The following is a 59,506-nucleotide window of genomic DNA, read 5'->3' as shown; positions in this document are numbered from 1 at the left end:
CTGAAAAGAGGCTACGTGACTTCCTTACTATCAAAAAGATAAATGGAGAGGTCAGGATTTAAACCCAGGTGCACATCTTTTGACTACTCAGTACTTAGTAGTCTTGTCTTAACTTTGTAAACCGCCTCCCTTTCACCCAGTCCCCCCAAAAATGGGTAGAATCGAATTGCAAAATCTCAGAAAGGAAGAAGTCCTGCAGTGTGGGCTGAAGGTCAAGGGGTATTTGCTGGGAGAGAAAATAGGTGATACCTGGGCGGCAAGATGCCCACTCATTTCATTCCACAAAAATATTAAACCTATTGCATTCCCACCCCTTGCCAGGCTCTGTTCTAGGTGCTGAGGATTAAATGTCCATGAAAATCTCAAACCCCTAACCCCCTCTGCCCAGCAAAATGTTCCTAGGAGAACATTCTGCTGGATGTCTTTGCTTTTTAGGTTCCTAGGAGAACGTTCTGTTGGATGTCTGCGCTTTTTTAGGGGCAAGAGTATCCAAGTTCTCTCTCAGGTACTGAGACCAGCCAACGCCAACATCCAGGGCTGTGCCTCGGAGGACGTGGGGCAGGCCCAGGTGTGTTTATTTTGGAGCACGCTGGATAAAAGGGGGATCAGGATCTTCCAAAGACCGAAAAACAATCAGCTCATTTCCAAAACCTCGACTACCTGAGCCAGACAGAGGTGGGTGGGGAAGTTCCTGTTATTGTTCCAGCTTCAGCCAAAGGGGAACACTTGGATTCCAGTCCTTTTGTAAAGCACAGAGCACTTTGCTGAGTTCGTGGGAGCTCTGTGGTTGACCAGTTAGAGGTGAGGCAGAGCTTGGTAATGGAAGGGCCATCCACTGGAAAATATCACCTCCTCTGGGGACACATCATCCGCCCCCCACCCCCGCCCCCTGGCATCCTGGCTCAGCTCCAAGCTCCAGTATTGCTTACTGAGAAGGAATACCAACGGTCACCTAATTATTGTGGAATTAATTCTCTTTGATTCCAACTAGAGCCAGTCCTGAAATGTAAATTGCAGTCGGATGCTGTGGAGGAGAGGTTGATATGCAGCTTTCCGCAGAACCAACAGAAAAATGAGAACAGCAGACGTGGCATTTTGGCCACACTTCTTTTCCATTATGGGATCATACAGAGACTACATTGATATATTCTATTCCCATAAATTATTCAGGACAACAACAAAAAAGCTAGTCTCGTAATGGGGCTCACAGACCACATGTGAAGAAAGCGTCTAGATTCTGTTGAATTCTGGTGACAGGGGAAACTATTAATGACAAAAAAGGAAGGTTTAAATTCCAGAAGGCATCAAATTGGGGATTTTTCTCTGCGGAAAGAGTGCGCAGCAGCCTTTTCTCCCTCTCGCAGAGCGGAGCGTTTCTCACATTCTCACTTTTCAATTTGCTGCCAGTGAAGTCCCCAGCAGGCAAACCTGACCCAGCGGCCCCCTGCATAAAACCCTCGTCTCCCACTGCCTGTGCTGCCCACCATCCACATTCCAACCACAAGACACGGTCCCCCTGTCACTCAGCACGCTGTGCGTAGCCACCTCTGGACCTTGGCACGTGGTGTTCCCTCTGCTTGAGGTCCCTCAGCCCTGCGCTCCCCTGGCGCCTGGTACTGTCCCACTCTTCCACTTTGTTGTAATTGCTTGTTTTCCGTGGGTGCAGGGGCCACATCTCTCCTGTTTGCCCCGGACTCCCTGTGACAGTTCCTGGCACAGAGTAGTGAGAGAAAACAGGCTCACCAAGTTAGATGTTACCAATTTGAATGATCTGTATGCTGCCTTTATTTTTTTTTTTTTGAGTTTATTTATTTATTTTGAGAGAGAGAGAGAGAGTGCATGGGAGCGGGGGCGTGGCAGAGAGAGGGGGAGGGAGAGAATCCCAAGCAGGGTCCCTGCCGTCGGTGCAGAGTCTGACGTGGGGCTGGATCCTACGAACCCGTGAGATCATGACCCGAGCCAAAATCAAAAGTCAGACGCTTTACCCACTGAGCCACCCAGGCGTCTCTGTATGCTGCCTTTAAAGCCTGGAATATACTGAGAAATGAAGACCAAAGAATAACAGGGCAGGAATGTGAGAGAGCCGCCTAAAAGGAGTGGAAATCGTACGCCCCTCCTTCCTTTCTCTTCAGCTTACCCAGCTCCCAAACTTATGAGCATAATCCATGGATTTTTTTTTTTTTTTTTGCTGACCACAGTAACAGAAGAGACTATAAAATCCAGCTTTCCATCTGGTTCTTCATGGTCCAAGAAAATAGAGCAATTCCAAACTCCAGGGAGACAAGCACTCAAATCACGACAGCTTAAACCAGCCTGTTATGGACTCCCCTAAAGAGTAGCATGAATTTGACTCTGGAAGAAAAGGAAAAGCCTCATTTACTATGTAAGGATGGATTCCCTGGGGGCCCTCAAAGGGGGATGCGTGTGACGTTTCCCCATAGTAACATTCCCCTCTGGCCTTCAAAGCCAATGCGCTCAACCCAACAGCTGGTCCTGCTTTTCTCTCTCTACTCACGCCAATGTCCTTATCACGAGGCCAGTCATCAGTTAGCGCTTCGCAGACTGGGCCGAAAGTGGAAGCGGGCCTTCCAATGGGAACGCTTTAACATCTGTCCTCATCCACTGTCCAATGCTGGCTGCTACTTCAATGCAAATATGATGCGTTTGCTTTTTCATGTTTTATGCTAGAACCAGGGTTAGCTGAGAATTGCTGATGAGGGACAAAATAAGAATCGGCACCTCGTTAATCTAAAAGCATCATGGGAGACACCGAGGCGTGCTCCAGAGCCTGCCTGATATCATTCCCCTGGCCACGGGCACACCTCTGCTCCTGGCAGGAGGAAAATAGGGCAAAGGTTCAGAAAAGCCATCAGTGGGCTGGTCTCCCGGCATTTGGGGCCCTACTGGAGGAGGGAGTTTTCAGAACTATGCTGGACATGCCAGCTCCGGAGAGATGACAGCCAGTTTGAAGGCTTCAGGCAGTTTGGATAAGCATCTAGACTCTGGGTACATTTCTGAGCCTGCTCTGTGATCCCTTTGAAGTTTATCCAACTTAAATAAACCCTCCAGAAAGCTGGGACCAGTAAAAAGGCTTTCTTTAGAAGTCCCTCTGGACGTGCCCTGTTGCTTTCTCACAGGGCAGTCAGCCCATCAGCACAAGAGATGTGAAAAAGACAGAAGGAAGAGGCTTGAGATGGAATGTTTCCATAATATTCAACTTGCTCTCTCTCTCGCTCTCTTTTTTTTTTTTTTTTTTTTTTTTTTGGTCTTCTTTTCTTCCTGGCCTTTTTATATATTGAGAAGGAGACGGCAGATAGATCACCAAATTCCCAGCGGACTTTGAAGACCCTGCGCTTAGATCTGATCATGGCTTGCCCATGACCCCTGTGCCCTTTCCGCCGATGCAACCTGTTTCTGAAGGCCTCGGCTGAGACGTGTGGGAAAAGCACCACACGCGTTAGATGAGCAAGGTTTAACAAAAGATGCCATTGGGGTCCAGGAGAGCTGGTGACAGGGCCATACACCGGTACAGGCAGAAGGTTCCATTTCATTTCCTGGAGAAGCGGTCCCTAGTTGCCGAGGCCGGGGGCTGAAGCCTAGCTTTCCGCGCTGGGTGGCATTTCCCCAGGGGCAACGTGGATTGGCTCTGGGCCGCGCTCAAGAAGTCAGAAGGGTGGGCAGAGGGTGGGTGGGGAACTGAGCACTGGTTTCTCTCAGAAGCAAACAGGGAGGGGCCTTTATGAGCCATAAGTTGGGCCTTCATACCTGCTTTTGGCTCATTGGTGAGGACAGGCTGAGTGAGTGATGCCCCCACTCTGACTTTGAGAGGCGCGCCACGAAGGGCAGGACCCGAAGTCCACAGAGGACCGAAGCATGACTCGAAGCATCTAGAGAGGAGAGCTGAGCTGGGGGCACCCTATACAGCAGCATCCCACAACTCCACGACTCCACTGGTTGGCCACAGACACGTGGGAAATGCCCTTTTTTGACCCTGGGACCACACGACAGAAGGGGGGTGACAGAGAGGCAGGGGCAGCACCAGAGAACCCCACTGGAAGTGGGGTTGCATGTAGTTTTATTTATTTATTGGTAAAAAAATATTAATAGCAATTAAGAAACACAAAACATTCACAACCCATCACAGAGTCCTGTACGTGTCGGCCATTTATTCCCAATGGAATCCTTCATCTGACGGAGGCCGTGATTTCAGCCGAAAGGCCCCTTCATGTTTTTCATGGGCGGGTACTGCTGCTCCATCGGCATGGCCCCAAAGCAGTCAGAGGGGTTACAGTGGCCAGCCTTGCCTGGCTGGCCCATGGGACCCGGAGGGCCAGGGATGCCCGGAATGCCTTGCTGGCCCATGGGTCCGGTCGCGCCCATCTTACCATACCCAGGAGGGCCTTGAGGACCTAGGGCGGGAAGAGTCAGAGAGGGGAGGTCAGGAGACCCAGGCGACAAAGAAGAAATCATGGTCACGGTACCTAACACCTTACGTTTGATAAATATTTGTCAGGCTGTAACAGGTTTTCACGGACACCTGATCTGATCCTTCCGTTAATTTAACAGTAACAACATTACTGGCTGGTTTTATTGGGAGCTTCCACGTGCCAGGCACCAGGCGAGTGCTTCTGATGCATAATTCGATGAATCTTCACGACCATTCCATGAGAAAGAAACGATTACCTCATTTTGTAGATGAGGACACCGGCTCAGAGAGATTGCACACTTGGGAGTTCGAGTGTTCGGGGAGGCCGGGTCTCAGAGCCAGGCCGTCGGGCTTTGGTCACTTCTCTTTTAGGCTATGCAGCCTGACTTAGCGACCTTCTCAAGGTTCGACAGCCAGCGTGGCGCCGAGCAGGACATGAACTCTCATTCGCTGGCCCCACTATATCTGGCTGTCTTCCCCTGTGTCCTGCTAGCCCAGTTTAGGACCTGGGGACGGGCCCTGGGCCTTCTGCTCCCCCCCACCGCCCCCGGCACACACTGGCATTACCGTGATAGACCTGTAGTTATTTGAGGTTCTACACAACTATATTGTGCTGTAGAAGGAACATAAGGAAAGCAGATACCAGCTGCTTGAGATTCATGCTCTCAGATTCTGGCTCTTCCTACCTGGGGGGCCGGGGAGACCATTTTCGCCAGCCATGCCAATACCAATGTCCCCCTTTTCACCTTTGGTACCGGGCAATCCTGAGACAAAAGGAATAAAATAAGTCCCATTCCTGAGCAGAGAAATGACACCCCAGTGAGATTATTTGAAACACACACATACACACAAATATCATATTCGCAATGGACCTCATGCAATGCTCTTGTCTGCCCCAGAGAGTCACATGTGCACCTCGGGGGCACCGGAGGGCAGAGCTACCTCTCATTCCTGGCACACCCTGGCGTCCTTCTCTGCCGATCTGACCAGGAAGTCCTGGTGATCCCGGAGCGCCTGGCCGGCCCGGAGCCCCATCCTTTCCTGGGGGTCCTGGTCGTCCCGGAGCTGCGGCCATCTCCATGGGGAACTGCATCCTGGAGGTGTAATAAGCCATCCTCTCTGTAAGAAAGCACAGGGACAGGTCCCAGGGTGTCCCAGGGACTCAGACGGATGCAGATGGGCCACCAGCATGGAGTCCAAAGCCGCCTTTCTTCAAAGGGCAGTCAGAGCAAGGAACACGCCTCCCGTGCCCTCGCCTTCACTATCCTTTGCACGCTGGTCTTTCGACAGCACAGACCTGATCAGGGCCTCCCTCTTCTCCAACACCCTCATTAGTCTACCGCTGGCTTCACAAGAAGGTCCGGACTCCTTGCTTTGCATTCAAGGTCTGCTTCCCAAGCAAGATGGCTAGCACCATCAGGACAGGGGCCACGTTCTCCCCAGGCCCTAGCACGGCCATGCCGGATGAACAGTTGCACGGGAAAAAAGCTTAGAAGCGAAACCACACCAGCTAGCCTATGGCTGCTGCTTGCCCCTCTATTTAGAGCTCGCTTCATGCAGACTCGTTTGATGTCAGCTTTCCTGTCTCCTCTGCTGCAGTGGGGGCTCGGGGAGGGCAGGGAGATTCATTGTATCTCAGGGCAGAGCAGGTGATAAGGAAGGTCTGAAGTCTGGTTGAACATATGCCTGTAAGTGGGCGAGGAGGGGTCTGGGGCGGAGGATTGGGCTCTAAAGGAAAAGGAGGCCAAGGCAGGGCAGAGAAACAGTGGGGAAAAGCCAGCAGCACCCACCGCCGCCCAGCCAGCTGCCAATTACCATCAAACATTTTAATGATCTCTTGTCTGATGAACCTCTTGATTTCATCGTAATTCACCATGTCTCCCTGAGGAAAAAAAAAAAGAAAAGAAAAGAAAACCTGCCTCAATTATCCTTCCAAGCCTGATACTCTCCCCCTGGGAATAGACTTTGTGGAAAGAAAGGATGAGGAAGGGAACAAAGCTTCTAGGAGCGTCCCACAGATACTTAATCCAAGGTCCTAACCCCCCCACCCGCCCCGAATTGGTGCATAACATTTTGTGGATCAGTGCATTTTCCTGGGGAGAGGGTTCCCACGGCTCCCGGCTCTCCCAAGCAAGGTTAAGAACCACCTATGTGGGAGTCATGCTCTTTCCCTCGGGGGCTTCTACAATGGTCTCTGCTCCACCCTGGATGCCTGCTCTGTGCGGCGGGGCCCCTGGCTGCCAGCCGTTCCCCTTACCATGGAGCCAGGCACCCCGGGCAATCCAGGGCTCCCCGCAGGCCCCGGAGATCCAGGGTGGCCTCTCTCTCCTGCGGGACCCGGTGGCCCAACGGGCCCCATGGAGCCACTCTTGCCGGGCCCACCAGGCATGCCAGCTCTTCCCTTCTCTCCTGCCTGGCCCTTCTGTCCTGAAGGTCCCGGATCACCCTACAAGGACAGGAAGCCATAACCAGCATTGCCAAGGACTATCACGTCCACCTTATTATGTCTCAGCAATCAGCCTCCCTCTCTGTCTCTCACCCTCTCTCTCTCTCCCCATCCCCCCAACCGGCCCCTGGCATCTTCTTCTGACTGTGGTCACAGCATCCTACAAGCTTGCCTGGCCTCACAGCTCCCAGAGCAGTCCGGGTCCTTGAAAAGACAGTTCTTCATGCTGTTTACTCCCTGTTTAGAAATTCTGATGCCTCCCAGCTGCCCTCAGGCTAAAGAGTTGATTCCTTGGCCAGGCATTCAAGATCATTCATGATGTGGTTCCCATCACCTCTTTTCCAGGTTCATCTCCCTGCCCTCGCACCTACAGCCATGCCTCACTGCTTATAAGTCTCTGCTTCAGCCACGCTGTCTTAGCCTTCCTTGCATGGAATGCCCTCTCCCCCCTTCTACCCGGCTCACTCCTCCTGCTCAGCTGAAATGTTCCTGTCCTATGCACAGCCTCCCTGACTCCCCGGGCTGACTTGGGTGCTATGTCTAATCTTCTGTAAAGCTTGCCATGCCCTAGCATAAGTGTGGCTGGACGAAGTGAGTGGCTACTGTTCAGAGACCTCTGTTTAGCCAAAGCTGGGACAGAGGACCTGGAACATGAGAGGGAGCAGGTGCCAGCAGCATGAATGAATCAATCAACTGGTCAATGAGTGAATGAACTTGAGATTTCCACCCTCCCAATCGTAGCTAAGAAATAGGCCCCCGTGAGAAACTTTCACAGATGAGGTTGCTGCAAATTCTGAGTTCTGCCCACTTTTTTCTTCCTGCCCGCTGGCCTTCCTGCGTCTCCTCTCCATGGCTAAAGTCGTAGCTTGGAGCTGGCCTTAATCACTCATGAGTTTTTCATCTCAAAACCAGCCAGTGCCCACTCACCTTTGGACCGGGGGGTCCATAAAGTCCCTGTTTTCCAGGGGGTCCCTAGAGAAAAGCAAAAGTCAGGGGTCAAGCCTAGGCAGCATCTCTGAGCCGTCCTGGGGAGGCAGGTGTCATGAAAGGACCACCTGCCACAACCCTAGGGCCCAGGCTGTGTCCAGCTGAGCTCTGGGTGAGGAAGGGCGACAGCCTCCCTTCTGTTGGCTGACAGCTAGAAGGTAGAATGATGTCCCCTAGGGCATCATCGTGTTGGTTGGGTCCCTTGTCACAGACAAAAAGAGGTGAGAAGTCAGAATGAAAGGGCCAGCGCATGGCATATTGGAAGGCGTTCAGGGAGTGATTACTGAGCGAAGGAAGCAGGGTGGGGGCAAGGCGAGGGGCAAGCAGCAGCATCCCCAAGGGAAGGAGAAACCCAACACAACAGTACCTCTTTGCCAGCTGCGCCGTCCGCACCAGGCTCACCCTGTGGAGTAGAGAGTGGTAAAAAGCCATCAGCACCACCCCAGCATGGCATCTGGCTCCCCTTACCCGCTACACATGCCCAGCCCCTGTGCCACGAAGGAACCATGATCCTCTAGCCCTCACCCTCAGCCGCTCTGGACACAGGCCATGGAAACTTAGAACCCCACCCCACACTCCAGCCTGTCCCGGAGCCCCACGCTGGCAGCCCGGGCCGCCTCCCTGACTGCGCTATGCAAGGGACAAGCAGACTGCGCCTGCCTGGCTCCTGGCTTGAGGTCCCAGAATCTCGCGGGATCCCTAGCTGTGAGTTTCTGTTACACGTTTGCCAAACAAAGGCGGTAATTGTGAACCTCTGTCCTCAGTGAGGTCCCGGAGACAGGCCAAGGTGGCCTGAGCCTGCTCCCACCCCAGGACAGGACAGACCACACACCCTGGGCCCAGCCTGCTTCTGGTATGATTGTGGGGAAGAGGAATCTGGGATTCCAAGGCAACTGGCAGATTCAGCTAGGGACCCTGGAGGCTCCTGAGCCTACAGGCAGGGAGGGACAGAGGCTTGGAGGGGCCCACCTGCCCCGGGGCCCTGGCGAGAATCCGAGTGAGTAGGTGAGACTCGGCCCTCCTGGCGAATGCACCAACCATCACCCCTGCACGGGCAGGAGTCGTCCACCCCATTGAGGCCACCGGCTCCAGGGTCATGGCCACTGCTCCCAGAAGAAAATCCCCCGACCCGGGGGCTAGGAGACCTGGGCTCCTGCCTCAATTTCCCCAGGAGAGTTCATCCCTGAGACTGGCAATCCATCCACCTGATGTGGGTCAACTGTCTGGAACCTTGGAAAGAGGGAGTATTGTAGAGTGGCTAAGGACGACGCAAGTTCAGGAATCCGGCAGACTTTTCCACTCGCTAGCTCTGTGACGGTGGGCAACCTATTTAACCTTGCTGAGCTTTGGTTTTCTCATCTGTAAAATGGGAACAATCAGACCTACTGAACGGGATTGCGGTACGGATTAAATGACCAAATGCCAAGCACTTGGCTCACCATTCAGTGCATTGTCGGTGACCAACATGTCACAGGTCTCAGTACTAAACACTAGCTGAGACCAAGGACCGGTTTGCCAGTTGCCGAGAGGGCTGTGATAACGGCTCTGCATTTCTGGCTCCTGACATGCACAGATTCTCCGTGGTTACCGGAGAGCTCCCCCAGGGAGGGGGCAGGGCAGGGGCAGAACAGGCGCCAAGTCTCGCCGGCCTGACCCCTAGGGTGGTGCATGCTCAGAGGCAGCGGCCTGGGGTGCGCTTGGCAAGCGCTGGCTTGCAGAACTTGTCCTTTCTTCCGGATGTGATGTGATCTCGTCGGGCTGCCATCTTCCCTGCTAACCGCCTCTCCTCCCCTGGAGACCCCAGATGCGTGGGGCTGTGCTCGACTGACAAAGCCAAATGTCCCTTTCCCTCGGGGCTGTGCAGTAAGATGTGGGGTCTTACCGGGGGGCCAGGGTGTCCGGGGGTCCCAGGCTGGCCTGGAAGGCCTAGCATGCCCCTTTCTCCAGGGGCTCCCCGGTCTCCTTTTAGGCCCTGGAGAGAAGGGAGGTGGGTGGTGAGAGGGGACGGGAGAGACGGCAGTGAACCCCACAGAGCAGAGAGGCAGGCGTGATTGTATGCCAGGGACCATGCACCCACCCCCCCAGGCCCTGTGGGGCAGGGTGGCGTGGCCTGAACCTGAGGCCGGGGCCTGTGATGGCCTCCAGCCCTCTCCAAAGGCCTTTACTGAATGCCACCTGGGGAGACCCAGGAGGTGGGAGAGGCTGAAGGCAGGGAAGGAGGGGGACAGGCACAAATTGTTCTCACCACCCCCCTCTGTGAAAGAAGCCCCAGCCCGAGTCCTGGGAGGGAGGGAGGGAGGGACGAGGGGAGTAGATCACTCACCACTGCAGAGATCCCAGCTGGGCCCGGCTGGCCTGGAGGTCCCGGTGGCCCCTAAAGAAACATGAAGACAGCAGGATGGAAAGAGTCTCCGATAATAAGGCCACCCCAGGAGGCAGCGAGGGACCAAAGGCAGGAACAGGCCCAGAACTTCAGCAACTCCATCCGTCTTCCCTCAACCCTCCTTCCCTTCCGGTCTTGCACTTGAGCTTCTCCCAAAAAACTTGTGCCAGAGCTGACACCTGGGGAGGGGAGGGTCCCCGAGCTCACAGGACCTTCACGCCTGCCGTGCACTGAGTGGTTCATCTTGGGCTGTGCCAAAGGGATGATCTGGAAACCACAGCCAGAGCCGAGGGCGGGGGGGCAAAGGCCTGAAGGTTAACTATGTGGGCCTGGGGTCTTCTGAGGCCCTCCTAGCTCCTCTCCTCCTGTTCTGTGGGAGAAGCAGGGGCTCAACTCGAACCCCAGAGACCCAGTGGGTAAGCCTGGCCTCAGGCCTTGGGTCTCCCACTCTGCTGTCCCTGGAGAGCGGTGGGACTCAACACACAGAGTGCTGTCACCCTGCTGGGCTGGGGCGGGGCTGGAATGCCATTCCCATCTCTGAGTCAAGTTCAAGTTCAAGTCAAGTTGAGCTCTGAGTCAGCTCAAGTGCCAGCTCCCTGGCCAGAGCTACCCCTCTGAAGCCCAGGGCACACAGGTCTCTCTCCCAGCATGTCCCTCCACACTCCCAGATGGAAAGTTCTGGAGGCACGGACTCTGTTCCGCTCATCACAAGTCTTCTGGGGGCAGGAATGCCCGGCACTGGGACTGGCACGGAGCAGGGGCTGAAGCTGGGCAGACGGAGGTGAGAGGAGGAAACTTGTGCCCCCTCTCCCCAGCCCCCCGATGAGTCTTCAATGGGATCACAAATCAGTGTGTGGCTCCTTTCATCTGCAGTGTGAACAGGGACTAGGCTGGACCTGGGGTCCCTAATCCGGGGCCGCTAGACCCCTTGAGATCCATACACGCACTGATGAGGACCCGAGAGTTCCTCTTTTTGATCATGAGCTATTTTTAACACTTCCAGAAGCCTCCTGGAAACTGTACATCTGCCACAACAGGGCTGCAATCAAACGCCAGAGTGTTTCCTTTGCTCAGGAACCCCATCAGCTCTAGCTGTCACACTGATCAAAGGCGCCCATAGGCAGCCATCTATGTTACTGAGGAGTAAATTCAGATGGGAAACTCATTATTGCTTAATAACTGTCCTCTCCAAGTCGTCTTACCTTTGTAAGTGCACCACCCATGCACCCAGCCGCCCACCACGCGCAGGAGTCATCCCTGGCTCCTCTCCCTCCACCGCTCCCCGCCCCTCCCCCATCCAAGTCGGCAGCAAGTACTCCAAACACAGCCCATCTGCCACCCCAGCTCCACCCGACCATCCACCATCCAGGGACACCTCGGCTGCCACCCGTGCCCCTCGCCTCCTGAGGTCCTCCAAGGTCCGAGGTCGTCACCAGGTCCTCTGGAAGCATAGCTTTCTGGCTCCCACTGATGCCTTTCTCAAACTCCATTCCAGCCACGCTGACCTTGGAGCTCCCCGGACACACCGGGCCCCTCCCTGCCTCGGGCTCTTTGCGTCAGCTGCCCTCCCCCGCCCCCGCCCCCCGACTCCTGCCTGGACGTTCTCCCCCCAGACTGCTGGACAGATGGCTCCTTCTTGTCATTCAGGCCTCGGCTCAAATGCCACTTCTGCAGTAAAGGTTCCTCTAAAGGCGCCTCCCAGGCCCTCCCGGTGACATCACATGGCTGCCTGAAGCTTTCGCATTAATTTGTTTGTTTGTTGGGCCTGCGTGGAAGCTCTGGGATCAGGGGACCTTGTCTGTCTCGCTCCCTGCCACAGCCCAATGCTTGGAACAGTGCCTGGCATGGAGCAGGTGCTCAATTATTGTTTGTCGAATAACTGAATGATCTTTGTTTGATCAGTAAACTCAAATGTGCCCAGAAAATAAGAAAATGGCAGAAAGCCTGGAGACCACTGGATTAGGTGAGCCCAAGGCCCCTTACTGCTCTGTAGGGCTGCCCCTGTGGTCAGTTCTTTCAGGCCATCACCGGCTTGCCCACCCCAGCCCCAAGAGGATCCTAACTCTAATAGAGGCAGAGGCAAAAATGGTTTAACTCACAATATGGCCAGGGGGGCCGGGTCTTCCCTGAGGTCCCATGGCACCAGGCTCACCCTATAGGAGCCAGAAAAAAAAAAAAAAAAAAAAAGCAATACAGAAACAGACTTACACACACGGGGTTGTTAGTGGGAAGGAGGCTGAGCAGAGCAGGTAGGACACCGATAGAGGAGCTGAGCTGGGTCCTGGCCTCCAGGCCCACGCTTTCTGGGGCCCGAGGGACCAGCCCTGCCCACGAGTATTGTTGGAGACAGATGTCAGAGCCCCCAGCCTGAGAAGGCCAGGCCTTGCTTTTTAGGTGAGTGATCCAACAGCCTGCAGGGAGGGGAACCAGTTGCAGGAGGAAGGAGGAGGTGAAGGTGTGTATCTTGGGGCAAAACCTCCCCCAGAAGGCCCAGGAGGGAAGGCAGCCCCTTGGCCAGTAAGTCTTGGACTCAGCAGAGCCCCAAAGGCTGCCCGAAGGTAACACGTATGGACCTCAGCCCTTACCTCTGCTCCTGGCCGGCCACTGCTGCCTGGGGGCCCTGGTTTCCCACAGTCACCCTGCAAGAGAGAGGGCCAGCTGGAACTCGACAGACCTCACTTGGCTCCCCCAGCCCCAAGGCGACCCCACATCCGAGGAGTCCTGCCCCCTGCCCAGACTCTGGCCAGCAGCCCTCGGATGCTCTCGGGCTGGTGGACGGCAGAGCCTGACCCGATCCGCTAGGCCCCCGTGGTCTCAGGAGGCTTGGATGCTGGGATGGCGTCTCAGCCCGCTGGTGCCAGGCTGCCATGTCTGCCTGGGGTCAGGCCTTGGGTATGGCCGAGAACACCTGCTTGGCAGAAGTCGCCAGGCCCTTCCTTACCTTCGGTCCTGGGAGGCCAGGGTGTCCCGTTTTTCCCTTGAAGCCCTGGAAGGAAAAGTGGGAGGCTGCCACGGCCCTCGCCTCAAGCAGAGGCGACTTCCCTTGCCTCCTTCCGCAGGTTGAAGGAATCAGACCCACCCAAAGTCACAACCTGGTCCCCAGCGGATCTGGATTTGGGCTGCCCACCCTCTAAGGCAGAGCCCGCACCCGTCAGCTTTGGGACCTCCCCGCTCCCAACTCCTTCCTGCAGCTCAACTTACCGGGGGTCCCATGAGTCCAGGAGGGCCAGCGGGGCCAGGGTCCCCCTGTGGAAGAGACCAGGGGCATTGAGACAGGATGAGCACTCTTTTCCCACTGTCTTCCCTCTCGGCAGCCCCTCCCCCGGCTATCCCAGGGTGGAGGGAATGTCATGGGAGGCAGAGGGAAGAATCCAAGCTGGGCTTGGTCTCTGACTGGCTGTGGACCCTGAGTGAATCCCAGCCCTCTCTGAGCCCCCACTTTCCTTCTTTTGGGTACAGAAGGGGGTTGACTCTGATGCTCTGCCCTTTGCCATGTCGCATCCCTTTCACATTCCCCAGCAGCACCAGACCCAGGGATCCAGGGCTGCTCAGGTCCTGCCAGGTCTGCGGCCTGTTTTTCTGACACCCGGCCTAGTATCTTTAGTATCCTGAATTTCTGGATATAAACCCACCCCCTTCACTGCCTGCCTTTGGTGAGACCCGGCTCATCCAACCTGGTTAAGGCTACCAGAAGAACCAAGGAACCAAGGCCTCCGGTGCCATCAGAGAAGGGGGGTGTGGCCAGGAGCAGGTGGAGGGAAGGCAGGGGTGTGGGGGGAAGGGATTCCGTTTCCTTCATCGGGGTTCCATTGACTTTGGCTCTTGGAGGAGGAAAGAGAAGGAAAGGGTGCCCATCCTCTCACCCTCAAGCCAGGCTTGCCGTCCTTCCCATCCAGACCATCCAGGCCGGCAGGGCCCTAGAAACAGGAAAAAGGAATGTGTGCATGCCTGCCGGAGCCCCGGGAGGTAAGATACCTGACCCAGCCCCTCCACCCTGTCCACCGCTCACCCAGCTCCCACCCGGATTAGACACACACACATGCAGGCACACATACACACGCATGCACGCCGCACGTACCTGGCAGGCCAAGGGGACACACACTCACCTGGATCCCAGGCGATCCTGGTGGCCCAGGGGGACCAGGCATGCCTGGTGGGCCTCGGATGCCTTCGCTGCCCTGGAAAGGAGCCGACCCCCACAACACAGTCAGCAGGGCCTTGCCCACCACCCCCCCAAGCCCCCACCCCGGGGGGATGAGGCCCTAGGCGCCGGGTTCTGATGATTACTGAAAGTCAAGACCACTGGTTTCCAGCCCCAGTTCTGCTGGATGTATTCCACACCACTCCCCCAGAAGGATCTGTCTTTGTCTGCAAAGCATCCCTCTTTCTGCACTGTGATATGAGGAAGGGACAGAGCCTGTTCGGTCTAGCACCTTCTTCAGGGTTGACCCAGGGACTGGCACAGTGGGTGTGCAGGAACGTGTACTGACTGAAGGCATACATTCAGCGCGCGACGGTCCCCACAAAGTGCCAAGCACTATATAGCCTCTGATTCTTCCCTGTCCTCAAGGAGCTCACGGTCCAGCTCGGAAGAGGGGGCCGCTCACTCTGGCCAGGGGTCAGGGAGAGTGTCACAGAAGCATCACCAGATGCTAGACTCTGAAGGATAGGTGGGATTTGGGCAAGTGGACAAGTAGAAAAGAGCCTCTGAGGGAACTTCAGAGAACGATACAGATTTGCAAGTGGTCACATGCCTGGCCTGGCCAGGATGTCTGGGGAGCCAGTGTGACAGGAGGGGTGGGAGGCAAGCCTGGAGGCTCTAGGGAGAGCCTGACGGGGGGTGTGCCCGGAACACCGTGCCAGAGTCTATCCGACAGACCAGTGCTTTTCACACTGTACTCCTCAGAGCCCTGGGGGTTCCTGGAGGAGCGTCAGAGATGGGGGCACAAAGTGGGAGCCCAGAGGGTGGGACCCAAGACCCTTGCTCCCGCCTCAGCCAGAGCAGCTCTACTCATATCTGTTTAATACATTGAGAGTTCACGGGAGCTTCTGTGTGATGACAGGGCTCAGGAACTTCAACATAAAGTCTGGGAACCACTGCAACAGGCACTGGGGAGCCACTGATGGTTCAAAGCAGGGGAGTGATGAGAACCAAGGTGTGAGCTAGAATGTTCACCAGTGAAGGGAGGAGGCAAGCAGCTTGGTGTGGAGGGCTGCTGGGTACCCCAGGGGAGAGAGGGTAGCTGCCCTGGGGCAGTGGCTGTGGAGCTGGTCAAGGGGAAATGATCTAGTTAGAGACACCCCTCACCCTCCCATGGGGGGGGAGGGGGGTGGGGAGGAAAGCCCCCCCGTGGCATTGCAATGCCATCGGCTACCAGGAGGGGTCAGCACAGCCCCAGAGAATGTCAGTCCCACAGGGAGTGGGGACAGAGAACCGCTGGCCAGAGGTTTGGGATTCTCTGCAGTGACCAGCCTAAGGAGAGCAGGCAGTGCTGGGGTACAGAGCCAGCACGGAGGGCTCTGGAAGGGGCTCCCACTGAGAAGGGAGGTGACACCCACCACCGCCCCTAATGCGGCTGATAGGCGCTCTGGCTCTGGGGAGGCGGGGAGGCTCCTGGGGGCTCACCTGGGCTGGGAGAGAAGTCTCAGCTCTGTTGCTATTTTGCTGTGTGCCCCTGGGACGCCCCTAACCTCTCTGAGCCTCGTTTCCTCACCAGGACAGTGAGAAGTTAGACCAAGGTGGCCCTTTCAGCAGTCCCTTCTAGCTCTGAGAGCTGTGCGGCGTGTGTTTTCAGAGGAAAGAGGCTCTGTCCGAGGTTGTAGGCCTCTTGCCTCTCCCTTTGGGTCATGAACGCCCCACCCCCACCCCAAGCTTAGAAGTCAATTTGGGGCCTCGTTACACTACCTAGCCATCACATTTGGGGAGCCCAAGGGTTGGGCGGAGACAGGAGTGCCAGTCCCCAGGCCACGGCAGAGCTAGTCTCCAAACCCAGGGCAGCCAGTGCAGGGGCTTCCCAGGCTGCTGTCCTTCTGACCCTTGTCATCAGCTCATAGGCCATGTCTGGCCCCCCTGGGCCCCTGGGGACAATCTGAGCATACTTCCTTCCTGCTGTTGTCAGACCCAGAAGGCAAATGGCCAAGCTGCTCTGGCTTCAGGACTGTGGGGTTTCCAGTCTGGATGTGCTCCCCTCCCTCGCTCAGCTCCTCCCCCTCCCCCTTGAGTCCCCGCCTCTGACTACGCCCCCTGCCTCATCCCCACCAGGCGGGGACTCTGGCAGCACAAAGGCCAGCGGGTATCCTGGGCTTGGGGGCCACCGGTCTGTTGCCCAGAGGCAGCTGATGAGCCGAGGCTGGAGATCTCTCTCCCCACCCTTGACGTAACTGAGCCACTCCTTGAATTTCCAAAGGGCCGGTAGTGGGGGTGGATCGGGGTGTGGGAACTGCATGGCTCAGATCTGCGGCGGCGGCCACCTCACCTTGGGGTCCTGCTCACCTTCTCCGCTTGTGGGCCGGGGGGGCCAGGTGCTCCAGCTTTGCCCGGGAATCCAGGAGGACCCTGTATCAACAAAGGAGCAGGCGAGGATGAGAGCAGGGCCTGGGGGGGGAGCTCTCCTTCCTTCTTCCACCTGGGTCTGCTTCACTGTGGTTAATGCGATGCATTCTGACTTCCTAGAAACACCACCCAGGAGCATTACTGCTGGCTGGCCTGCTGGTCCGGGGCCCACCCAGGAGGCTCTGCCCTCCAGGTCCTGGCTCTTGGAATCAGGCCTGGCCACCCAGGCCGTTCCTCCCGTGCCTCTTCCCTCCCCTCCCCAGGCCCATCCTCACCCAGCCTGGCCTGGTCAGGCCTACCCCTCCCAAACAGGATCACATCAGACAGAACTGGCTTTGTGTCTCCACTCACCGGTGGGCCGGGAAAGCCTGGCTGGCCTTGAAATCCCTAGAGGAAGAAGCGAGGGACAGTTTGCTGAGCCGCCCACTCCCTCCCGCCTGGCTGCCCAAATGGAAAGAGTGACAGGGTGAGGCTGCCTCGAGCCATGGGGCCTTGTCCTCCACTCTGCCCAAGATGACCGGCAGGTGAAACTCGAGCCATGAGCTGGGAGGTTGCAACACAAGGGCGGGTGAGGGCTGGAGGCTAGAGCTGGTCACCCCTCCACACATGAGGGTGGCCATCAGGGAGAGGACCCAGCCTCTGGGACCCCTTCCCTGTGCCCACCCCCACCCCCCAAGCCATCCCTCATGGTCAGGACAGCCAGCCAGGTCCTGTGGTCACTCACCTGGTCGCCCTTCTCTCCCGAATTCCCTTGGGGTCCTCGCTCTCCTCGGGGACCCTGTCGCCACAGAGAACAATGAAGCTAGAACCCAGTCTTTCTGCCCTTAGACCCCAGGGCTGGACCAGGACCAGGGGGCCCCATGTCCACTCTCCCGTCTCCTCCTTTACTCACTGCTGGGCCTGGGGGACCTGGGAGGCCTTCAGATCCTGGTGGGCCCTGGGGACACAAAGGAGCAGAATCAGTCACTCTGACTAGGGTAAGTGGGAGATCAGGGGACGGGGCAGGGGACAGGGCAGAGAGTAGACGCAGGGGATGTGGTGGGAGGTCCCTCCAAGCTGTCAGGACACTTCCCCCTGGTTCACCCCGACTTCCTTTCTCTTGCCTGAGCTATTGAACCAGTCTTCTAACTAGTCCTGCCACCTCCTGGCTCATGTCAATCCAGCCAGCAAGTGGCTGCCATCTTTTCTTCTCCAACATAGTTCTGATTATAACACTCTTCTTGCTCCAAAACCTTCCATGGCTCCCCTCTGTCCCACTGAATGAAGTGCCCAATTTCCACCAATGCTGGGTTTTGAGGCATCCTGGGATCTGGCACCAACCACCCTTTCCTGCTTCACTTCCCTCTCCCTGTCTTATTTTCTGCCTTGCTTGGTCAGACCGCTGTTCTCTAAACATACTCTATACATTCATACCCCTGGGCCTTTGCACAGCTGTCTCCTCTACCTAGAATGCCTGCCATTACCCCCATCCTTTCCAGGGCCCTTAAAACCTTACCCAGGGATTAGATGGCTCCAATCTCTTTCCGACGTGCCCCCACCCAGGGCCTCCCACTGTGGGATTCTCCGGGACAGATAGCCACATGTCTTCCCCGCCCTCAACTCTATTCAGGGCTCCGCTCAAACACCACCTCCTCAGACAGATCTCCCAATCCACTGCCTACTGGCACCCCGTACACCAGTCCAGCCCCTTGCCCTGCTCTATCTTCTCTATTGCTTTCTCGTCATTTATGTGTATTGGCTTATTCATCGGTTATCTGCCTCCCTCGCTGGAATGTGAGCTCCCTGCGGTGAAGGGACACAAGTGCCTGTTTTGTTCACTGCGGCACCCTCACAGCAGAGCCTAGCACCCAGAAGGCCCATGAAAAATGTCCGTTATTGCATAAATGCACGTGGGATTTGCTGTATCCCACCGGGGCCTGATGTGTGAACAGAAGATAAGACTAAGGTTTGGCAGGTTGGCCACAGACAGACTTGGGTTCCAGTCCAGGCTCTGCCCTAACTCGCTAACTAGCTGCAGCATGCTGGGTGAGCCATGCCACTTCCTGAGCCTCAGGGATAACCTCACGGATGTGATGTCCTCACCTGATAACAGCCCCAGCTCCTGCCCTCACCCAGGCTGGGAAGGGTCGCTCAGGGCTTGCGGGGTCAGGCTAGGCTCCACGCTGGATCTAGGGTTCCAGGCCTGCCTCTCCCCAGGCTGTCCTGCCCGCCTGCCTGCCTTTGAGGGGAGGAGCGGGGTGGGGGGGAAGGAGATTCTCCTGCCCACCGACTCCAGGCTCCCTGCCCCTTGGCAGCCGCGGCCAGCCAGCCCCCAGCCCGTCTCCGCGAAACCTGCTGGGATCCTCCTTCCAGCCTCCCCTCCGCCTCCTCCGCAGCAACCAGCCTGCGCTGCCTGCTTGAGCTGCAGCTGGAGGGACTCAGGGGGGCAGGGAAGCAGGGGTCCTGTCTCCCCCTTCACAGGCTGCTGGGAAAGTCTCCTCGGGTGGAGGTGGAGGTGGAGGCGGGGCAGGGACTGCTCCCTTCGGATCCCTTCCTCCTGCCCTGAGCTGAGACTCACCGATTCTCCTTTCTCTCCCGGGGGCCCGACGTAGCCCCGCTCCCCCTTGATGCCCTGACAAGCAAGCAGAGAGAGAGCTGAATTAGCCCTGTGGCCCGCCCGTCATGGCGCTAATGCGAGGGGTGGAGACTGCAGCTGGCACAGGCTGGCACTTACAGGCAGGTGGCACCAATGACGACGGCAGGGGGAGGAGGAGGGGGGCTGCTTCCCACCCGCCGCTGTGGCCCCCAGTGGAAAGCGGGACCCGCCCACCCAGCAGCCTCCTGCATGGGTTTGGCCTCCCCAGCTCTCCTGCCCCACCCCCCCACCCCCAGGGGCAGATCTCAGGGCTGGGGTCTGTGTGCTCTGAGAATCTGGCCTTCTGTGTGCAGTGGCTGCAACAGACTCGCAAAGTGGAGGGGCAGGGCCAAGCTGCACTACCAAAGGGACTTCGGGGACCTCTCCAGGGACAGCCTGGCAGAGGGACAGGCTGGTATGCTTGGAAGGGAGGGAGCTGCTGGGGGATGCCCCAGCCTGGTCCTGTCCTGACCACCATCCCCAGGCTCTGCTAACTCCAGAGCCAGCATCCCCTTACTCACAGGCAGTCCTGGGGGGCCCATGGCACCTGGGTAACCAGGTTGCCCTGGAGGACCCTACAAAGAAAAGTAGACATTATGAACCCCTCCCCGGCTAAAAAGCGTAGCCGCAGCCAGGATGCCTGAGCTGCCAATTCGGGAGGCACACACACCCACCCCAGGACAGCCACCACCTCGGACCAGTTCCCAAAGGCCCAGGTTTCTTTGGTCCAGACCGCCACTGCGAGGCTCGGGCTGGATGACAGGTGCCAGCCTGGCCAGGACCCTGGGAGCTGAGGCAGAGGAAAAGGCCCAGAGCAGGGAGGATGAGGACAGGGTGGTTGGGGGGGGGGGGAGGGGGAGTAGGGTATGGAAGGAACAGCTAAATGCTGCAGGAGGAGAGAGGGAGAAGAGCCCCCAGAATGCTGCTAGAAGCCAGGGGGCAAGTCTGTTTGCCCCTTCCGGGGGGAGTCAAGATACAAGGAGATCAGCCTCCTTTGATCCCGGGGTGGGGGGGGTGAAAACCCCCCAATCTGAGGGATCAGGGGCAGAGAGTTTCAAAAGGAGTCCCCCTCCCCTCTTCCACTCATCCCTGGGGGCCCAACTTCTGTCTCCCCAGGGTTCCTGATCCCTCTCCTCCCCCTGCCAGCCCCCTCTTACCGGTTCCCCCTTCTCTCCTGTCAGGCCCCTGAGGCCTCGCTCTCCTTGAAGACCCTTGGGGAGAAAAATCATGAGAACCTACAGGGGAGGGCAGTCCCCACCCAGCCCCCGACTCCTTCTCCTTGCCCTGCAGCCTTCTGTCCCCGGTCCGGGCAGAGTTGGGCTTTCCTGATGCCCTTCCTAGGGTCCCTGGCAAGGTGGCCATGGGGTGTACCCCAGAAGGGTAATTGTGAGAGGTATAAACTCCCACCTAGGGGTGCCTCTCAAGAGCATACCCCCAAGACAGGTAACTACAGAGATATGCCCCCCCCCCCCAGGTAGGTGACCCTCAGAGGGTACCTGTCAGGCAGGTGACTGTCATCGGCGTGCCCTATTTTGGTAACTGTCTGGGGTGTACCTTTAGGAGGCTGACACGTGTGTGCTCCCCGTGAGGGGCAGCTGTCGGGAGTGGCGTCCCTACAGTGATGTTCCTCTGCCAAAATGTATCACCAGATACCCAACACTTACCTGTACGCCCCCCAGCCCCAGCCCCAAATCACCTTCTTTGAGGGGTACAGGGGAGAGGCACGGGAAGGCCCCCCGAGCACACTGCTCCCTCCAGAGCAGTCCCTGTCACTTTTTAGGGTGGAAAGGGATGTCACTTTCAGTCAAAGCCAGAGCCCCCACCCCGACACTTGTGGGTTCGCCACAGCCTTAAGGGGCTGCGTCTGCCCCTTCTCCCTCACGCCCTCGAGAGACGGTGCCCACACCTTTCCACAACACAAGACAGATGGCTAGACGGACAGATGGCCCCTTCACCCAAGCAAGCAGAAACAGACAAGGTCCGGCCAGGATGAGGACATGGGGACAGATGGAGCTGTGACAGGAGGGGCCCCGCTCCCTGAGCCTCCATCACCAGGCCCGGGAGGAGAGGAGCCAGGCCCCAGGAACACCAAATCTGACAAACAGGAGGTTAGTTTCCGTGACCCAGGAGGGAGCAACAGTGACGATGGGGACGATTTAAACACACTCGTGACGATGACGGAGGCAGGGCAATTAACGACACCTGGCGGGAGGGGCAGGCCAACGCACCGGGCACAGAGGGGCAGGGCCCCACGACACCCAGAAACCCAACCGGCTGGCGTCACCTGCCCAGCCTTGGAGCAGACCGGGCCCGGAGCCAAGGGAGAGGAAAGGAAGAGGAGGAAGCTGAGAGTTTCCTCTAGGACGCTGGGCGAGGTGCGAGCGTGGCTGCCTTCGGATCCCCGGGGCGCCTCTGGACGGCCCTGCCAAGCAGCGGGGTGGCAACCTGTGCCAGCCTGCGATGTGAAGCCCTAAAGCTTTGGCATCTCTGCCGGGCTCTGTGCCAGGCGCCTGGCAGGGCCCCAAGAACTACTTCCAGCAAATCTTCAGCCAACAGCAAAGGTGGGAGAAGCAGGAGGCAGAAGTGGGAAGGGAGGCGTAAAGAGGCCCCTGGAGGCACCGGCTTCAAATAAGAAGGTAAAGCAGGACTGGGGGTGGGGGGTGGGGGGGGGCAGTGACGTGGGACTAGGGGAGAGAAAACGGAGACTGCAGGGGAGGCGGGTGGAAGAGAGAAGATGAAAGAAAGCAGGAGCAGGGGGAGAAGGGAAGAGGGAAAGGAGTCAGAGACTTGGGAGGATGTCCAAGCCGCTGGGACCTCGGGGGGAACCTGTGTCGTTACGTGCCTGCAGGGGACGGAGACAAACATGGAGGAGGGGCAAGGCCTCAACAGGAAGGGACACAAGCAAAAGCCACAGAGACCTGGCTGGCGGGGGAAGGGGAGGTCGAGCAGCGCTAGGTTCTTACAGGCAATCCGGGGGAGCCAACAGCACCAGGAAAACCTGGGGGGCCCTGGTGGGAGAAACAGGCAGGTCACAACTCACAAGCACAGTAACCCTGGACATAGTCGGGGGCAGGGGGTCATGGGGAGAGGAGGTCACAGGAATATTTCCAAGGCAGCTGGAAAAGAGACTCAGTGAAGGCAGCCGCTCCTCCCCTCGGCTCCAGGAAGAATGGCTCTGCCGTTGGCAGAGATGAGAAACAGCCCCCAGAGTCCCCCCGAGTCTAGCTGGACACCCTTGCTGGAGAGCAAGCCCATCATGCCTGCCACCTGACCTCCATAGGCCCCCGGCCGGGTGGCTCCCTGGTTCTAAGGTGGCTCCCACCAGCCACTTGTTCTCCAAAGAAAGCATTTTCGGCTCTTCCAGACTTTTCCTGGTCACTTCTATTTTCCTGCCATAACGACACCAGACATCCCTGGTCTGGCCTTCGTAGACCTGTCCTAGAGATGGCCCCACAGAGCAACGCAGCGATGCTGGCCCCTGTAGTGACTGGTGTCACGGAGGCATGAAGAGATCTGGCCAGGTTGCCATACGCTTTCCTGGCAGCCGAGACCATGAGCCAGAAGCCTAGGCCTTCCTGCCAGGGCAGCCTGGGTCCGTGGTGCAGGACACTGCGGGGACGGGGACAGGGAGACATGAGTGTGCCCTTGAGGGCCTCCCCTAAGCAGGACCACGGGCAAAATGGGACGGAGCAGGCCAGTTCCAGGGGATTCGATGGTGGGGGGGCCACAGTCCCCACAGATGCTCTGATGAGGGAAAGGAGTGGGCAGCAGAATCCCCCTCTTTCTGCCCTGCCCAGTTTCCCGGATACAAGGCAGTAAAATGGTGTCTGGGCGTGGTGACCCCTTTGAGAGCTTCTCAAGTGGGCCAGGAAACCACGGATACTTACAATAGGGCCTGGAGGACCCGGGGAGCCCCTCATGCCAGGCGGACCCTGCAAAGGAAGCCAAGGGAAATGGACGGAGAGGCCCGGGCCCCACAGAGCCCCAGGGTCTCTGCAGCCTTCCTCCCAGCTCACCACGGCCAGAGTCAACAGATGCTGGTAGATTTCAAAGCGGGGCCATTCGGCTGACGTTAAACCTTTCGTTCAGTTCATTCAATCATCCCCCACACACTTACTGAGCAGCTATTATGTCCCAGGCTCTAGTCCAGGTGCTGGGGACACAGCAATAAAAGGAACATAAAAATCCCTGCCTTGTGGCACTGACAACTCTAGGGGAGAGGTAGGCAAGAACAAATAGAACAGGGGCTGACTCGTGCTCAGTGGATACGTGTGGACTGTTCCTAAACGAATGAAGTACACGGTATTCCGAGGGTGACACGTGCACTGCATGAAGGGGACTAGGGTTTCTAGGGACAATGTGGGGCATGGTCAGCTTTTTGAGAGGGAAGGTCTCCCTGCAAAAGTGATAGTTGAGCAGAGGGGGTCGGGGGGGGGGGAGGGACGAGCCCTGGAGAAGAGCTGCGGGCAGAGGAAGCGGCTGGCAGGGGCGGAAGGGTGTCCTACAGGCCAAGAGCAGCCAGCGTGCCACCAGGGCCAGGGGCTCAGAGCCGCAAGAGGCACCGGATGACCTGACGCTCGGAGACCCCTGAAGGAGCCACTGGAGGGCCCAGGAGGACATCTGGCAGGAATGAAACTGCCCCTAGGAACTGAGGGCCGCTTACATGGAGACGCCAGCCCCCTTGGGGCCCTGCCCAGATGAGGGCCTGGTCCTACCTCTTCTCCTCTCTGGCCGGGCAGTCCTGGAGGACCGGGCAGGCCAGGACTTCCAGCACAGCCAGGATCCCCCTCGCCGTTGTCTCCCTGGAGTGGGATGGGGACGGTGAGCTGAGCGGCCAGGGCCCTCCCTGTGGGGCCCGGGGCCCGGGCAGGAAGCGGGCACGGGTGCACTCACCCGGGCCTCCTCGGCTCTGGGGCGCTCCCGCTCTGTGAAGCACTGAGGACAACAGGAAACCCTCCGTCAGGTGAGGTGGCCGGGCGCTCTCCCCTCACCAGGCCGCCCCTGAACCCGGCCTCCTACCCGGGCACAGCTGTCCAGGCCTGGCACGCCGGGAATGCCCTGGTCTCCCTTCTCCCCTTTTTCCAGGAGCGCCACCGGGTGGGCCGTCCGCCCCTGGACACAGTCCCCGCAGAGGCTCTGACAAGAGAGAGGAGAGGGCAGTGGGGCGTGGGTCCCAGAAGGCCAGGGCGGGCCGAACGGGGGAACCCCACCCTGAACTCAGCCAAGGCGCCCTGCCCGGCAGTCTTTCCCCCCCCCACCCCCCCCCTCGCCCACACTCTCTCTTTCCCCAGCCACATCCCTGTGGCGGCTCTGTTCCATCCTCAGGGGACCCAATCCCAACACTGGCTTTGAGTTTTCTCCAGGAAGCAGCTCTGTGGGGCCAAGCCAAAGCCACTTTCCAGACAGGCGTGTGGGAGGAGGCGGAGGGGCCCGCAGAGGGACCATCTGTCCCGGCTGTTCCTGCAACCTGCACCCACTGTGAGGACACGCCGTGAGGATTCAGGCTGAAAAGGCCGGCCCCAAACACCAGCCTCTCTGCCCAAGGGAGCAAAGGAGCGGCTGCAGGAGCCAGGCCCTCTGCAGACGCCCCGCGGGATGGGGTCTGCCCTCCTGCCCCAGCAGATCCCGACTGGCACGGGCTCCCCAGTTCGCCCACCCCTGGGGGGGGAGGGTGTCCCTGGACCCGTCGTCAGGAGCCCCCCGCTCCACCTTCACTGTTCGCTGCAAAGCCCGGGGATGATGGTTGTCACTGACTCAGCGCCCGTGATGCCAGCCATCGGAATAGGCCTGTGCACATTATCACATTCAACCCTGACAGTGCAATGAGGCAGGTAATCTTATAAGCATTCCGGAGATGAGAAAGCCGATGCTCAAAGAGACAGTGTGACTTGTCTCAGGTAAGTGGGAGCCTGTACTGGGCGCTGCTGTGCTGAGGCCAGAGCTGGCACTCTGTCCACGGGCCCGGGTTTCCTCCGGGGTGGCATCTGAGCCCTTCTCCAGACCACACGCGGTTCCGGTTTGGGGTCCTCCACAGAGCACGTTGACTAAGAAGCCGTCAGGTGACATGTTACACGGAGTCGTGCAATCACTTGCCCGGGGGCAGGACTTGGGGGAACCCTGGGCTTGCCGGGAGCCTAAGGGAGAAGAACTGGGGTTTCGGTGCCACACTCCCCTGTGATCAACCTATAGCTGCTGTCAGGAGGTTAACCTGAGTTAACCTCTCAGGAGGTTAACTGCAAGCTGCTTCTGGAGACATCTGCTGTCCAGAGCAAGGGCCGGCCAGGCAGTCCTCATGCTGTGGTCTGACCAGGACCCACGGGGGGAAGTGGGAGGTCCAGGGCACTGGGTAGTCAGTGCTAGAAGGGAGGGGCCCCAGAAGTTGCTGGGCTGGAGGAGAAAAGAGACCAGCCCTCATCTCCAAAGGTGACTGAGCGAGGGAGGCCCGCGTCACCCTCGGTCCAGCCCAGCTTGGGAGGCCCGGCCAGAGCCCCCAGTGAGATCTTGATGGCCTGGCACAGACCAACCCTGCCAGGACCCCAAGTCCCCTCTCTTGTGCCACTGGAATTGTTCCTGAAATCCCATCACCTCCCTGAATTCTTTCTGCATTGACCAGAGGACAGCTGAAGCCTTCTTCCAGGCCCTCAACCCAGTCCCGTCCAAACCTATGCGACCTTTGCAGCTCGCTGCCTGATGACCCTTATAACTGCACTTGCACCCTCCTGCTGTGCTCTAGAAGCTGCTGGACCCTGCCCTGGTATAACCAGGGTGGCACAGGGCCTCACTGGTGGCTCCTGTGGGCAGGCTTTGGGGCAGGAACTACCCACAACATCCCTCACGTGGGTACCTTCGTGGGATTCCTTCACGCACTCATCCAGCAGGTGAAATGGAGGGTCTGGCAGCAGCCAGGCGCCGTGCTAGGCCCTCGGAGACGGGTGCTTGGAATGCACATTCCCCACAAACAGCTCCGTCTGTAGCTCCCCTGTGCTGTGCTGAGACTTCCTACGATAATCCCCTCAGGAGACTTCCCTGCCAATTCCTACCCCTCCCCGCCTACCCTCTTACCTTAAGGAGGTGCTGTTCAATTGGTAAGGATCCCTGCAAGAGAGGAGACAGGAGGGCTCCAGGGCTCAGGCAGGTGAGGGGAAGGGGGATGGAGACTTATGGGATCAGGTAGAACCTTGGGAAGCCCCGTGCCACCCCGGCTTCTCCCTGCCTTGCACAAGGGAGAGAAGAGGGTCCCCCTGCATCTAAGGGAGCTGGCATGACAAGTCAGCCCCGGGAGGGGCAGGGAAGGGCAGGGAGGGGGCTGCCCAGTGACGCCTGGCTGGGACCTACCAGTTCGGCCGTTAGCCCAGGCTGTCCGGGCAAACCGGTGTTTCCAGGCACTCCCTGCAGCCAAGAAGAGACACGAGTGAGCGGGCTCTTCTTTTGAGCCCGAAGGCCACCCTGCTTCGTGCCCGCCACCCCCACTGCCTCTTCTCTTCCTGCAGAACCGGGGGCCTGGCTGGCATAAGGCTGGCACCCATTCTTAGCTCAAAACCTCCAGACTGTTTGCAGGGAGAGCCGAGGAGGCCCAGAAGGGTGACCCCCAAAACCAGTCCGATGAGAGTTTTTCCTACATGTTAGAGGGGCATCAGAAATCAGGCAAAGGGGCTTCTGCACCGTAAGTAACGGCGTTTCTTTCTCGCACACGTGTCCTCTGTATTCTCCTTAATCACGGTCTTCCTGGCCAGCTAGGTGCTATCACCTCCAACTTGAAACCGGAGCAACGAATTCAGAGAGGGCAAGTAACTTGCCAAAGGCCACAAGACGAGCAAAATGCAGAGGTGAGGCTCAGAGTCAGGACCACTGGCCTCAACCCCGCCCTTAAGCGTGATTCCGGCACCTTCCTCAAAAAACATTCCCTGGAACACAGCAAGGTGGAGGCTCGGGAGCCAGTTGGTGTGAACCCCAACTACCTGGGTAATTTCTGGAGGGCTACTTGGAAAAAAAATCTCTGTGCCTCGGTTTCCTTATCTGTGACACAGGGACAGTTTATGGTGAGGCATAAAGGAGCTCACACGAGAGAGGTTTTGCCGCCCAGACTCCCTGTCGCCCCTGCAGGCTCGCGGTGCACATTTGCATATTAAATACCCCGTGGAGGCCAGGAGAATGTTCCCTTTTCAATCCCCAGTGCCCGGCACAGAGGAGGCGTGCATTAAATACGTGTCGAGTGAACGCACTGCTGCTCGCCCTGCTCTCCCCACACCGGGATTTCCTTGGCCCGTCCTGAGAGCTGGCCTGCCTTCAAGTCCCGGCTTCCGGTGACAGACCGCACCGCCTTCCCCGGCGAGCCCGCCCTGTTTCAGCCCAGGCTCTAGCGAGGCCCGAGGCATACTGGGGTCGGCCTACCTCCGGCAACCCCTGTGCCACTCGTTCTGCGTCCTGAGTGAGTTACCAGGGTCATGTGCCTAGGACAGGGCCTGGCGCGGGGAAAACACCTCGAACCCATTCGTGATCATTATGCACCTAAATCATTCACCCCTGCTCCCCTCCCCACTGCCCGTGTGTTACTTCAAGCTGGATACTTGGTGATTTTCTTTCCTTGCCCTCCTGGAACCAAATGTCCCACCTGTTGTCCTACTGTTAGAAGCCAGAAGCTACGCACTCACTAGCTACTAACTGTATGGCCTCGGGCACATTGCTTGACCTCCCTGCCTCAGTTTCCCCCGCTGGGAAACGGATGGGGATTACGTGGCATTACATTACTTGGGCAAATACATGCTGTCTATCTCTGGGCCCGCTTCTGAGCCTGAAGACAGGAGCTGCCGGGCCTCCCTTCCCTGAAAAGGCTGCAGGGCCAACCTGGCCAGGAAGACTTGCACCTTGCCTGGCACGGGGCAGGTGCCTATTAGTGGCAGCTTGGCTTGGTCTACGGCACTGGCACCAGACGAGGACTCCGGTGCCTGGGACCAGACTCTGCAGTCACTCTTTCTGCCTTGTTCCCCCAGCGTGGCTTGGCAGGGTTCACACTCCATCAGCGTGTTAATGGGTCACTTTGAAATGACTCTCATGCTTCCCCAAGCAAACTGCAAAAGACCCCTGCAGACAGATTCCTGTTTCCTGGTGGTGCGGCAGGGTGCGGGGACACTTGGCAAATGTGTGGCTGGCCCGTGGGGGACTGAGAGTTGGCTCTGGTGCTGAGCTCTTGATGAGACAGAGAAAATTGGATCCCGGCAGAGACTCCCATCAGCCATGGGGACTCACCAGAACAGATTCTCACCCCAGGGTGGCAGCGGGGGATGTATAAAATCTCCAGGGCAGGGGGAGTCGTTTGTAAGAAGCTTCCATGGGATTCTGCTCTGCTTCCTCAGGAGCTGGGGGCCAGACCTGCAGAAGCCTAGGACCTTCAGGAAATGTGACCTGGTGTGCAAACCCTTGGGGAACCGTCCTGCGGGGCAGCGGCAGGGGGAAGCAAATGTTCTGTCCTGGGAAGCCCTGTCCAGCGCGGCCGGTTCCTAGCTGGATGACCTCAGACAAGATATTTCACCTCTTGGAGCCTGTTTGCCTCGCTGTGACTTGGGGATAACACCACCTGCCTGTTGGAGTTGAGGTAAGACTCAAACGAACGAGAGTACGGACGTAAGATAATAATGGAAGTCATGGTCCTAATGATGGCTAATGCCTTCTAAGCATTTACTATGTGCTAGGACATATGGTCCCACACATTTCGCGTGCATTAACTTGCTTCACGTTCACAAAAGCCCCATGAGGTACTTGCTGTAATTATCTCCACTTAACAGATGAAGGAACTGAGACACAGAGAGGGTAAGGAATTTGCCCAGCATCACACCACAACTAGCACAGAGCAGGGCTGGCTTTCAAGGTCAGGTTCATTGGCTCTGGAATGCACGCTCTCATCACAGTGCCACACGGATCTCCCCTCCCACTGCTCTCCCCTCACTGTCTCTGGCCTCCACGCGATTGTCAGGCACAGTCCCGCCTCCGAGCCTTTGCACCTGCTGCTCTCCGCTGTCAGGAACACTCTCCCTCGCTCATTTCCGCTCAGTCTGGACGCCTTCCAACACGCCTCTCCAACATCTTCCTTGCCCTCCTCCCATTTTCTGACCCCACTCCCTGCTTTATCTTTCTCCTTAGCACATACCGCTCTTTTAACATGCTATGTTGTGTTTTATTTTTATCTTGCTTATTGTCTGTGTCTCTTACTAGAATGCACACTCTAAAAGGGGAGGGGTTTTTATTTTTGCCCACTGCTATAGCACCAGCATCTAAAATAGTGTCTGGAAAACAGCAGAGGTGCAAAAAGATTTGTCGCATGAATGAATGTTGGACACCGCTCCAAAACAGGGGAGCTTCACACGACGTACGGAACTATTTGACCCAGATCCTGGGTTCCTGACAGCTGACCAAGGCCTGAGGTTGGCCCGGGTGTCCATAGGGTGTCTGGGTCAGCACAGAGCAGGGTATTCCCTGCTCAAGGAAGGTCCAGGACTGCCCACAGCCCGTGCTAAGGGCTCAGAGCCTCGCTCCCCCACCCCATGCCGCACTGGGGAGGAGGAACACAGAGGAGCGAGGATGGCACGCGTCGGTGTCGGGCGGAGATGCGGCCCACTCAGGGGCCCACACAGACCCCGAGCCCTGCCACCCTGCCACCGCGCCTCCCAAACTCCCATTCTCTTCTCCCCCTTTACCTGCAGCCCCGGCATTCCAGGGGGTCCAGGGGGTCCAGGAACACCCGGGGGACCCTGAGGGAGAGGAGAAGCAATCAGACCCAAAAGAAAGCTCTGCCCCACCGCTGGGGGCAGCGGCATCACGGTGGGCAAGCCACAGGGCGCTGGCGGACAAGTGGAGACACAGAGGAGACAAGCGACACACACCTGCGGGCCCGGCTGCCAGGAGCTGCCCATCCAAAGTCCCGGAGCACCCTGGGTGGGAGTGGGGGTCGCAAAAGAAGGGAGAGGTTATAGGCAACGTTCACACCAAGCGCAGGGCTGCGTGGGGAGGCAGCTGGCTGGGGCGCAAAGCCCTGCGGGGCCCTCGCATGTTGAGCCAACACAGGAAGCCAGGCCTCTCCCCCCCCGGCCGGGGGGAGAGCTCTCAGCATCACTTACCGGCATGCCAGAGAAGATGGGGTCCCCTCGAGAAGGGCAGGAGCACTCCCCTGGCTCGCCCTGAAAAGACAAGAGCCTTTGTCAAAGGGGGGCAAGGATGGGGGACCTTTTGGAAACCAACATCCGGGAGGCAGCACAGGCTCTAGGATGGAGAGGCCAGGGTTTAAATCCAGAATCTGCCTCTTACGACTGTGCCCTTGGGCACCCTGTTCAGCCTCTCAAGCCTCAGTCTCCTCATCTGTAAAATGGGCAGCATAGCACCAAACGCATAGGCCATCAGGAGGATGGAATGGATGAACGCATACAGAGTTCCTGCCCCACGGAAAGCACTCAGCCCTCAAGTTCTAAGCGCTACTGTTATTCCTGTTGGAATAGTAGCAAGGAGACCAGAATGACTCCTCAGCTCCTGTCTTCGAGTCCATACATTCCCCCGGGGGGGGGTGTGCTATAGGGGTTGTTTATTTCTCCACGGTATTGGCCACAGGGCCTGGGGACTTACCTTCTCTCCCTGAGGTCCCTTTTCACCCTGCAGGGAAGAAACACAGTGAGGTGAGTAGATAGGGGTGTGGAGGCGAGACCTGCTGGGGCTTCCTGCCGCCCTGAGGCACTGTACTCACTGGAATCCCTCTGGCTCCTGGAAGTCCTTGCTGCCCATCAGGGCCCTGAGGGGAGAGAGCCCATGGTCAGTGGCGAGCCAGGACAGCAGCCAGCCATGTGGCCCACCGGCAGGGGAGGCCAATGGGACAAGCAGAAGCCTGCACCCCAGTGCCTGTGTCCTAGAGGAGGGGACTCTGGCGTAGGAGACAAGGAGAGAAAGAAGGAGAAAGACTGGCATTTCCTGAGCACCTTCGGGGGGTCAGACACGGGGCCCAGCACCTGTCGGAGAACAGAGTGGGCTCCCCACTCCCATCCCTGCAGGACGGTACCGTTCTGTTTTCCAGGTGAGAAAACTGAGGTTTAAAGAAACTTTGCAATAGACCCACCAGAATCACTGCACCCAGCTATATGCGGCCCAAAGTCCCTGTTCGCGCCCTCTCTCTCCCCCTTTAGTGCTCGCCACACGTTCCATCACAAAGGTCATCTCAGATGACTTAGCAGGAGATGGGAATTTCTGCCCTCAGTTTATCACCAAGGATTTGAAGACTCTGAAAGGCTGTCACTGGCCTAGAGGTCACACAACTTGCACGGTGTGTGGGGCTGGGACTGGGGGGGCCTCCCGGCTGGGGTTCAGCCTGAGGGAAGAAGATCTGGAGAAGTCTGCCTGGCTGTTCAGGGGCATTCTGATGGCTGCCTTCCTGTGGGACATGCCATCTTCACACACGGGACTCGCAACTCCACGAGAATCGGGACTGTCTTCACTTTTACCTCTGCCTTTACCCAGGGGCTCCCTGGAACAGCCAGGGACCCTGTGTCTGGGCGACACAGACTGGTTGCATGGATGTGGGCGAGTCCCTGGCCCCTCTGGGCTTCAGGGCACCCTCAAGAGGACCCCATCAGTGATATTGCCACACCGGAACTGGAATTTCTCTAGGGATCCATAAACACAGAAAAGATATCTTTCACTGGGCTGTTTTCAACATTCCCAGAAACCCAAGAGAAATTACACACTTGCCCACGACCCGGCATGGCACAGCCTGGCTGAAAGGTAGCACTGCTTTGATTTAGGCTAGAATTATACCATCTCGTAAAATTCTAGTGGGTTCATGTGGAGTAGACGCTGACTATTATACAGGTATTTGATGAATGAAAATAAGGAAAGGCATTTATTATTACTTAATCTATGCAATTTGTTCAATAGGCACATCTTTTAAAACATGGGAATGAGGGGCGCCTGGGTGGCTCAGTCAGTTCAGCGTCCGACTTCGGCTCAGGTCGTGATCTCATGGTTCGTGAGTTCGAGCCCCGCATCGGGCTCTGGGCTGACAGCTCGGAGCCTGGATCCTGCCTCGAATTCTGTGTCTCCCTCTTTCTCTGCTCACACTCTGTCTCTCTCTCTCTCTCTCTCTCTCTCTCTCAGAAATAAATAAGCATTAAAAAAATAAATAAATAAAACATGGGAATCGTGGGTGGGACAGGAATAAAGAGAGGTCTTTGAGGGTAATGAGGTTGGTCTAGATAGATCTGTGCTGGCCAGTATGGTAGCCAATAGCCGCATGTGCTTATTTAAAATTTAAATGAATTGAAATGAAATGAAATGTAAAATTTAACTCCTCGGTCACACTAGCCACATTTCGAGCGCTTGAAAACCACGTGGCTACCGGCTACCCTCTCGGGCAGAGCAGAATAGAACATTTCTATCATTGTGGACAGCTCCATGGGGCAGCACCCATTTAGATGAGCCCCCAAGGGCCAGGCTTTGAAGTGGGGTGGGTGAGTTAACATATGGGCTTTGAGTCAGACAGATCTGGGTTCAAGTCCTGACTCTGCCTGCTCATTCTCTGGCCTTCCGGGGGACAATGATAGCCAGTCCCTTATAGGGCTGTTGTGAGGTTTAAGTGAATCTCTGTTGCTTTAGAGCTCAGCACAAGGCCTCAGCACAGTCACTGCTCCAGAAATGGTGGTGATCAGTGATGTCATTCAGGTGCCCTCCCCTCCAGACAGTGTGGCTTTCCTTCTCGGAGGCTGGGCCTCTCTCCTCCCCTTCCCCACGCTGTGGGGCCCGGTCAGTCAGCCCTGTGCCCTCTTCCCAGCAGCACCAGCCCGGCCCCAACAGGGCCTCCAGCACAGAGCACAGACAGGACCCTTACCGGAGGCCCAGAGACACTGGCACCAGGGGGCCCCATCGGCCCGGCAGCTCCTTTCAGCCCCGGAGACCCCTGCAGAAGAGAGAGCACAGAGGCTAACGGCGTCAATCGGGCAGGTGAGACGCATCAGACCAGGTGTTGGGTGGCCCACCGTTGGGCATCACTCACTCCCATGTCCCCGTCCCCCCTACCAGGGCACTCAGAAGCACCGCAGGTCTAGCGCCCTACGAAGCAGAGGCTCACCTTGGCACCTTTCTCTCCGGTGGGGCCAGGTGGTCCCCGAGGTCCCGGAAGCCCCTGCAGACAGAAGGAAGCACAGTTCCTTAACCCCTGGCCCGAAGTGGCCCCTTCCCCCGCCAGACTCCTCTAGGCCAAAAGCAGACGTACCTGAATGCCAGGCAAACCCTGAACTCCAGGTTCCCCCTGCAATTTAGAAAAGACAGACTGGGCCACAGGCCCTGCCCCACTGGCAGACCTGGTCTGGGGTGGGGTATCTGCCAGCCCAAATTCAAGAGAGCTCCCCGGCAAGACCGTGAGGGTCAGAGAGGCGGGGGTCAAAGCCAAGGTCCCCCGCAGGAGTGATGACAGCCCAGGGCTACAGCCCAGTTCTTCTTCCCAAAGCTGTGCCCTTGAGCACTGGAGGCCAGGCAGAGCCCCATAGTTTTGGGGACAGATAGGCGTGGGCAGATGGTTAATAGAAGTATTGGGAGGCTGGGGGCAGGCAGGCCAAGGGAAGGCTAGAGACTCACCTGCGGCCCCTGGATTCCCCTTCCCGGAGGTCCAGGCTCTCCCTGAAGAGACAGAAGGACAAACCTTGGCTTGGGATTCCCCCCTCACCCAATAGCCTCTTCCCCAGCCTCTTCTCCCTTACTCCCGCACCTCCACCTTCTCCCTTCTCTGGGGTTGATCTTCCCCACTCCAGGCCCATGCCCCCCACCGCCAACCCTCACCACACATACCTACAGCCCAGGCTCCCCATACACACACCTACCTGGGTGCCCTTCAGTCCTGGGGGCCCTTGAACTCCAGGTAGACCAGGCTGGCCCTAAAAGATACAGGTGGCGCATGGGTCCCACAGGGAAAAGGGTGCAGGTGGGAGAGAAGGCAAAGCTCAGGCAGGGAAAGACCAGAGGGCAGGTAGCCAGAACTCACCGGTTTCCCAGGCCGGCCCACACCTTCTGGGCCCGGCTCTCCTTTGGGGCCCGGCTTCCCAGGCAGTGCTGCCGTGCTCGGCACCGCCCCCTGCAGGCTGGGGCAGGCAGTGCAGCCATCACCCTGGTCAGAGAGAGGCGCAGCCAGCAGTCCTTGAGCCAGGGCTGACAGGCAGGCCAGGAAGAGGCACCGGAAAGAGGGGGGGGGGGGGGGGGTCCCTGCGCCCCTCTGAGAGCTCTGCCCCTCTACTGCCCCCACCTCGGTCTGGGAAATCAAAACACGCCCCGACCCTCCCTGCTCTTCCCCTCCCTGCCTTGCAGAAGAGCTGAGGCATCACCCAGCGATTCCGGTACCCCGCGAGGCTCGCAGCCTGACTCTGCAGTCCTTCACCTCATTAGCTCTCAGCCCCATTTCTTTTTGTCCGGGCAACAAAGTCCCCCCTACCCGACTGACCTTTTCTCCTTTCGGGCCCGTGGGGCCCCGCACGCCAGGCTCTCCCGACAGTCCCGGCCGCCCCGTGGTGCCTGGCACTCCAGGATCTCCAGGGTTCCCAGCATCACCCTGTAAAGAGCAGGCTTCAAGGAGGGCAGAGGTGGCCCAGCTGGGGGCAGACTGCCTCTTGGCAACTAAAGGCACTCAGAGCCCTTTGCTGGGGCCTGGGGGCTGCCCAGGGAGTGGAGAGAGGGCACAGGGCGATCAGGAAAAGGAGGTGGAAAGCGCCTCAGAGAGGCGGTGCCCACCCATGCCCACGAGGCTCTCTCACCTTGTTCCCCTTCGGTCCACGCTCTCCAGCCTTGCCCTGGGGAGAAAGCATTTCTAGTACCCACTCACTCATAGCGGACACCCCTAAGCGTCTGGCACCGTGTTAGACCCAGGGAACTCAACAGGGCACAAAACAGTCCAAAATCTCTTCTCTCGTCCTAGCGAAGCAATGCTGGATAGATTAAGAGAGGAGCCGAGCCAGAGTCCTGTCTGGGTGACCCCCGGCAAGCTGCCTAACCTCTCTGTGACTCGGTTTCCTTACCTGTCAATGGGAATGCTAAGAATGGCGTTGGCTTCTACCCTGTAGAGTCCTTGTGACATTAGACGAGCTAACGTGTGTGAAGCAGTGTGTGGCACCCAGCATATGCTATGGCAGTGCTCGCTGTGACCAGTAGAGCGAGAACAATAATAATCAGTCCCGTGGTAACCATGGGTCATCCTGAACACCGCAAAGTGCTTCACACACGCGATTCCTAGGCCCTAGGTGTTGGTGATTGCAACACCACCACGCAGAGGAAACAGAGGCACAGAGAGAACAGTAACGTGTTCAAGTCAAAGCGTGAGTGAAAGGCAGAGCTAGAATCTGAACCCAGGCCCGCCTGGTCCCGAGTTGGTGCTCTTTCTTTCGTAGGCCCTGCCAGGCCGGGTCCCAGGATGAAGGGCTGAGGCATCCTCTGGGGACAGAAGCACCGACCCTTCCATCGACTCCCACCTACTCCCCACCATCCAGGGAGCCAAAAGACCCAGGCAGGGTTCATCCCTTCCTTTGTGCCTCTCCTGCAGCAACCTGGGAGCTCACCTGTTTCCCTGGCAAGCCAAAGCCCGGGGGCCCAGGCTCTCCCTTCTCTCCAGGAGGGCCAGGCAAGGCCACCGCGTAGCTGTCCCCATCCTGAGGCTCGGACAGGGCTGGGCATGGCTCACAAGGCTCCCCCTGCCAAGTGATGACACAGGGTTGGGGGATACCAGGCCGGGCCTGGGATCGGGGGCTGGGGAACGGAGCCGGGCCTGACACAGCGTCCCTGCTGGGCGAGAGATATCTCAGGAGAGATCGCGGGAGGACAGGCAAGAAATGAAGGTGGGGGCCAAGTCATCAAGGGTCTTGAATGCCATGCTAAGGAGTAAGATGTTACCCTCAGGCAGTGGGGAGCCTTGTGGGGATTGAATTAGAGCAAGATAAGTGTGTGTTTAGGAAGTTCACCCTGGCTGCAGAGGGGAGAGTGTCGCCAGACTCACCTTCTCCCCTTTGATGCCTGTGGATCCCACTGGCCCTGGTGGACCCTGTGTGATTAAAAAAAAAAAAAAAAAAGAGGCCACGTGTGAGGCCCAGCACCTGCCTGGGCTATGCTGGGGCACAGTCCACGTCTGTCGTCCCCCCCAGTAGTAGGTAGCACCTCCCGTCTTGCCCTTTTCCCAAGAGCTGTTGTTTCTAGAGCACTTACCGGCCGGCCAGCTGGCCCTGCCTCCCCAAAATTACCCTGTGCAAAGCAGAGAGCAAAGGGTCAAAGAGAGGGTGCTGAGTCAGTCCCCAGCCACAAACCACAAAAGTTGCCTCTTAGGACGTCTAGACTACCCCTCTCATCTCCTGGCTAGGGAAACTGAGGCCAGGGATTTCCCCAAGGTCCCCAGGAGAGTCTGTGGCATGTTCCCCAGGCTCACTTCACAGAATCCTAGCCCCGCACGCAGCCCTCACCCAGCACACGAAGATCATTAGCTCATTCATTTGTTCACTGGATGCCTACACGGCTGTGCCCCGGGCAAGGTGCTGGTGGGTCGCAGTGAACAGCACGCCCAAACACCTTGTGCAATTTACACACTTGTGGGGGACAAGAAGTAGTTTTTAAGTCACGGTAAGTGTAAACAGCCAGGAGGGCTATGAAGGGCACAGACACAAGGGAGGCCATTTTGGACAGGGTGGTCGGAGAAGTGTTGACCACAATTATTATCAGAAAGACGAGAAGAAGGCCATCCAGCAAAAGAATAGGGGGAGGGGGGAAGAGAGGGAGAACGTACGAGATGGTGGGAGCCACGAGTACAGAATCTAAGAGGTGGGGACATTCCTGGTTCCAGAGCGGAAGGAGGCCAGCACATCCACAGCCCCGGAAACGGAAAAGGAAACGGAGGAGAGGAGAGCCGGAAGAACCGGAAAGGCAGGCAGGGTCCGGCCAGGGTCTTGTTAAGCATAGCAGGACTTTGCTACAGAGTCAATCATGAAGGATTTTAAGCAGGGAAATAATGAAACCCGAGTTCTTTTTGCAAGGGCACGTTATGTTAGCTGCTGGGTGGCAAACGGGCTGTGGATGAGCTACGGTGGCCACAGGCAGGCCAGACTGGGGGGCTGCCGCCAGAGTCCAGGTGAGACTGGTCGGGACTCAGATGGCGGTGGCGCTCACAGAGGTGGAGAGGAGCGGGGGAAGCTGACAGAGATGCCTGTTGGCAGGACTGGGGGAGATGACGTGGGGGAAGGCAGGGATCCAGGCTGCTGCAGGTTTGGGATCTGAGGAGCCGGGCACGTGCCATTTACTGGGACAGAGAAATCTAGAAGAGAAGGCAGCTGTGAAGTGAGGGTACAGGGGCCCCGTCTTGAGAAATGACGGGTGTGGTTTGCCTGACAGAGCAGAGTCCGAACATATATTTTGGTATTTCTCACGCTTGGACACGCATCCACCCGTGGAAGCCCTCATTTGGGTAACACCGCATTATAAGTTCAACGCTGTCATTTGTCCCCAACACAATCATAAATACAAATGTGAACACGGGCACTGAAATCGAGTAACCCAGCCGAGCAGCGAAGATTACAGACTCTGGAGCCAGATTCCTAGGCTCGGATCCCAGTTCTACACCCGAACACCCATGTGACCTTGGGTAACTGACTTGGCCTTCTATGCCTCTGATTCTTCATCCGTAAAATGACAATAATGGAGTAGCTCCCCCAAAAGGTTTTAGGGGGATGAAACAAGTTAATACGTGCCTAAGCACTTGGAACGGTGCCCGGCACATCGTAAGTGGTAAAGGAGAGGCAAATATTGTTATTTTATTAAAAGGTAGTCTTAAACGTGCTTAATTGTTTTAGATTATCAATAAAATAAACACACGGCACTAAGGAGTTCTCTTGGAGAAGGCAAGGGCTCTTCCAAATAAGCTCATTGACTCCAGTCTACAAAGCACGGATGAATTTATTTCACTGTGGGTTTACAGTTTGCTCTCTCGTCTGTATCGTCCCTATTCCCTGCCTCCCTGCCAAGAAACCGTGGCGTCACTGACAGCTAACCCAGAGCTCACCTTCTCTCCTTTCAGCCCTGTTGGCCCTGGAGCCCCAACTTTCCCCTGAAAAACAACCAAGTCACAGTTAGAGCACCTTCCCACTCCCACCCCTGCAAAACCCCATGGTTCCAGTGTCCCCCCAGAAAGAGAAAGGCCAGCTTGGAATTACGAATGCCACAACTCCAGCGGTAGCTGGGCAGTTACTTCTTTTATGCAGCCGGGCACTTGGAGATTCTAAGAGGGAACTCCGGGGCAAGCAACCCGGGGGGGCATAGGGGTGGAGGGAGAGACCAGGCTGCAGGCCTGGGACACCTGCCTCAGGGCCTCCTTCCTGGTCTCTGCCTTGAGACTCGGGGGCTGTGGGGCCAGAGAAGCCACCAGTGTGGCAAAGATGGGTTGGTCACTCACCGGAAGGCCGGGCAAACCGAAGCCAGGGAGGCCCATGTCTCCTTTGGTCCCTGTAGAGGGCCCAAGATGCTGGGCCCCTACCGCTAAGCTGCAGGACAAGCAGGAGTCCCCCTGGGGAAGGAAGTGAAAGAATTGGAAAGGCTCCCAGGAGTCAGAGGGGGGCAGCCAGGGGACCAGTGTTCCCTTACCTTCTCTCCTTTGGGACCTTGGATGCCAGGGTCTCCCTGCAGGGGAAAAAGGTTTATTGGCTGAGACTGGGCACGTTGGGGCACCCCAAACTTCCTAGCCATATGCGAGGACAGCAATGGTACATACCACAAACCCTTCAAATACCCAAGGGTCCTGTGGGGTTCAAGATTAGCACCCAGAGCCGGGGCTCATCAACCCATGTAATAGATGGAGGAAATCAGGCCAGGCTAAGCTACCTCACTGGAAAGTTCCTGTACCTACCCTATCACCTTTCCATCCAGCAGATCTCAGGCCCTCCTGAAAGAAAGTGTCAGTGAGGGAGTGGGGTGGGGAGTCAAGGCCAGGACCCGAACCCGCCCCAGCCCACTCCCTTCCTCCACCCCCAACCAATCCCCAATCGCCAGGAGGAGGGCCAGCCTCACTCACTATAAGGGTGGGCTCCACCCCAGCTTGCCCAAAGGGCATCTTAGAGCCTCCTCAAGAACCCTAGGAGGTAGCTGTGGAGACGTGGGTGACTTTCTAGCCCAGCCCTAAACTCTATGGTTCAGCCCCCCTACCCTCAAGCTGAGAGCAGGGACCCTCTGCCCACAATCTCTCTATGGCCAAGAGATGTACCCAGTCCCTCTGCCAAGTACCCAACTCCTCTTCACAACCACGCCTGCAGGTTTTTGTGGTGCCCCTCAATGGCGCCCCTCCTTGGGCACTCACCTTGCCTGGTGCAGGATCACCTGGTTCCCCCTTGGGCCCTGGTTTTCCAGGGAGCCCTACGAAACTCTGGAACCCTTCAGGCAGCGTTGGGCACACTTCACAGGGGTCACCCTAACAGAAGGGAGAGACCGTGAGCAGACAAGTTGAGGCCGAGACCCCGAGGAAGACAAGGAGCCCTAGACATTGGATGTGCCGGCACCCTACCCCCAACATCAAGGTGGACAGTGGGATCACTGGAGGGGCCTTCTGTTCAACTGACTCATTCACTCCACTTACGGTTCCTGGACATCACAAAACGATATCCTCACAATAAGCCACGAGAAGCCACTGTGTCCCATTTACAGATGTGGAAACTTAGGCGCAGAGGAGCTAATTGACTTGCCACATTCATAAACCATGTGAGCGGCCGAGGCAGGATTCAAACCCTGCTGTCTAACTCCCAAGCCAGGCTCTTGATTCAGTAATTATGCACACACCGTAGGAACAAAGATGGGGTCTGCTAGAGAAGGTCCAGTAGCCCTGATGCTCAGAGTGTCGCCTTCAGAGAGGAGATCCCACTCCCACCATACCCTGGTGCAACGCGGCCTGGGACTCACCTTCTCTCCCTTCAGCCCCGGCACCCCTGGCTTCCCCTGTTGGAGACGAAGCAGTGAACATCAGTGCCGGGCAGAGGGACTGATAGGCCAAGAGAGGGCCCCCCTCTCTCTGGAGGCCTTGGTAGAGCAGCCCTGGGCATGGTGGGCAACAGCACCCCTTCCCCACCGGACTGGGCTTACTTACAGGTTTCCCACCGGGACCTTCCTTTCCTGGCACCCCCGCGCTGCCCTGCGGTCAGAAGAAGTATTAAGGGGGAGGCTCCTGGCCATGACCTCAGCCCATTCACCCCTCCCCCACTTAGTCCTTTCTCAGACTCCCTCTGTATACCCCTGTATACCCCTTCCCTGGTACAGCAGGTCAAGAGGAATCTAGGTGACGCCAGAGGAACCATAGCAGACAAGACAGTCAGACGTTTCCAGGGCACAAGATCCTAAAATAAGCCCGGGCCTTCTAGTTAAGGCCTCTCTGGTCATTACTAGACTTAGGCCTATCTGTCCCCATGTCTGGAACCCAGGCCAGGGCTCCCATGTCAGCAAGCACTGGGATGGGGACACTCCCCACCGAGGGGCCTGGGATGGGGACACTCCCCACCGAGGGGCCTGGTTGAGTTGAGCCAGCCTCAGCTGAACGCCTGGCTCCTGCCCCCCATGGATGCCTGCTGCCCCTGGACCGCTCTCCTCTCTCCTTCCATCATGCAGGGAGCTCCCCCAAGCGCCCCTGACCCTGCCTGTGCTTACCTTGTCTCCCTTAGGGCCTGGCGGGCCACCCGGGTCCCCCTGAGGGCAGAAAGAGCATCAGCCAGAGGCTTCCTAGGGAGCCCCCACATCACAGTAAGACCAACGCTAGCCCCCTCCTTTCAACCAGGACCCCCAGACCGAGCCTTATCTCCCCAGCCCTGGCCAGGCAGCAGAAGGGTCTCCGAGGAAAGAATAGCAGAAGGGGCAGGAAGTACTCACCGGGGTCCCAGGAAGTCCTATCCCAGGGGCCCCAGGGAGGCCAGGGGGCCCAGGCTCTCCTGCCAGTCCCTCAGGCCCAACAAAGCCAGGGTCTCCCTGGCACAGACACAAGGCAGGTATGAGAGAGTCGCCGTTCCAGCCCCACCTCCCACTCTCCATCGCACAGATACCCACAACTCACCTTCTGCCCTTTGGGCCCCATGACGCAGATCTCCCCTGGCCGGCCCTGTGGGGTCGGGGAAGGTGGAAGAAAAGCCTGAGGCCCTGAGGCAGCAGCCCTGCTGAGAAGAGGCCACACCTACCTGCCCACCCTCAGTGCCCCTCTCCAAAGCCAGACTCCATCCCTGTGTCCCAGGGTCATCAGAGGTCAACCTCTGGGCATTCGAGATCAGGGGCTGTTAGGCTGGGAGCCAGGGCTCCTGGGTTCAGGTCCTTTTCTGTCCCCTCTTTGCTCTGCTTCCTGGGGCACAGCCTCCCCCTTTCTGGGGAGCAAGGCTAGCAGGCTGGGTTCTGATGGCAAAATCCAGCATTTCACTGAGAGACACGGGGTTGTGGTGAGGAAGGGTCCCCAGCATCGTACGTCTCGGCCTGGCTTTCCCGGCGAGCCCTTAACGCCTCCATCTCCCTTCTCGCCTTTCTGGCCCTAGGGAAGGAAAAGGCAAAGTGACTGGGGTTGAAAGAAGGGGCCAGAAGAACCAGAGCAGCTCTAGCTGGAGGAAGGACAGTTGCCTTCTAGACCCCTGGTCTCTGCCTCCCCCGAGACGGAATGGCTTCAGTCACTACAGGAAAGTAGACGACAGAAAGAACTTTCGAACCAGCCAGGCCACTCTCGGGGAGTCTATGGCATTGCCGTCTGGGTCTGGTGGGAACTTGGACAGGACAGGGTGACTGGGAGGGAGAGTGAGTAGTGCCAGCTCTGTGCCTTCCATAGGGATGGTGGCCTTCTTCCTCTGGGAAGATTCCAGACATCTCTTTCCTCAAGTCTACAAGGCCCACGCACCTCTTTGCCACCCACCCCTCCAAATCCACGCCCATTACCTTCTGGCCTGTAGAGCCCGGAAGTCCTGAGGGTCCCTGAGATAAGGCGGGGACACAAAAGAACGGGTGAGGGAAGGCGGGCGAGGCTGGGCCAGAACCCCACCGCCCTGCCCTATCCCTGGTCCCACACTCACCAAGGCTCCTGACTCTCCCTTCTCTCCCTTCGGGCCTTCTGCACACTGAGCAGGGAGATAAGGCGTTGAGAGGGTCCCGGGGTCACCCTGTGGCCTTCCCCGGGGGCTGACCCCATAGTGGTCTTGAAGTAGGCCTTGCCTCCAGGTCTTACCTGAAGCGGGGCATCCGGGGAGATCCGGACACAGTCACTGCCCTGTGGGTAGGGAACAAGGGATCAGGGGTGGGACCCTGTTCTGAGAAGGTTGAGCTCAAGAATCCCGCAGTCCCAGCAGTCACTTTCTAAGGACCCCTAAAAACTAGACGTTTCCCCATACTAACTCCTAGAAAGACCCTACCCCTCCACCCCCGTGTGGGCTGGGCTGCAGGGTTTTTTGGCTGAGCCGTTGGGACGGGTTCACACGCCAGCCCAGCCTCAGGGCACGGCCGGGGAGGGCCCCGCGGTGGGCCCGGCTGGGGCACTTACCCGGGCTCCCTTCTCTCCCTTGGGGCCTGATGGGCCAGGAAGGCCTCGCTCACCTCTCCCTCCCTGTGGACGAGATCAAATCGGGGGCTGGGACCAGAGGGACCACACGGGAGACTTGAGGAAGCTCTCCCAGTCTGAATTCTCTACACATCGACCACACAAGGGTGTTTAAGTGAGCACACTAGCCCCCAACCCCCAACCGTGCACGCAGCATATGGATTCCATATGCATTCGTCCATATGGCCCTCCCACCCCAAGAGGCTATATTTGGCAAATCTAGAGTCTCACACAGAGGGTACTCCCCCCACGCCCCTACTCAAGCACACAAGCTCGCACGCAGCCCGCCCGGGGCCACATGGACGCATGTGCGTGGACACGCACACGTAGAATGACAGAGCCGGTGATGGCGAGAGTCAGGCCCCCTCGGTTCAAATCCTGCCCCCGCCACCTACTGGCACGTGACTCAGGGCAAGTCGCAAGTCACCTCTCTGAGCCTTAGGGTCTTTAACGACAAAAAGGGATTCAGGGGGCCGTGGCAAGGACGGAACATGACGCCACAGGCCAGGTGCTCAGCGCGGGGCCTGGCACTCACTGGGCCCCCACACGAAGGCGGCCCCCGGAAGTGGTGCTACATACTCTCCGGCTCGCACCAGCACGCTGTCGCACCTTCACGCGTGCACGGCCTGTCCCGTCGCTCACAAGCCGCACGGGGCTGTCGGGCCCACGGGCACACGGGCTCGCTCTCCCCATCACAGCGGGCCACGCACAGGAGAACATGTGTCCCAGGAAGCACGTCGCCAGACCCCCACACGATCACTCTGACACCCCCAGTCCCACACAGGGGCACAGCTGGGTCTCACTCAGTGTTTTCTGAAGCAAAATGATAGGACCTGTCCCCCCTGGATGCTTGAGGAGGCAGGAAGGCAACATGTGCACAAGTGAGGCCCAAAGCCCGATGCCAGGAGGAGCCGGAAAAGGGGAGCTCATCACATCCTTACACACGTGCACAACCCCCACTCTCTCCAACACACACACACACACACACCCACACACACACACTCACCTCCCACACACATAGGGTTGGGTAGCCCTAATATAAACACACAGCCACAGGGTCACATGCTGTGAGACAGGCTGGGACTGACTGCCAAAGAGGGCAAGAGTGTCCTGTTCTCCATCTTGGACTCACCTTGGGTCCAGAAGGACCAGTTGTGACCTGGATGGGGGGTGGGGAGGCAGAGAGAACATTATACCGCAGCGATGGAAAGAACACCGAGGGCACAGAGAAGGCAAGCAATTAAGCCAGGGCCACACAGCATTGTGGCTGCACCAACAACAGCCTGAATTCCAGCCCCTGCTCTGCCTCCCAGGCCAAGCACCACGCCGACTTTATATCCCAAGGCTGTCAGACTTGCAGAGGGGTCTAACCTACCTTCTCTAAACCGCCTGACTTTGGCTAGCTCCACCCCCTAGTTGTTAGGATTGCACAGCTGCGCGGTTGCCATGGTAACTCCTGCATACCTGGGGACCATCAGCCTCACCAGATTTGGTGGGGGGCTAGATGGAAAGAAGGCCAGGCAGCAGAGGGGGTACTTCCTGATGTCCCCCGAGGTCAGGGGGCTTGGAGCCAAGGGCAGCCGGGATTATGCCATTCGTGGACCAACGTGGTACGTCAATTCAGGATGTCAGGCCGTGGGAAAGTAATGACTCACGCTACCCACAGAGGAAGCACAGTTGGGTACCAGCTGTGCTCTCACTGAGCCCCTCTCCCTTGTCTTTCTAGACCCCCAGAGGGAGGCTGGACCAGAGCCAGCTGGAGAGGGATAGGAGGGGGGTCCGGAGTCAACATGTGTTTGGGCACCAGTGCTGGGCTGTGTCACCCTGAGTCAGCCCTCCCCTTCTCGAGGCCTCCAGGGTGATGTGGGAGGCCTTCAAGCAGAACGGCCCTGAGTCCTCGTGGGGGAACGGAAAGCTGGGATCATCAACCAAGGTCCTGATCCCACCAGTCACCACCCCGTCCCCAGTGCATCGTCCAGATCACAAGCCGTGAGGCTTCCTTCCGTGCAGCCCTTGGTGGGGCTGGGGTGGGCGTCAAGGCCAGCTCTGGGGGATGGGCAGGGAGGCGGTGTGATAAGAGCACAAAGACCCCCTTGTGCTTAACCAGGAAGCTACCAGGCCAACCTCTAACCCACTCCCAGGCCCCGCCCACCCCACCCTGCACACGCTCTATTCACTCACATTGCTCTCCCGGGTACCATGGACGCAGGGTGGGCACTGCAAGGGAAGAATGGGCCAGGAGGTCAGTTCTGAGAGCCTGGGACCAGCCCTCACCACCCCATTCCCCCGCTCACACACAGCGAGCACACAGAACATCACGTGTGTCCTGTGTGAAGTCCAAGGGAGCAGGAAGATGGGAATCCTACCAAACAAGCCTCATCTCCCAACTCTCAGCAACCCAGAGCCATTTCTCACCGTAGCCCAGAAAGGAAGAGCAGTGCAATCTGGGTCACACCGCATGTGGGGGGCAGGGTGAGGCCCAGGATCTGGGGTCCCGTAGCCAAGGCCCGGACTCTTCCCTCGATGCATATGGCCGCTTGCTGCCCACACAGCAGGAGTGTCCAGGACTAAGCCCACCCTCCCCACCCACCCACCCAAGGAGAGAGGCAACAGGCGGACAGGGCCCAGCGTTGAGCCCCGAAGGAATGCTGGGAGCTATGTAGTCCTCCCAAACCCCTACGCCCAGCCTCCAGTGCCCCAGAGCCTTGTCCAAAGGGTTCATGCTGGCACCTCCTCTTTGCCAGTCTAGATGGGAGGCTTACCTCATCGGCCGCTGTCTCCTGACGGGCCTGGGAAGAGGGAGGGCATGGTAATGGGCAGGAAGCAGAGGGTACGAAGCACTGCTTCCAACACTCCTACCCAAGAACTGCCAGGAGCGGGTGCCCTACACAGTGCCAGTTACTGTCTGTCTCGCCCCCAGTCATCCTTCCTTCCCAGAGCTGGCTCCTATACATCCTAAGCTCTGTCCAGGAGTGGGGGCAGGTGGAAAGAATGTGGGAGTAGAGTGGCTTAGTCAAGGGGTTTACAGAGGGCGCGGAGAGCAGACCGAGGACACCGTGAACTCCTCCCCCTATACCCACTGTCTCTACCTTTGTTCCCCTTTCTGCCTTCTGGCTGATGCTTCCTGTCAGCTGGGCATCCACCTGGGCAGAGAGAGCAAACAGGAACTGTTGAAGAGGGGGCAGCGCAGGGGCCCATGCTGGAAAGGGGCACCCAGGTAGGGGCATGGACCCCATGTACCCCCTCAGCGGGCACGTCCCAAGGCATCAAGAGCCTGCTCAGGCCCCTGGCACTCCCACAGGCCACCCCCCTCCTTTTCCCCCCACCCACGTGATGTCGGAGAAAACAAGACCATGAATCAATGGGATCCTGTGTTCCTGCAGCCAAAGGCTGGGCACGATGCCCAGCGGGCAGGGAGGCTGCCCAGCCTGGGGGTGGGGCTAAGGGAGGAACTGGGCTTCCCTGCCACCCTAAAGAACCTGAGAGTGGTAGGGCAGCTGGCCATGGTGCTGGGGTGTAGAACCAGCCTGGCAGTGGCTGGGGCTGGGCCCAGGACAGCGAGCAAGCCCCGAGGGAAGCAGTATGGCCGGGCCTCTGATCCCGGGTACCCCTGTCCTGGAGAAACTGCCCCTGGGTGCAAGCCTGGTCCTGACCTCACCAGAAGGGTCTGGGGTGGCATCAGTGAGGGGTTGGGTAGTGGCAGAGCTAGATGGATACATCCCTCAGTGCCAAAAGGCAGGTAGGCACAAGTTCACGCAGTGGGCTCTCTGCTTCCTTGAATCCTATAGGGGTAGTTCATAGATAGGCGGGACTTCCGGTGCCCTCCCTACTCTGGGAACAACTGAACCCAGTGCTGGACCTCAGTCGGGTCAGGGGAGGAGAGTCCCACTTGTACCTACCTGTGGTAGGTGCCACAGGTACCTGTCCACCTACCTTGCTGTTTTGAGGCTCCTCCAGGCAGAAGCAGCGAGTGTAGACCTTGCCTTCGGTCTGTGGATTGATCTCAATGAGCTCATTGCTCTGGGTATCCCGGCGGGCCTTGGAGGTCTCTGGGGGACACTGGCCAGCACAGGGGAAGGGCTGGGGTCAGTACAGAAGTCAGATTGCCCCTCACCCTCTCATCCTAAGATTTCAACGCATCCCCTCCCTGGTTCCCCATCTGTAGCACACTAGCCCCTGGGAAGTGCCCCAAACCCTCCCAGCTGGGATGGAGCTGGGCCACTCACCCCTCCGGGTAAAATCTCACAGCATCCCTCCTCCAGCACAAGCTCTGGGTCGCAGTAGATGTGTGCCTGCTGAAGGTCAAACTGCAGGGGACACACAAGTCAGTTTCACTTCATTTTACCAAATAGCTCAGTGTCCTGGCTGCCAGGGAGGCACAGAGATGGCTCCACCCCAGGATTAGCCCTCAGAGACCTTCCGGTCTCACCTGGGGAGACCATCAAGAATATGGCGGTCACCAAAAGCAAAACGGAACCGCACACGCAGGAAAGAGGGAGAGGAAGGAGGAAAGTTCACTTTGGCCCAGAGGAACAAGGCGGAGGAGGTTCCATTTAAGCTGGGCCTTGAAGGACCAGTAGATATTCCGCAGATGGGTCTGCACGGAAAAGCATTCCAGGGGGAGGTGACAGCAAAGACAAAGATGTGGGGGTGGGGAAGTAATAGGTGAGATGTCCAGCTAGGAAGGAACTGACCAGAGCAAACAGTATGGAGAGATGTAAAGGAAGATAATACCATAGACATTTCTAGGGACCAGATCATGAAGGGCCTTGCATGCAAGGTTAATATGTTTAGGCTGCATCTGGAGGGCAGTGGGGAATCACGAGAGGAACCTGGTCAGATGCAGATTCCCGGGGGGCTCACTCAGGCTCCCAGAAGGCGGGAGCAGAGGCCAGAGCCCGACCTCGCACTCACCGAAACGGGTTTCCCCTGCTCGGCATCCAAGCCCAGAAAGACATGGCCCACAGGCCGCATGGGTCGCCGGGGCCCCAGAGGCCGAGAGGAGGCTGACGTGCAGTCCACATGCACGGAGGCCACGCGTCCAGCCACACTCAGCACCAGCTTGTGCCAGCGCAGGTCAAAGAGCTGGGGCACCGGGAAGATGCAGGACACAAAGTCACCATCTTGGCCGCGGGCCCGGAGTTCCAGGCTCCGCTCTTGGCTGTTGACTTCCAGGGAAATCTGTGCGGAATTGAACAAGGAAAGGACAGAGAATCAGAGCCCCAGAGCCCCCAGTATGGCAAAGTTCAGGGCCCTCGAGGTCATTTCACAGGAGGGGAAACTGAAGCCCAGAGAGAGAAGGAAGCTGGTGGGGGTCACAGAGCAGTTCGCCCTGAAAGAAAGGCATAGGTGTCGCTGGGGCAGGGCTAGCCTGGAGGGTGGGCACCGGGATGGAGCAGAGAGGCCCCAGAATTCACAAGCTGGGTCAGAGGCTGGGCCGGACTGGCATGCTAGATGCCCCAAGATCCATGGGGGGGGCGGGGCGGGGGGTCCGGCTCACCTGTGGGTACCCGTCTCCATCGGTCACTTGAAATAAATACCACGTGTTCTGGCGGGTGTGTTTCTTCAGCAATAGTGTCAGCACCAGGGCAAACTCATCAGGGAGGCCCCGAGGGAATACTCGTCTGGGGGTAGAACAGGGAGGGGACCCTGAGGCTCAGGTGAGAGGCCAGCTGCTGCCCACCCTGGGCCCTCAGGACCGCCGAACCTGCGTGGGACACGCACCGGCCCCCTCCTCCAAACCGACACAGCCATGGGCCTGTCACTCGACCGACAGCTATTGGGTGCCTACTATGTGCCAGGTGGGTCTGGCTGCCGGGGATAGCAGTGGTGAAAACACAGAGAAGGTGCCTGCCCTCGTGGAGCCTTCAAGTCTGATGACGGGGTGGGGAGAGGTAGGGCCCTAAACACGGCCTCCCCAGGATGGCCATGTCACCATTTCATTACAGTTGTACTTAAGTTCTTCCGAAGAATCCAGGATGCCCTGGAATCCAGAATAACCGGGGCTGGCCTAGGAGAAGAGGTTTTGGAGAAAGCTAAAAAGCATGCAGCCGGACGAGAGCAGGAAGAAAGAAAGAGGGCCATTTTGGAAGATAAGGCTGGAGAGGGAAGGAGGGGCCAGACCTCCCTGAGACTTGTAGGAATTTGAACTTCACATGTGGGCACATGTAAGTGTGTGTGGGCATACACACACACACACACACACACACACACACACACACACAGCTCTTGCCAGGTTCCCACACACATCCTGGAGTCCTCACAGTGCCCTTAGGGTACAGACCTGTCCCCCGACTGCTAGCCAGAAAGAGGGGAGGGACAGAAGAGAGGGTGGGCCTGCCAGGCATCTCCTCTGTGCCTATCCTGTAAGCCCCCGGGGGTGGAGACCAGGTCGACCCCTGGCAAAGGGTGGGATAAAATGACCCACAGGGGCCTCTGGGTTCAGGCCCCCACGTCCAGAGTTGCTGGGGAGCATTGATTCCCAGTGGTCACACTGGGGCCTTTACCGCATGGGCTGGGTGAGGGGGGCTGCCCCCAGTCGCAGGATGAGGGGCCCCTTGGGGTTGCGGATCTTCTTGATGGCAGATGTTTTCATGAGGTTGAGTCGGCGGATGAGATTAAAGCCTTTGGGGGGAGACACCAGATGAAGAGCTCAGCTGGGCAGCTGAGGAAGGGGTAACAGCCTCTCCAGGAAGACGTAGAGGAGGGACGACTGAACGAGATGGGCACTCACCAGTCACGTTAGTCGATACATGGCTTCTGTGTTCTAACCTGAGTCCTTCCTGGTGTGAAGGTGGGCATTGCTCACCTGGAAGAGAGTTGGCAGTGGGGCACTCAGTAAGCTCTGGCTGAGGTGGCTGTACAGCCAGGCCCTTGGGAAAGCTGGAGAGAAGCAAGTTTTTATTCCCCGTTCTGGACCTTTAACCAGGCCCTGCCTTGGGGCTGTTTTTACCTCTTGCCTTCTGACCCTGGCTATCCCGGGAGCCAGGAGGACCCCCAGTATACAGATGGGAAGACCGAGGCCCAGAGATTGAGGCTGCGCTCAGGGCCACTGATTTCACAGCAGAGCAGGACGAGAACTCCCGGAACCCAAACCCCCGAGATATCAGGAGGCAGGTCAGCAAGAGAAAGAGCAAAAGAAACTCGGGGCAGCCCTAGAACTCAGACGGAATGGGGGCTGGATATATACATGTGCTCCCTCCTTGATATACCCTAGTCGGTGTGCGTGGGGAGGGGGGGGTGCAGAGAAACACTTCGAGGGTAAAGAAAGCTCACATTATGCATGCCTGTGTTATATACAAGTACATTTGCATGTCTGCACACGTGTGACTTGGGGATACCCGTGCCACCAGAGATGCCACGTGCAGCTGGTACACGTGTTCTCAGCAATGGCTGGGGTTCGCTTCCTACATCTAAAGCAGAAAGGCAGGCCAGACAGAAGACTTGAGTCCACAGAATGACTTTTCACCTAGATAATAACTACCTTATGAAACAGTAAGAAGAGACTGAGGGCCTCAAGAGACCACAAGCTAAAGGGAACCACTAGGACCTTGGGGGTCCAGACGGGGTATGGTAAGTGGGTAGAGGCTCCTAGAGAAGGAGAGAGCTTAATTAGGGTCTTCAGAACCCTGAAGGGACAGATGGGCAACGATGGGGCTGCCTCCTCTCCAGGCTGACTGAGCAAAATGTTAAGAAAGGTGCTATAACAGGAGTTAGAGGCGAGACTCCAAAAGGCCTTCCCATCAGTGCAGTTGCGGTAGCTGGGACAGGATAATGAGGACAACTCCTAGAAGCTGGGCACTGGACTCCCTGGCTGCCTAACTGGAGGAAGGAATCCTGGATCTCTAGGCCCGGTGACCCCACTGGAGTCTCCCTCCCCCAGGTCTGGCCAGAAAGACTATCACTGTCTTGAGCATCGGCAGCAGCAATGGGTGACTCACCCTTGGCCATGGGCCCAGATTCCTTACAGATGTTGAAACTCTCTGCCCCATCCCCAGGCGACCCGGTAAGGGAGAGAGCAAGGCACTCGCGCATACATGCAGAAACACACATGTACGCACACAGCCCTGCAGGCAGTCACGTGCACCCTGGGGGCACACCCCTCTCACATCTGCACCTTGGTTTTTCTGCCACCCTCAGCTAGATGAGGGTTCTAGGAGTTCTATTTCTGCTCAGCGAGGCAGCTAAGCTACGAAGCCCAGAGGGCACCCAGCAGGGCAGGGCAAGTTGCCCGGTCAACTTCCTCTGGCTTTGGGCCCTGGAAAGCTGCACCCTCTGTCCCATCCAGCGTCTGGGCCTCGAGGCGGGCTCTTTATCCAGGATCCAGGGCCAGCCGTGTGGAGGAGGAACACGTGGGCTGGAGGACGGATTCTCCTCCATGAAAGGCACTGGAAGGGCTTGGGCCTCTCTCAAGATGCAGCTTCCTTCTGCAGGAACCTCACCGGCCCTGCCAACACTCTGTGCACACGGTGAGTTTACGTGCCAGGAGGAGAGTTGTTCTCTCGTACACGGAGACAGAGGGATATGTACAGATGCACAGAGAGACTCTGCGATGCTCAGAGATACACAAACATGCAGACAGAAACACACAAACATACACTCTAGCTCACACTGCACAGGCTCACGGGTGCAAACACCTCAGACCACCCTGAGCCCAGCCTGGGACTCTTATAAATGCCCACGTGATCGAGGCACGGGGTCACATATGTACACAGGGCTCCTGTATCTCAAGGAGCCGGTCATAAGCCTATGGCACCCTGAGCCTCCTGTGTCATCTCACCTGTATCTGCCCCATGGCTGCAGGCGGCCCAGAGACTGAGCAGCCACAAGCCAGAAACCCAAGGTGCCCACATCCTGATCCAGAGAGGTCGGCCACAGCTGCAGCACCTGAAAACCACAGAGACTGTGAACACGGATTCCTGAGTTCACGCAGCATCATACATAGGCAAGTAGCAGCCGGCCCATGGGGCCCAGGCCCCAGTACTGGGGTGGCAGGAGGTCTGGCCAGGCATCCGTCCCTCTCAGAGGCCCGACCACAGGCCTTGGGCTAGGCTTTTCGCCAGGGTGATATTCAAAATATTTAACCACCGGTATGGCACGGGACACCGACCAGCCAGAGCAGAATGCTGGCCGGAGCATTGAGACTGGGTCCAGGCGGTATCTGATGGCGCCAGTGGATAGTTGCTGCATGAAGGAGAAATCTAGAGGGTCCTAGAAGGCCAGGTGAGTTGGGATAGAGAGGGGCCCCGAGACAGAGACTATTTGCCAGCCACTCAGAAGTATTTCAAGATCTTAACCGCCTGTGCATATACTAGCCTGGTACCTGGCTAGCTGCACCCAGCTCAGCCAGGCAGCCCTGCCAGGCACCCACAAGGTCAGAGGCCAAGTCTCCTGGCAGTATCACAGAGTTGTGTGGCGGGCCAAGGAAGCTTCCCCCCTGGGTACAGTGGGTGGGAGAGCAGGTCGCCGGGCTCAGGACCTTGTTGCCAACCTCCCCTGCTGAAGGATGCTCGTCTCTTAGTTTTATTAAACCCTGATGGATGGGCCCAGATAAATCAATGCAGGCTCAGCGACGCGGACCAGGAGAGCCATACATCATCCGGCCTCCCTGAGACGGGCAGCTCGCGCGGGCACACCCGGAGTCCATTCGTGTGTCAGCATGACACATGCCGGCACACGGGCACATACACACACACACACACACACACACACACACACACACACACACACATCTGTGCCAGTGCATGCATGCATCCAAACCTACCTGCACACCGGCATCCTCCCGAGACACATGTTCACGGATACACCCTGACATACGCACGTGCCCATAGCCAGCCTGTGACCATCCCTCCGGTCGGCCCTCCTGCCGGGAAGTTCTTGTGCAAGTCTGACCTCGTCCCCCCCCCCCCCCAGCTGTTATGGAATTCTATCACCCTTCCTGAATAGGGAGTGAGCACAGGAAGAACCCCTCACCTCAATACTTTTGGAGATAGGACCCCAGACCCCTTGTTCCTGGGGCAGAACTGTTCCTCCGCCCTACTCATCCTTCCTCCTAGTGGGGTGCACACCCCATCGCTGAACCCTGTTCCGGCCTCCTAGTCTCGCCAGTCAGTGGAAGAGCTACCAACCGCGGGAGGCATGTGGACGCATGTGGAGGCGGGAATATCAGTGTGCCTGTGTCCCCTTCCGACTCCTCCTCTCTAGCCTCCACTCCCCTGGCCCCAGCCACGGCAGGGGCTTCGGGGACAGGAGAGAAAGCCTCCTGAGGATGTGATCCCATCCCAATACAGAGGCGCAGGTTTGCGGGGCAGGGAGCGAGCAAGCGAGCACAGACCTGGGATGGAGTTTAGAGCTCCCTACAGAGAAGGCGACTGAGGTCCAGAGAGGGGATGCCATTTGGCCCGGTCACACAGCACGTTGGGGGCCCGCCGAGTCCCCAGCCCCCCACCGGAGGCAGCCCACTCCACCCCCCACTTACCGTGGCTGGGGATCCCCCACCTCACTGAGTAATGCAGGCAGCCCAGGGCAGCCAGCCAGGGGGAAAAGGGCCTGGGATCCTCAGGCCCGCTGCGAGGGTCCTCGGTCACTTCTGGCGGCGCGGGGCCCCCGGCTTCCCAGGTCGCAAGCTCCTGGGGCTGAAGGCTGCCCCGCGAGCCAGCGCGCGCCTGTCTGCCGGGGACCGCCGGCCACTCCGGGTGGGGGAAGAGGGGCGGTTCCAGGGGGCTGGGGACTTGCCAGGGCCGCTAATGGAACACAGCTGGACCCGCCCGCCGCGCGGGAGGCGGGAGGGAGGGCCGGGAGGGGGCTCCGGCGGTGGCAGAGGCGGCCGGCGGGACGGGACGCAGAGCCCCGCCTCCCGGCCTGGCCCCGCGCCCAGGTCCGCCCCGCCCGCCTCCCCGCCAGGTGAGCGAGCGAGCGAGCGAGCGAGCGGGGCGGGGACCCTGCGTGCCCGGAGCTGCCCGGCGAGGGGGCTCCGCAGCTGGCGGGGGCTGGCGGGTGGGCGGGGAGTCCGGCCCTTTAAGGGCCCGGCTGGACGTGAAGGTCCTCCCCGGTGCCACCCCCTTCGCCTCTCCTGGCCGGGCCCTTCAGAAGGCTGGGGCGGGCGGGGGGGGGGGGGGGGGGGGGGGGGGGGGGGGGGGGGGGGGGGGGGGGGGGGAAGGGGTAGGGAGTGTTGCGGCGAGGAGGGGGGGGCGGGGGGGGTGTTGGAGACCCTCCTCCCCAGTTCCGTGGGCAGCGGTGACGTGGCTGCTGCCCATGCCTCCTCGGTCAGCTTTTTTCCAGCTTCTCAGCCTCACAGTCCCAGTTAGTCGGTTTCTCTCGGTTGGAACTGGGGGAGGGCCCCCTTCGGGTGTGGGAATGGGCGCTTCATTAACCCCTTCTGCTCTAGCCTCGTCCCCGTCCCGGGGAAGTGTGAACCCAGCCAACTCCCTTATTCTTCCTGACTCCGTGAGGTTAGAAGGGCTCCAGTCTCTGTCCTCGGCTCTAGCTTTGTGGCTTGGAACTTACTATTGACTCCCTTTTTTCATCTGTATGATGAGATAATGACCTGTATACCGTTAGTCTGTGAAAGTGCTTATACAGGGTCTGGCACAAAAGAGCCAGTATAGGGCGCCTGGCTGGCTGCGTCGCTGGAGCATGGGACTGTTGATCTTGGGGTGGTGAGTTCGAGCCCCACCTTGGGGGTAGAGTTTACTTAAAATAAAAAACTAAACAAACATGCAAGAATAGCTATAACCCCCCCCAAAAAAAAAGAAGAGCTGTAAGAAACTAGGTTTGTCAGCTAATAAAAATGGTATCATACAAAAAAAAAAAAAAAAGAGGAACTCAATAAATAATTCACTGTTATTATGACTGTGAACACCAGCCAGGGGATGGGGACGGCGGTAGCGGGAGGGAAGGAGGTCGGGATTCAAGCATCTACACCAGCGATGAGGACTTCTGAGCAGAAAGGAGCAGGTACAGTGTCCCTTTCCATCCAGAGGCAGGGATGATCAAAACCCTCCCAAGGGTCCCCTGCCCAAGGCAGCAACCAAATTTCTGGGCACCAAGGCTGAGGAAACTACCCAGAATTGGGTTCAAAAGACTCACGAGTGGGGCGCCTGGGTGGCTCAGTTGGGTTATGTGGCCAACTCTTGATTTGGCTCAAGTCGTGATCTCACGGTTTGTAAGGTCCGAGCCCCCGCATCCGGCTCTTGGGCTCTGTGCTGACAGTGCAAAGCCTGCTTGGGATTCTGTCTCCCCCTCTCTCTGCCCCTCCCCAGCTTGCCCTCTCAAATAAATAAATAAATCGGTTCCCGAGTCCTAGGAATGGATATGGGGGGAGGAGGGGAGCAACTGGGGTGTCCTTACCAGGGAGACTTCCTGTAGACACAACATGGTTGAATGGTAGCCCTGTGGCCCCATCTAACCCGGGAAAGCGGGGAGCAGGCCTGGGATTTCCCGCCTTAAGAGCCAGAGGCGCTGAGTCAGCGGAAACCCCAACCAAGGCCACAAGAGGAGCCCCACTGTGGTCCCAGCCCAGGGAGCCGTCCCAGATGTGGCTACGACAGTGGTGGGGCCTGGGAAATGCTGAGCTCAGCAGGCGGGAAGTGGAGGGGTGGGGCTTTCTGGGCACTCCCCGCCTGAGGGGTGGGTAAGCTCTGGCTCTGCCTCGGGGTAGGGTGCTGTCCCAGAGGGGGGCACTTGGGATACTAACAGGCAAACACAGATAGGTCAGGGTCTGTGCCAACTGAACTTCACAGAGGCTAACTCCTTGACTCCTCACAACCACCCCAGGAGGGAGAATTCTATTCTTGTTTTTCTTTTTTTAAATGTTTTCAAGTTTATTTATGGGGCGCCTGGGTGGCTCAGTCGGTTGAGTGTCCGACTTCAGCCTAGGTCATGATCTCGCCATTCCCGAGTTCCAGCCCCGCACTGGGCTCTGTGCTGACAGCTCAGAGCCCGGAGCCTGTTTAGGGTTCTGTCTTGCTCTCTCTCCCTGCCCCTTCTCCACTCACGCTCTGTCTCTCTCAAAATAAACATTAAAAATAAATAAATCAATAAATTTTATTTATTATGAGAGAGGGGGGTAGGGGAGAGGCAGAGAAAGAGAAAGAAAGAGAGAGAGAGACAGAGCAAGTCCCAAGCAGGCTCCGGAGCGGCCAGCGCAGAGCCTGACATGGGGCTTGACCTCACAAAACCGTGAGATCATGACCTGAGCCTAAATGAAGGGGCGGGTGCCTAACTGACTGAGCCCGCAGTGTGCCCGGGGAGAATTCTATTCTTATCCCCATGTTACAGATGGGGAACCCTGGAGCATAGGAACAGCACAACTTGCCCAAGATCACATGGCTAGTAGGTGGTGGAACGGGACCCACACCCAGCTAGTCTGGACTCCCAGCACACATTCTTAACTACTGTGCCATCGCCGGCAACTCCCAACTTTCCCCCATTCAGAGTTGACTCTCCCAGGCAGGAAGGGAGGGCTGGACCCAGATCAGCAGAGCTGGAGGGACCAGAGAAGGTGGAATGCAGATAACCCCTCGTGGCACCCCAAGGCACTCGCAAGAACAGCCAAGCCTGGAGATACTAACAGCACAGTCTGGAAACGTACCTATGCCCCTCCCTCCCTCTGACGCATACGTGCACATATCCAGGAACATACAGATACGCTGTCTCACAACACACGTGTAGACGTCGCACGCAGATATGGGCACTTATGCTTACACAGCCACATGCACACACATAAACACACACATAAACACATAACAGACACACAGAGACGCATACATGAGCACGTACGAACCCACAGAAATGTATCCCTGACATGCACACGGGCCTGTATGTACTTGACGTACAGATACATGCAGGTACGCACAGATATGTATGCACATACACAGGGAAACACAAACCCGTGCCCACAGGTATCACGACTCACGTACGCAAGCAGAGAAGCCCGAGGATCTACGGGGCGCACACACACGTGTGCACACAGACACGGGCAGTTCCCACAGAAACCCCACACTCACACACGGACACATGTACACACATACAGGCACACAAGCGTTGCTGACACATTTATATGCTCAGCCCCAGAAAGCTCTACACGCCAGCAAGCAGGGTATCCTGTGGGGCTGGGCTCAGGTGCCCTCACCCCAGATGGCATCGCCACGAGATAATCAACGCTGCTAATCGCCACCAGCTGCCCTGGAGCCTGCCTGCCGCTGCCGTGTGGGGCTACCAAGGCCTCCTGGGCCCCGGGTAGGATGCCCAGATGTCAGCTTGTGCCCAAGGGCCACCCATCCCACTGTCCCAGCTGGCCGTTGGGGAATCCCCATCTGGCAGGGGCAGTACATGAAGCCGGAGGAAAGTGAGAAGCGCAAGATGGGGCCTGGTCCCAGGACAGGCCCCAGAGGCTCCCACAGCCAAGCAGAGGTGGTCTGAGCTCCACATGCACAGGTGCACACACATGCATGCACACATGGCCACAACAGACCAAGCCACACCGCTCTTCTGCTGGACTGTTGCGGGAGACTCCCAACCCCTACTTCCCCACCCAGCAGCCATCCAGGCGTTCCAGATCTGTACCTGTTGGATTGACGCTCCCGCTCCAATTTTCCGGTTCTCATTTCCACCTAGAGTAAAACCCCAGATCTTTCCTTAGCCTCACCCCAGAAGCTGTGGACCCCACTGGCTTCCGTTCTCAGTCTTGAATTCGCCAGGTTGATTTTCCCTTGTACCAACCCTTCCCTCTGCCTGGTTTGCCCCTGATCTTTAACTGGGCTGGCTCTTTGACAGGCCTCACGTCGAAGTCACCTCCTAGAATGGCCTTGCCCCGTCCACCAGATCCAGAGGAATCCCGAAGGCGCTCCTAATCCTGCGTCTGTTTCAAATCTCTGCGTAGCTGCGGTATTTGTGTGTGTGTGTGTGTGTGTGTGTGTGCGTGTTGTGTGTACCATCTTTCTCTACTAATAAGGCAAGAAGCTCCACAGGGGTCATATCCACTGGTACCCTTCACCGACAGCTGAGCCTGGCACCCCAGAGGCATCTACTGGGAAGTAGCGGGTAGGTAAATGCACACGGGCACCCTCCAGGCACTCAGACACAGACGCGCGCCCCACAGGAGGTATGCCCCACAAGCGTAGGCATGCAGGTACACGTGTGCAGAAATACCCACACGAAGGGGCGCCTGGGTGGCGCAGTCGGTTAAGCGTCCGACTTCAGCCAGGTCACAATCTCGCGGTCCGGGAGTTCGAGCCCCGCGTCAGGCTCTGGGCTGGTGGCTCAGAGCCTGGAGCCTGTTTCCGATTCTGTGTCTCCCTCTCTCTCTGCCCCTCCCCCGTTCGTGCTCTGTCTCTCTCTGTCCAAAAATAAATAAAACGTTGAAAAAAAAATTAAAAAAAAAAAAAAGAAATACCCACACGCACACAGCTTCTGGGCTGTAGAGGAGAAACTGAGACCAGAGCACCAAGGTCACTCTCTGCCTCCCTTGGTTTCTCTGGGTGTCTCTGTCCCATCTCCTTATGACCCTGGCTGTCTCCCCCTCTCTCTGTCCTCTTTTCTCTGTGTCCCTGTCAACCTCTGGTTCTCTAGCCCACCTTCTTCCCTGTGACTCTGCCCTTCTGTGGCTCTCTGGCTCTCTCTTCTTGCCTTTGCCTCGCTGCTTCTAACTGTCCTGTGTCCCTCTGTTTGGGGAGCTGCCTCCCTAACTCCGAATCTCTGTCTCTCTGTGTCTCTGGTCTCTGTCCTTTTCCTTACACTTGCTGTATCTTTATGTCCCTCTCTCCTGTCTCTCTTTATCTCAGAGTTGCCCTGTTCTCTGCTTCTCTTCACGCCTGCCGCTGTCTCTGTCTCTCCCTGTCTCTATCTACCTGCGTCTCTGTTTCTGGCTCTGTATCTCTGACTCTCTGACTCTGGTTTTCGTTCTCCCTCCCTCGATCTTAAATCAGCCCTGCCTCCACATCTCCATGGCTGTCCACATCCCTGTGGCAGAGAGACCCATCTTTCACCTCTGGTGGCAGCTTTATGGCCCCAGCGGCTGGGCCAGTGCTCTACTCTGCCGATGCCCACCTCCCCTGCAGGGGCCGCGGCAACCTCCACACAGACAGCCCTGGCCCTGGCAGCATTTACAGATGCCCAACAGGGGGGCCTTATTTCAACAGCGCATAGCACCAGGCACCTGCTTGGTCTGACCACCCTGGAGCTTCTGGAGAAGTACCTGTACCTGTACCTGGAGAAGTACCTGTTACACAGGTACTGACGGGCACTGATGCAGATGTGGCAACGCCAGGCAGGCCGGACCCACCTTGAGGGAGGAAGGGAGGACATGCCAGGCAATCCTGGGCCCACAACTCGGTTGTCCCCTGGGCCTCAGCGTACCTGTTCCGAGGATCTTTGGGGAGGTAACAGGCACACAAGAGCCCTGGATTCCGGTCCTACCTTTACCCAGACCCTAGGCTCCTGCCTCCCCCAGCGTAGCACTGTAGGATCCCCCATCAACCCACCTAACCTGGTGTGCGACAGCACCTCAAAGCACCTC

The 59,506-nt window shown here is 58.0% G+C and overlaps 1 protein-coding gene across 5 annotated transcripts; it reads right to left on the bottom strand.

Annotated features, from left to right (window-relative positions):
• Window positions 1-4,070: 4,070 nt before the first annotated feature.
• Window positions 4,071-53,955, bottom strand: COL16A1 (collagen type XVI alpha 1 chain). Of its 5 annotated transcripts, XM_047871172.1 has the most exons (72): window positions 53,468-53,955; window positions 51,770-51,876; window positions 49,724-49,798; window positions 49,497-49,614; window positions 48,491-48,614; window positions 47,905-48,171; window positions 47,217-47,297; window positions 46,924-47,049; window positions 46,080-46,133; window positions 45,753-45,779; window positions 45,172-45,207; window positions 44,123-44,149; window positions 42,934-42,996; window positions 42,622-42,663; window positions 42,470-42,514; window positions 42,336-42,371; window positions 41,878-41,940; window positions 41,479-41,523; window positions 41,298-41,393; window positions 41,079-41,117; window positions 40,525-40,569; window positions 40,341-40,376; window positions 39,745-39,855; window positions 39,298-39,333; window positions 39,036-39,071; window positions 38,848-38,958; window positions 38,458-38,502; window positions 36,618-36,653; window positions 36,412-36,456; window positions 35,978-36,109; window positions 35,180-35,215; window positions 34,870-34,977; window positions 34,417-34,539; window positions 34,256-34,309; window positions 34,014-34,055; window positions 33,652-33,687; window positions 33,508-33,561; window positions 33,268-33,336; window positions 31,138-31,182; window positions 31,020-31,046; window positions 30,521-30,580; window positions 30,287-30,334; window positions 30,101-30,154; window positions 26,745-26,798; window positions 26,472-26,504; window positions 24,429-24,545; window positions 24,303-24,344; window positions 24,125-24,211; window positions 23,297-23,341; window positions 22,373-22,417; window positions 20,567-20,620; window positions 19,931-19,984; window positions 19,353-19,406; window positions 17,688-17,732; window positions 17,520-17,573; window positions 17,147-17,182; window positions 16,736-16,798; window positions 14,349-14,420; window positions 14,106-14,159; window positions 13,444-13,488; window positions 13,184-13,228; window positions 12,828-12,881; window positions 12,342-12,395; window positions 10,183-10,233; window positions 9,742-9,831; window positions 8,227-8,262; window positions 7,800-7,844; window positions 6,684-6,872; window positions 6,242-6,308; window positions 5,369-5,545; window positions 5,113-5,190; window positions 4,071-4,409 (listed from the first exon to the last, which is right to left on the bottom strand). In XM_047871172.1, exons 2-72 carry the CDS (start codon window positions 51,840-51,842, stop codon window positions 4,207-4,209), a joined length of 4,869 nt encoding a protein of 1,622 aa, XP_047727128.1. In that variant the 5' UTR covers window positions 51,843-51,876; window positions 53,468-53,955; the 3' UTR covers window positions 4,071-4,206. The 5 variants fall into 5 exon arrangements, with proteins under 5 accessions (XP_047727128.1, XP_047727129.1, XP_047727130.1 ...); XM_047871173.1 differs by lacking the exon at window positions 22,373-22,417; XM_047871174.1 differs by lacking the exon at window positions 30,287-30,334.
• Window positions 53,956-59,506: the final 5,551 nt, after the last annotated feature.

The sequence above is a fragment of the Prionailurus viverrinus genome, chromosome C1, assembly GCF_022837055.1.
Source record: "Prionailurus viverrinus isolate Anna chromosome C1, UM_Priviv_1.0, whole genome shotgun sequence".
Lineage (NCBI taxonomy): Eukaryota > Metazoa > Chordata > Mammalia > Carnivora > Felidae > Prionailurus > Prionailurus viverrinus.
This window is presented reverse-complemented; position numbering and strand designations above follow the sequence as displayed.

Excerpts from the sequence above, each read along its gene's own strand:
- COL16A1 (XM_047871172.1), bottom strand. The coding sequence starts at position 51,842 with ATGTGGGCACCTTGGGTTTCTGGCTTGTGGCTGCTCAGTCTCTGGGCC. Across the intron at positions 38,503-38,847 it reads TCGGTTTGCCCGGCCTTCCG|GGGAAAGTTGGGGCTCCAGG; the intron begins GTGAGTGACCAA and ends GTTGTTTTTCAG. Across the intron at positions 5,546-6,241 it reads GATCATTAAAATGTTTGATG|AGAGGATGGCTTATTACACC; the intron begins GTAATTGGCAGC and ends GCTTTCTTACAG.